At 43.4% G+C, this 71,587-nt stretch overlaps 3 protein-coding genes across 4 annotated transcripts; 1 reads left to right on the top strand and 2 right to left on the bottom strand.

The window, feature by feature from the left end:
- Window positions 1-21,421: 21,421 nt before the first annotated feature.
- Window positions 21,422-30,760, top strand: NXPE1 (neurexophilin and PC-esterase domain family member 1). The gene is given in 10 exon segments (XM_044996717.1): window positions 21,422-21,476; window positions 21,479-21,598; window positions 21,601-21,734; window positions 21,736-21,891; window positions 22,270-22,338; window positions 25,873-25,985; window positions 29,094-29,380; window positions 29,383-29,504; window positions 29,920-29,968; window positions 29,971-30,760. Coding segments are annotated over 10 exon segments (1,155 nt in total). The 3' UTR covers window positions 30,021-30,760.
- A 5,494-nt stretch (window positions 30,761-36,254) lies between these two features.
- Window positions 36,255-44,548, bottom strand: REXO2 (RNA exonuclease 2). The gene is made up of 7 exons (XM_044996934.1): window positions 44,398-44,548; window positions 42,686-42,769; window positions 41,606-41,683; window positions 40,439-40,550; window positions 39,512-39,620; window positions 39,084-39,137; window positions 36,255-36,691 (listed from the first exon to the last, which is right to left on the bottom strand). Exons 1-7 carry the CDS (start codon window positions 44,521-44,523, stop codon window positions 36,562-36,564), a joined length of 693 nt encoding a protein of 230 aa, XP_044852869.1. The 5' UTR covers window positions 44,524-44,548; the 3' UTR covers window positions 36,255-36,561.
- Window positions 44,549-49,096: 4,548 nt separating this feature from the next.
- RBM7 (RNA binding motif protein 7) lies at window positions 49,097-57,282 on the bottom strand. Of its 2 annotated transcripts, none has more exons than XM_044996933.1 (5): window positions 57,129-57,282; window positions 55,175-55,337; window positions 52,624-52,726; window positions 51,626-51,725; window positions 49,097-50,740 (listed from the first exon to the last, which is right to left on the bottom strand). In XM_044996933.1, the coding sequence occupies exons 1-5, from the start codon at window positions 57,222-57,224 to the stop codon at window positions 50,300-50,302; spliced, it is 903 nt and encodes a 300-aa protein (XP_044852868.1). In that variant the 5' UTR covers window positions 57,225-57,282; the 3' UTR covers window positions 49,097-50,299. The 2 variants fall into 2 exon arrangements, with proteins under 2 accessions (XP_044852868.1, XP_044852867.1); XM_044996932.1 differs by having other exon boundaries at window positions 51,626-51,728; window positions 57,129-57,281.
- Window positions 57,283-71,587: the final 14,305 nt, after the last annotated feature.

Raw genomic sequence — 71,587 nt, forward strand, 5'->3', positions numbered from 1 at the left:
CTCAGTTGCCTGTCTGTAAAATGGGGATAATAACGTGTCCTTGCTCTTGACTTGTCTATTTAAGTAACGAGTGCCTTGCGGCAGTGGCTGTCTTGCTAAATGTCTGGCACAATGGGGACCTGATCTTGGCTGGTGTATCTACTTACCAAAAAACAGACAACTAATAATAATCTAGACCCTAACATTAAGTTTGTGGGTTGTTTGTTTGTTTGTTTTTTTACAAAAAACATTGTGAATTGGGTATAATCGACATTTGACAGAAAATGTTCCCCTTGCTAGTTTATAACTGACTTGTCGAGCTGCTGCAGCGTTATTTCCGCAGCCTTGAAGGACAAAGCTGCAACAAATAATATCTCATCTGCCTGAAGCGGGGAGGGCACCGCCCCTGAAGAGGCACAGAAAATCTTTTAAACATCCTCTCCGTACTCCACCTCACAACAAGATACAGCACGTTATCATGGGCAGCTGGAAAACTCACAGCCTTCTCTCTGCATCAATGGCAGAAACAGGCTCAGCACATAGGCAAGGCGACATAAGCTGCTGAAAATCAATACTAGGGGAGAGTTCCTGGCCCTCTTGGAGTCAATGGCAAATCTACCAACAGGGCCAGGATTTCACCCCAGATTTCTTATAACAAATGGTCAAATCCTTTATCTCATTAATTTATTCCTATGTAGTAATAAATAGCTGAGAGATAAAATCCTGGATCACACAGTGTAAGTGAGGACTAGGAGATCTGGTTTCTACACCCAGCTCTGCCACTGACCTGCTGGGCATCCTTGGGCAAGTCACATCCCCTCTCTGTGCCTCAGTTTCCCCATTCATCTAATGCTACTTACCTCCTTTGTAAAGCGCTTTGAGATCTATGGATGAAAATGCTCTATAAGAGTTAGGTATTGGTATGTACCTCTTTGGGATGCTTGGAACCTTGGGCACCCATCTACAGCTAGCTAAAGTCAATGGGAGTAGGCCCTATATTAGAAGAAAACATAGCTGAAAAATATTTTTCCGTGAAAACAGGCACCACTACTGACCAGCTGTTAGAACTTTTTATCTGTTACTTTTAGGGCCCTTGCCAGGGTATAGAGTACTCCAGTTTGGGCTGCCCCCTGTTGTGTGCTATTTCAGCTTAAGTGTCCTGCATTTCCCTGTTTGCATGGTAGGACAGGGCCCTAGTGTGAGAGTGAACAGCTGCTTTTCCCCTGGAATTCTAAATCAATACAATATTTTACCAGATTTGTACTGAAAATCCCTTTTGTTGTTCCCTGTCCCTTAACTCTGTTCTTCAGTCTGTCTGTCTTTCCTTAGACTTTGAACTCTATAGGATATTGATATCCCTTCTCATATGTTTGGAAAGCCCCTAACAAATGGCAGACATTGTGGCAAACAAATAAATGTATTATTAGTATTAATATTATAGCTGATGAACATTTGTTTTCACTCAGCCACCAAGAGAGACCACGGTGCATCATGGGAAATGTAGTCTAGCTGGGGAGTAGGTCCCATAGCCAAGAATGAAGGCCTGAGGAACCTGGAACTACAACTCCCATGAGGCACCGTGACTACTTAGACCGAGGCAGAGATTAATAAAGACTTGACTCAAAACAAAACATTTTATTTAGATTTTCTCAACAACAAAAAAATTCCACCAAAATTATTCTTTTCCCACAGAAATTTTGTCTGAGACAAAACCTTATTTTCCAACGGGAAAATACTTCATTCAGACTTTTCTGACCTTATTACATTTTCAGCAAGCTGACTAGGCACTAACTCACTAATCTAACAACATAGTAACTTTCCTGGAAAAAAATGCAAATTAGGATGGCATGATACAAGCTAAAGAAATCAATTTCTTTCCTTGAGCCCTTTTGAGTGCTGGAAAATTAAAAGCAAACTTGCTACATTGTTCATAAATTTTTTGGGGGGAACTGACTTGTATTCACCCAGGCTTCTATCAAAGTATTTTAAAAGATTTAAATGCTGCTGTATCTGAGGTCAAGCCAGGTAAGTTCAGTATCTATAACTGCTCATTCCATCACGACCAGAGATTTTTGTCTCTAGCAGCCATATCATCATCTGCCGAGGTGTAGTACTTACTGTAATTTCATACAGTTCTTTAGACAGATATTGAAAAGGCATCTGGAAAAATTGATAGCATATCAAGCCAAAGATTTCATAAAAGTCATTTTCAGAATGCCCAGCTATAGGCACTGGTATCTGCTTCAGAAAAACAGGGCCAAGGGTATTTCTTCTGATCTTAGAGCTCCCCCGCTAGAAATGCTTTGGGTACTACATCCAGGCTTAGAAATAGTCACCTACTGGGCTGGCCTGAAGGTTCTGGTACAAAGGAAGGGGCAAGAATACTATGTGTGCGAGTGTGTGTATGTGTACACAGGGCCTTGATATCTTGGCTCCTCCAGCTGCTGTTGTAATACAAATAAAGAAGAAGACCACTAAACAATTCTAATTATTACCATTTATTTTATCAATTTGTATTGTGGGAGCATCTAGGAGCTTCAGTCATGGACCGGACCCCCATTGTACGAGGTGCTGTACAAATAGACAAGAAAAAGACAGGTCTGATCCCAAACTTCTGCCCTTGCAGAGGACAAATTTGGCCCAGCTGAAATACCCAAGAGCGGTATAGCATTTGCTGGTTTAACATGGGATGATTTAGGAAAGAAGAGAAATTCCATAGCGTATAAAATAGAACAAATGAAATCACATATTTTATCCTTCTTCAGAGGCAAAACAAACAAACAAAAAAACCCCCCCATATCCGAGTGATTTTTCCACCTGAATTTTTGAATTGATTTTTAAGTTATTTTGGGTACCATTCTCCCCTGTGCAGGGGGCCCGTGCAATAGCTGTGTGATACTTATTAGTGTCTAGTCTCTGCTGAAACATCCTTCAGTTCTATTACTTCATCCTTTCCTTCACCCTGCCCACTCACTTCTCATACCCACCTGATCTGTCTTCCTGTTTAGACTGTAAGCGGTCTGGGGCAGGGGATGACCCTTTACCCTGTACAATGGGATCCCCAACTTAGTTAAGGCATCTAAGTGCTTAGCTCTGGTCCTCCTGTACCACTGACATATCCAGCAGTCTAGTTCCTCCACTGGTTACGGTTACGTGATAATTGTGGTACTTATTCCCATATGATGCCAGTACATTCAATACCCTCGGTCACTGTCTTTGCCTTTCTCTTTCCTCCATTGGGTACCCAGTTCAGTGCTTGCTTAGGCATCTTCCCTGTGGTGTACTTGTCCCAGTCACCTGAGCCTTCTTCCCTTGATGATATCAAATGATATCAGCTCCCTGACTCTCACATTTGTTATTTTCTTTCCCTGAAATAGGTAGTATCTTCCTCAGCCATCTGCAGTAGGCAGCCTCCAATCTCTTTTGGTTAACCGCTGTCATCGGCCAAGTCAGTTGCTCAGTACAGTAGCACACTCAGTACATTAGCATGGAATAATCTGACCTTTAGTTTGGTGTAGAGACCTCTTTTTGACCAGGTCTTTGTCCCAAAGTGGTGTGTGCTTTTCCTAATGTCATGAAAATGTCCTTATTGCAGGCACCTTCAAATGCCATCACGCTTCCCAGATCGCAAGGTGCTCCTGCAGTAGAAATGCAATAGAAATAACTAAAGCCCTTGGGTCTTCAGTAGTGCTTTGGACTGGTGCTAGCTCCCTCCGCACGGGGGTGAACTTCCTCCTTATTTCTTAAATGCTGCAACATGCTCCGGTGTGCTCAACAGCCAGGAGAATACGAGATACATAATAAAAAAAGAAAGAAAGGTATTGGGCTGGGTGGCAAAATTTCTTTCATTTTATTAAGCTCTTACATACACTTTTCCTAACTTAAAAAAAACCTTTTAAAAGTGCATTTTGGCCAGTTTGGGATTTTGTGACTAGGACGCTAGCTAGCTGGCTCCCCTGCTTACCGAGGCCAGGGTGATCTGTTGTTGCCTGTCTCACAGTTACGTGCTCTCTGGAGCACTGGCTCTGCCATGCCCCGGGCTCCTCACTGGGTTAGTGAGTGTGCGTCCACATGGCTGGCACAGCTGACTCTGCTGAGCTAGTGCCACTCTCTTTTGTGACATACCTAAGAATTTTGTCCCTACCTCCAGCAAAGGAGTGTGCATTTACTCACTGCCTCCACCCTTTCCCTCACGCTGCCTCATGGCCTAATCTGCAGCTGTCCTTCTGGTCATAGCTTCTTTCCACTTGTCGCTGACCCTCCCCACCTCCTCCTTCATGGTGTCACTTGACATTTGCTTGTCATTCAGTACCATGCACGGAACACCCGTGCGGCTCCTTCAGCGCAGCAGATAAAGCACTGCTTCAGCACCCAGCAATTTATACCCATCTTGTTCACATCCATCACTCAACAGCCAGCCTCAAGATGCAGAGTTGCCAAGGGTGAGTGATCCTTTATGTTAGAAGGAAGCACCATCTCCTCCACACTTTATGAAAAGCCCTTCCCCTCACATTTAAGTTGACCCCTGGTTCTTTCCACCATAGCTAAATGCTTGGGGCATTTGCTTCTCCTCTATAGCTCCATTTGTGGAAAAGGAGAGCTCCCCTCACTCTCCTTTGCAGGATTCTGGCACGAGGGAGTGTGTGCGTGTTCGTGTGTCCATCTGTCCATCCAAAAGTAAGTGCACAATGCCTGGCCAAAACAGCAGCAGAACTACGTTTCATGCAGGCATTGTTCTAACAGCTTTGCAGGTAGGGTGACTCTGTCATTGACCTTGTGAAAACCGAGGGGCAGATGCAAGCATCATAATGCACAGCTACAGAGATAATGTGATATCATGACTATCACCCCCAGGATACACTGCACAGCTGAGCAATACGCAAGCTCAGGTCTCTCTGTCTAGGCACTCAGGGTGTTTCCCAGTCCTTGAGGTTTTCTCAGCTGTTTCCATGGTGTTGAATTGTGACATCATGGACGACTGTGGCATCCTTGAATGTCTTGAGCCAAAGGAGCAAACAGAGCATGCAGGAGGCCAAGGAAGCGATTGCGCACACAGAACATTGCTGTGCAGTAATGATGGGATGTGCAGAGAAAGTGACTGAGGGTTTAGTGGTGCTTGTGTCATGTGAAATATGTTTTATTCTGATTAATCATCGAAAGAGTATGTCATGCATTAGAAAACACCTGGAAAGACAAACTCCCAGCCCAGAGTGGCTGAGACTCTAACTCAGACAAATGTAATACACAGGCCACAGGTCAGATAGGATGAGCAGCAGTGGCAAGGTCCAAGCGGAGGCTAGTTTGCAAGAGAAGCCAGGGGTAAGGAGAAGAAAGGAGATGCTCTGTAGTAGGCTTTTTCCAGTAGGTGTTTTGAAGTCCTTCAGAGTACAGCTTTGGCTCTCCAGTGCAATGGACTAAATTCAGAGGACATGCCCATTGCTACTCCCATGTACTTGACAAGTTTATATGGGGGCAGAGGCCTTCTACTGGTGGGTATTTGGGCTCAGGAAGACAAACAGTGGGCAGAGAGGACAGGAAGATCTGATGTTCCAGGAGACACAGCAGTGAATGTATCAGTTCAAGGATCGCTTCCTGACACTGATTCATCCACGAGGCTGACTCACCTATGACCTCTGGTCTTGTGGTCAACTCACCTGTGCTACCCTCTCTTGCTGCCTACTGGCCTACAACCCTATCAGTTATTTATATTGCACTGTATCTATCCACAGCATGGTGCTAATTGGTCATTGAGAGGAGGCCCCTGTCTCAAAAGGCTGACAGTCTAAAGGCACGAGCCATGACAAACAGTACAAGGCATGACAGGAACCTACACAGACCACAAAATGGACAACAGAGCTTGAGTGCTTCCTGGGATGCTGGTGAGTTAATGGACTCCCGGAGGAGATGGAGGGAGTTTCATATATAGCAGTGAGCTATTCCAGGCATATGGAGCAACATGGAAAAAAGGCATGAAGAAGACAAAGAAATAGGAAGCCTCCTATTTGAGTAGATGCTTCAAAGAGCAAGGCTCAGTACATGCTGCAATCCAAGTGGTGGAAGGAAAAGCCACAGATAGGGAGAGCTCTATACTCCCCATGTTGCAGCCATATGAAAAAAGTCACAAACATCCCTCTGAGGAGCAAATGTGTACGTACTGATAACCATTTCATTGGAACTGAGTGTGGTTACACCCTGCATTTCGAACGCTAGAGCTACATTCTTGCCTTGGAAGGACGTCTGTCCGTTGGCCATTAAGCAGAATTTGAGGGCTGAGACTTGGACTAAAATGCTGCAGAATGGGATAAACAGCCTGTGACTCATCCTCTAAGCCGGGAAACCTTTCCTATTGTACTTATCTATGTATCTCTCCCAGGTATTTGTAGGAGTTTAATCCAGTGCTTAATTTGTGCCAGGTCTTGCCAGGGCTGAGCTCTACCACCTCTGGGCTTGGCAGTTCAGAGCCCCGGCACCTCTGGGCTTGCTGCACCAATTATGAATGTAAAAAAATTGGTTGAGCCCCGACACCTCTTTCATTACAAATTAAGCACTGGTTTAATCATTGCAAACCCTGAGCATGAAGAACAAAGTGTACAAAGCAAGTAGTTATTTGCAATGGATTGTGCTCTTGTCATCCTTGGGTTTAGCAACTCCCTTATCTCATGCATTTTCCCCTTCTTGCTTTTCTTCCTCTATTCTCTACCCCTGTCACCTTCCCACTTTGCTTTCTTCTTCAGCATCTGTTCTGCCTTCCCCCCTTTCACAGCTAACCATGGCAAGGACAAAGCATTGAGGGCACTTTTAAATCTCTTCTATTTTAACTGGTGAGGAAAAGGGATACCACTCATCAGCGCTCCACGTCTTTGGAATTTAATTAGATCTAATGACCAGATAAATGGAGAATTTTGAATTGGGACCTGTGGGGAATCAGCAATGTGAAGAGGATTATGTGGTGTTATTTCCTCAGTCTTGCCTCTCAATTCCATCTCTGGCGCTGCAGTTCAAGGGAAAATCACCTGATGAAGGACAAACCATCGTCCCAGGGGTGAGAGCCAGAGAGGGAGCCCAGGTTGAAGTCACCTCGGAACTCTCCTTCCTGAGATTGAGGGAGAAGACGTCCTGGGAGGTGCCAGTCTCTGAAGAGGCTTTTGCAGGTGGTCCCTTGGCAGTGCTGACAATAGTTTTTGAGGAAATAATAGCCCCACGGAGAGGGTGGGTAGCTGGCCCATCATTAGCGGGAGCTGCGATTCTCAAACAGCACATACAGTTTTGACAAGTGTGCTTTATCAAGTGTGTGCAGGATAATTTTGCACGTCCTTGTATTGTCATTTAGGGCACTTAAGGTGTCACTGAGATTTCACTATCCTAAAAGCTTATCTGTCAGTGTCAGAGAGTTATTCCAGTAAAAGGATATCATCAACAGCAACAACAGGAAAAAAAAGATTCTGAAAGATTCATTTTCCAGATTCTCTGTGGCCCATTTTAAGTCCCTAAGGCTGCACCCCTCCACCCACCAGATAGGTAGACCCCTCCAGAGAATGGGGAGCAGCCTAGGGGCTAGTAATGGGTTGCCAGGAAAATACAAGCAACTCTCTTACTATTTTGAAATTCTGCCGAAATTAATTGATCTAGGGATTTTCACCCAGAGGCTCTGTCATTTCTCCACCTGCCTTAACTTGTAGGGTGTCATTCAAATGCCGGCAGGCTGTAGATGTGCAGTGAGGTCTTTTTTAAATCATTATTAAGCTAGCTGTTGAGCTGGAGAGTCTGGACAAATAAAGGATGCAAAGATTTTCCAGAGGGGAAATGAAAACATGGAAACTAACCAGTCTAAAGCTAACCAAGAGTGGGAAATCTGAGGCTCTATTTCTCCCATCCCCTGCTCCCCTTTTACCAAGGATGACACTGCTGGGGTTATGATTTCCCATTGACACTGGTGTGAGTGGGGAGCCCCTATCTCTCTAGCCACATCCTGGACACCCCTTGTGCAGTCCGGAACCTGGAGGAAGGGGTAGAGAAAGGGTAGGGTTGGCGGCACATCCCCCCCCCGCTGGCCCCAAAGACGGGAAAGGATAATACATCTCCAGGCTGCACCATCTTTACCACGTAGCCTCACCTCAGGCTGGGGAACCTACCAGGCCCCAGAGCAGGTATAGAGGCATAGGTTCTCCACACACCGAGTTTTGGGAGTGGGCTCTGCTGCCTTTGTCTTGTGTGGGAAGAAGGCGGAAACCCGGCCCTTCCAAGACATTCAGTGTTGGAAACTCAGCCAGGAGAAGCTCTTCCTTATGGCCTCCTCCTTTAGGTTTTTCCTCAGGAGGACCAGAACCACAACCAGTCAATGTTCCCTGAAACCCCTCTTGGCTAGAGGGAAGTGAACAAAATTAAGTACCTATAACACCTGGATACCACGGTGACTGGAAGATAGATAGATATGCATGTGGACTGTATGGGCTGGGAAGGAGGAATGGATAACCATACCTATCCATCTGCCCATCCTGGGAAAGGCAGCCCTCTTGTACACAATAAGAAAGATGCTTTCAAGCAAAAAGTCACCCAGTCTGAGGTTACATTTAGCCGCAGGACCTGTTTTCTAAACAGCGAGCTGGAAAACAAACCTGCTTTGTGTGGTAAACAGATTTTAATGTGCTGTTAACTATATTTATATGACTTTCTGTCCAAGGAGATGGATTTACATATGTATTAAATGGGTTTCACCCTGGTACATGACTGCCCTGCCATATTTCATTTACATTGGGGATCCAGTGGCAGCCCTGGTCATTAAAAAAACATTGTATAAACATGCATAAAATATTTGTTGCAAGCACAGAAGTGAATAAACAGGAAACAAGATGCATTGGAAGCCCTGGGGCATAATGATCCGGGGAATTCAGAGGCAGATCACTCAAGTGCCATTTGCAACTTGCAATCAATATAAATATATTTTATTTTCCTCCCCGATCACACCACGTGCTGTTTCTCACTTGGACCAAGGACTTTGACCACCTGTTTATCAATTTATGTCATCCTTGCGACCAAAATAGCTTTTGGAAGCAAAATGAGGTTCTAGTTTCTTTTTGTGGCATGAACAAGAAATCTTTTGGAATAGGTTCTAAGGTTCTAATAGGTGAGAACTGATGTTGTTCCAGTGGAGCGATTTCAACTTACGCCAACTGAAGATCCAGCTCATCATTTTTATTGCAAACTTGGGAAAACCTTGAGGTATTTTCCCCACTGAATCAGGCCTGCACTGATCTTTCCTCTTCTCAGCACAGGAATTTCTCTGTCTTTCACCAGATGGGAAACCTGAATAGCAGAGCGATCTGGAGAGTAATCGACAAGTAAAGAAAGAGCTTGTCTGAATATAGGAATGGGACATTAGCTTAGCAGTGACCCTGTACGGGACCCCTGCCTGCTGCAGAGTGACCTGACACTTACAATGATTGATGTACTGTCTGACTGTGTTCTAAGTATTTGGGAGCGATGAAGTGACCTCTTACTGTTCACACTCTGTCTCCAGTTATCTGCCAGGGGGGAGTGCTAGATTTGTGCCAGTTTGAATCTTTACATCATCTAGCAAAAGCTCTATGTGAGCTGACAGTGGGTTTTCCTGGTTAAGAGCATTGGAAGTTTCTTTAGGTTTGCAGCACAGAGATGGTGTGATGTTGTTTCAAACCAAGGTGGTAACAGCAGGAGTGGCACTGAAGGATACAGGGCACAAATGTCTTCTTACTTTTATTCTGTAAAATGTCATCCACATCTATTGGTCAGAAAGTGCTTTTAGTACTAAAGCTGGCAAAAAAATAGTTTGAAGCTTTTTATTTCATGAAAAATTACACTTTTTCTAATTTTATTTAAAAAAATATCTTTTGGGGAGAGAGTCTGATTTTTTTTTATTTAAAAAATACCCACAAAACAAACCCCCTGCCCAAATTTTGCGTTTTCAAACATGCAAGTTATTTTTGTCAGATTTTTTGTGTAGATCCCATTTTTCATTTCTTCCTCCTTTTTTTTTTTCCAGGGGCAAAATGGAAAATGTTTAAAAAATAGAGAAAGAGAAGGGGCAATAAAGGGAGAAAAGGGAAGGGAAAAAACACCCCCCCCCCAAATTCAAATTTTTTGAAAATTTTGGAAAAAATGTTGAAAAAGATTCCCTCCCCCCCAAAAAAAATGTGTCATGAAACACACCATGTTTTTCAACTAGCTCCAATGATGACATTATGGATCCTCCAGAGCATGTTGGGAGTTCATGTCATAAGTATGTAGATGTATTATTACATTCACTTGGCAGGGCTGCCGGGGGGGGGGGGGGGGCAAGTGGTGCAATGTGCCCCAGCCCCCACCAGAATATACTATTCTATAGCATTGCAACTTTTTTTTATGGAAGGGGCCCCTGAAATTGCTTTGCCCCGGGGCCCCTGAATCCTCTGGGCAGCCCTGACACTTGGGGACATTGAGGATGACCTGGGTGTGCTTCCTGAGCACTGATGAGATATATGGGCCTTTAGAGGTACACTGAAGATATGAAAATGCTGTGCCATGAGAATGCAGGAAGAGCATGTCAAGAGACATGTAGGTGTATGGATGGAGTGCGGCTAACATCGGAAACACCGAGAGATTTAATTTATTATAATGTCAGTTCCTCACCCTTAACCCAAATTATATACCTCCCACAAAAGAAAATGGCCCAGAACCCAGATGGAATGGTGTGAAACTTACCATCCCCCATTCCACTTCTTATCATAAGACAAAGGTGTCTCTGTGATGAGAAAAAACTGATTGCAGCGGAGAGAGAGAGAAATTCCATTTGGATGCTAGGATCCATTACTGCAAGTTCCTTCCATGGCTTCTCGAGCTTGTGTGTGTTTTCATTTGGGGAAGCCAGCAGAGGTCACTCCAGTACAGAGATCCCTCATGGAAGTGTTCCTAGAAAACATACAAACAGACCGGAATTGCTGATACATTAAAAACACATTTTAAAAAATTTAATGGCAGATTAGCTTATGAGGGGAGCTTTTACAAGCACTTTGCAATGAGAGTACAGAGAAAACAATTATTCCCTAGTAAAATCCTTGTTTTAATCTCTATTTTATTTGTCCTATATTGCATCTTAAATCCCTCTCCTTCCTTCGCATTCTCTGTTTGTTGCACGTGTGCACACATACGCACTCCTAATTCCTCCAGACACTTAAACAGCCCTTCCCACACACTTAACCAAGGTATTTCGTTGGTGGGGTGTAGAACAATTGAAGAATGAAATTACACCTATTTACACCAGCTAAGCATCTGGTCCAATTAATACACATTCCCCTGTGGAGGCTAGTGGTAAAGATGGTTAAAAATAGAGCTGGTTGAAAACCCCCAAAACTTTTCATGGCCTTTTTTTTTAAATCAATATTTTTATGATGATATTCATGGAAAATTTCTCCCACCTCTATAGCTGGTCAAATACTATGAATTTTTTCAGTGACACTTGTAACTGCAGCCATGCCCTTAGTCTTTTCCAGTCTCCCTAGAGGGCTCGGACTCCCCAGGCATTTTGGCTCAGAACCACAGAGAGTCTGTCTGAATACTACAGCTTGCATAGCCCTCCTACTCCCTTGAGTCTCTCCTGTAATTTGGACCACACTTATGTTCCCCAGCAGGGTCTGAGTCACATGCTCCCATTATGTGATCCCTGGACTCATTCACCCAGACAGGCTAAACCTGGCACAGATGAGGCTGAGCCCCCAACCGTCTTAAAGGGCCATGCCCGTAGAGCGCTTTGAGTTAAACCCGCCTTCGGAGAGTGCAGTAGGGAAAACACTGCCATCTGCCCACACTGACAGCTGCAAGAGCACTGGCGTGGACACATTAGCAGCTCTTGCAATGGCCACAGAGAGCAGTGTATTGTGGTAGCTATCCCAGCATGCAAGTGGCTGCAACGTGCTTTTCAAATGGGGGAGGTGGGGTGAAGTGTGACAGGGAGTGTGTTGTGTGTATGTCGGGGGAGAGAGAGTGGGTTTTTTGAGGGGGTGAGAGCATGTCAGCATGTTGTCCTGTAAGTTCAGACAGCAGCAGACACATGCCCCTCGCGCCTCTCTTTCTCACACAGCATTCCATAGTAATGGTTGCTTTGTCTTGGAGCAGTTAAGCAGCCGGCTGTCAGAAACGGAGCTTTCAAAGGGCATGTCAGCATTCCTGCAGCGATTCCAAAACAATGACAAGAGTGGCCACTTGACTTAAGGGGATTATGGGACGCTTCCGGAGGCTGATCAGAGCGCAGTAACGCAACACCTCGTTCACACCGACGCCCGGGCGTTTCAGCCAATGTGCACCAAGCATTCATCTTCTCGCCGAGGTGGAGTACCAGGAGCGCTCTAACCCTGGAGTCAGAGAGCTCTTTGTGCCTTGCCAGGGTGGACGGGGAGTGAGCTAGGGCACCCGGTGCTGCTTGAATGCGCTGTAACTCGCAAGTCTAGCCAAGCCCTGCACCGAGGGTTGTGAGCCAGCTAGCAATGGTGAGTGAGAGTTCTTGTAGTTTTAACCAAACACTCAAAATGGGGGAGTAAGTGAGAAAATACCTAGAGCGTGGATTTGGATTAGCTGTGGAAGAAGGGAAAACTGCCGCACCAGCGGGGAGCAAGGCAGGCTGGGTCAGCCCTGCTATGGTTACATGCACACATAATGTACTGACAAGACAAAGCATGAGTTGCCATGTGGAATCTGGAAAGTAACAACAATGGGAAAACTTTCACTGCCTAGAAAAGAGGTAGACTAGCTACCCAGTCCCCTTCCTATAAACATATTCACAAAGATAATACAGATATTGCAAAAATGTACCTCACTGCACAATTGAACACAGATGTATCCCTAAGTCTGTTGTTCCTTTGTATCCATGGCACAGAAAGAGGGAACTGCTGGGAAAATAATGGTAGCAGATATTCCCTGCCTAAAGAAAAAATCATATGGAAACCAGTAAAAAGATGCCATACAGTTATCGTTGGTTAAAATGTACGTGTAGTAAAAAGGGGAATGCTGGCGTAAGCAGAATGTGAATTTCACTGATGAATCAATAGCTGCTGGTGTGTTTAAGACTTTGTTTTCCCCCCTCTTTATTGATATAGCTGGCAAAGAGTTACCTGATATGAGAAGATATATGTAAGGCAAATAATATAGTTAAAGCTGGAGGATTCTTTTGTAACTTGATTAGCAGTAAGAGTTCCATAAAGCTTTGTTTGGTTAGCTGAAATATGTAATAAAACATTCTAAATAAAACAAGACAGATTTGTTGGGGTTTGGATGAAGGCTGGATTTGATTATTTTATGTTAAGGGGGAGTAGGGAGTTATGGTTAAAGGGTTAGAGCAGCACTGGCTTGGGACTTCAGAGGTGTGTGTTCAAATCTAGGTTCTGTTATAAACTCCCTCTGTGACCTCAGGCAAGTAAATGACTCTCTCTGTGCTTCAGTTACCCATATGTAAAATGGGCATATACTTAGGGCTATTAAAAAAAAACAATTAGAGATTGTAAGGAAAACAAATTTCCCCATGGAAAAATTTGATGAAAATAAAAATATATAATTTTCAGTAGTAATTTTTGACTTTTCATTGAAAAGCAGAAACATTTTTTCTGACTCTCTGATATGAAAATGTTCATGTAACTGAAAACCTCTTTTGTTGAGAAAAAGTTGGTTTTGGTTCTGATATAGCCCAGCATGGTGAAAATCACATGAGGACCATTCCATGCGAGAGTCGTGAACATTTTCTTGTGAGCCTTCTCGTGATTTGAGATTTCCATGACCTGTATGACAAACCTAAACCTGAGCCCTCATCCTAATTAGATCTTGAACTCCCAACCAGGGATTTCAGCCTAACCCTAATCCAGATCCAAACAATGTCTCATTGGACCATCTGCAGTAATTATGCAACTTTGCAAATTAGAGTGACTTTAATTAGGGTTCGTAGCAGTGTGTGCCAAGCCCCACATGCAGGATAGTGACATCTGTGTGTAAAGAGTCCACCATGATCTGCTACAGGGACAAAAAGGAACTGGCCTGAACCTTCAACCAGACCTCAAACCAATGGCCAAACCTTTTACTGAGTGAATTTCACCAATTCCTCCTTAAAACACCCTTGTCCTGCAAAGTGGAACACTATAAACAGTGTGCTCTAATAAACGAATATCTCCATTGCTGGCAGCCTGGAAATCTGCACTGCTTGTGCCTAATTTAGACCATGAATACTTTGGGGCAGGGATCACATCTGCCTCTTTCTCTGTTTGGGTCCTCAAAGGGCAATTGGTGCAGGGTATCTAAAAGATTGACTAAAGTTCTGGGATGAAGACCTTTGCTCCTCAGCCACAATGGAACTTTCTTCAATAAGGGCAAAGCTCGTCTGTGCAGGAGACAAACCTTTCCTGGGAGTTGGTCTGAGATGGTAGAATGAACTCCCCCAGGATCTAAGGTCCATCCAAAACCTTGCCTCCTCCTGCTCCAAGTGAAATGTGCTTTTCTTTGAACTTGACTTCTCTAACGTGTGTAGATATTTCATGCAAAAAAAAAAATCCAAAACAAAAGACTTCACTGCAAGCGCTTCTTCTCCCTGGGGAGAGGATGAGAAAACAAATGTGTGACAGATGTTAGTCACATTGCTTAATGCATCACTGGAAGGTCTCAGATATGACAGTCATGGGCGCAGTATAGGAACCTAGATAGAACAGAAGTCAGTGACTAGCACCTTGATGGCACTCAGTCAACAACGATAATTAATAAATTGCCCTGGAAAATGAGGAAGTTTCTCACTATCAGATAAAAAGCCAGGGGAAGTTTCTGTCAGCTCTGTTACAATAGCTATCCCCTGACAGGAACAGGGTGTCGTGCATGGGATGTTCATGAGAAGTGACAGGGCTTTGGCTCTTAGCTCGACAAAGCAGAAGTAATGTACCTACGTTGGCCATTTGATGGAATTTTTTGGCAACTGCGTAGGTAATTTTGCTGCCCCAGCTGCGCCCCAAGGCAGGAGATTCACACAAGCCGCTCCCTGTAGAGGGGCGCTGGAACACTGACTGCCTTTCAACAGCTCAGAATTAATTCATCTGGAAACCAACCAGTTCAAGCCCATGGAACACTCCTGAGTGCAGGGACCAACAGCTCAGGTGCTGATAATGTGTGAGAGCCTTTCCGGCCTTGTACCAACCAAATGCTTTTCCAATCTAGTGGCTGCTCAGGGGCCTGTGTGAAGAGACTAATTTTCTACTGGACAGGTGTCATCGGGAAAAACCACACTCGTGATTGGCACTAATTGTCCCCGGGTTTGGCGTCTCAGCTGACGGTTCGTGGATGGATTAGACCATGGAGATGGAGGACTAATTCTGATATCTCTGGTGTAAATCCATTGACTTCAGTGGAATTACTCCTGATCTACACCAGTGTAAATGAGATAAGCCTCACGCCCTGAATTCCCCTTCCCCACCAGAAGTTGAGTCTCTCCAGGTCTGGACATTGATGGGATGGTGAAGAGACACTGACATGGCTGCAGCTCAGGCTGAAACAGATCTAGGGAGAAGCAAAAGACTGAGCTGCCAGTGCCAAGAGATTTCCAAGAGAGAAATGAAGTTGCGAAGAGAGTGAGGCACCAAGCGGGGATGATGCACCTTTGGTCAAAAAATCATTATTTTTTTGCACATGAAGTCAAAGTAGCAGGAGCCAGAGACACAGAGAGAAATGTGAGAAAGAATGTTTAATATGGGAATTTCAATCTTCACCACAAAGGAGTCTCCCCCATAAACACTCGAGCTTCCTCAAGCAATACCATGTGATTAAACCAAACTAAAGCATCAAAGACCTGGCTGAAGAAGAGGGGAAAGAAGAGCTTTTCCTCACATGAGCTTGTTCCACACCTGCTATTTGTACCAAGCTCATTTAATACTAAAACAGGTCCCTGGTGATGAAGCTACCCAAAGCAGTGCAAAAGAGAGACAAATTTTACCATCAGGGTATGTAAATATGTAGATGACAACGATTTATATGGTGATTTGGTTACATCTCATTTGTTAGTAACTTATGTGTGTCTATTTAAATTAAGATGTTAAAATCAGTGTGTGTATAGATAATTTTTCACGAAGTACCTTGAAGATTACAAATCATAAGAAGACTATATAACAGCTAACAGTTATTTTATTACCAGGAAACTATGTGACCCATTATTATTGCACAGGGAACTTTCAAACTCTTATACGTGTGAATAACTTTATTCCTGTGGATAATACCATTGAAATGAATGGGGTCATTTACATGAGTAAAGTTACTCACTTGCATGGGTCTGTGCAGGAATGGAGCCTTAGTCAGTTTCCTTTCCTTGCTGTTTATGTGGCGCTTTCACACAGTCAGGAGAGATGTGGTTTTTTTAAAAATAGGAAAATGTGTCTGTAAACCCCACAGAAATGATCCAAGGGGACTTCAAAGTAGGTATACTTGAACTGCTTTTTACCTCATTGTTTGAAGCTGCCATGTTTGATGTTTAACGTTTTCAAATTCACACAAATAAAAGTACTATCTGAGGAGACAATCCTACAGTGTATGCAGGCACAAAACTCTCACTGATGTTGGTAGGACTTACAGGCTACAAGACTGGGCCCTCAGTGAAAAGATAATGTATAGCTTTGGTGTTTTTATCTGCCTTTTGCCAAGATGCATGACAAATTTGTACTAAATCAGAACCTCAAAAGATTCCAACACATAAAAACAGGAACTCTATTGCATAACTCAGGAAAAACTAGACAAAATTCACCATATAACAAAATTGCTTCAGAAGCAAGAACAAACATTATTTAAAAATGTATAAAAACAGATGGAATATTTTTAAATGTTCTAAGAAAAAAGCCAATTAAGAAAGAATAATATATAAAAAGGAGAGAAACTAGGACAGTTCATAATTATTTTTTGCAGATTAGGGGGATAAAAGTAAAAATAAACTAGAAAAACAAAATGAAAACTCATTGAGACTGTATATTCCAACAGTAACTGCATGTGAGGTTTGTGCTGTTCTATGTTAGCATCTGCTGGTGCTGCAATGAATTGCAGTCCTCAAGTGTAGATAAACATTTCTTTCCATGCTCCTGATCCAAGTCCATTGAAATCAATGGTGCTCTCTGTGTGGTGCACTGGCATGGGTCAGCTTGCCAGATCCAGGCCCAAGACTGGACACTCTTTATGGCCCCAGTCCTGCCACTGAGTCCATGTGGGTTCCGGGAGCTGTTCTCATTTGCAGGGTTGAAGCCTAAGGAGGGATTTGTCTCTTTACTACAAAGGTCAGTTTCACTCCTCTTAAACACACCCACAAGTGGGTTGATTTTTTTTGCTTATAAAAACAATGAGGAGTCCGGTGGTACTTTAAAGACTAACGGATTGATTTGGGCATCGGTTTTTGTGGGTAAAAAACCCACTTCTTCTTTTGTATGTAAAAAAAAAAAAACCCACTTCTTCAGATAAACCCACTTCCTCTTTCATGGGTAAAAAACCTCACTTCTTCAGATGCGTCTGAAGAAGTGGGTTTTTTACCTACGAAAGCTTATGCCCAAATAAATCTGTTAGTCTTTAAGGTGCCACCGGACTCCTCATGGTTTTTGTGAATACAGACTAACACGGCTACCCCCTGATACTTTGTTTGCTTATCTTACTCCATCAACTTTCAATTAGCTTAATCTGGCTGCGCAGAGGTCCCTTTTATGAAAAGACAGGAATTCAGCTTGCTCGGGCTGGTTTTCCCAGAATTCCTCTTTCTGGTATCTGCATCTTAGCCATTGCTACAACCAGGTAATGCACAACTGCAAGTTCACAAATGTTTCTGGGACTGGTAAGCAAGAAGAATTCAGAATCCATTGAAATTCCATTGAGAAATAAACTTTAAAAAGTCGGGGCTGAATCTACAAAAGTGTTTTTAGTTGTTTTGTTTTCTTTTTTTGCAAAGTTATTATTTGAAATTATTACCTATGAAATTAACCTCTCTGAGAGACTCGGTGATAAGGAGATGAATTAAATCTTATACCTCAAAGGGACTGAAGAAACATGTAAATCTTCTACCGACCTTGATTTTGTTTCATCTGGAAATAACAGCATACAGTCAAGGTTTTCAAAAGTGACTAGGGATTTCAGATGCCTCAATTTTCAGGAGCTCAACTTGAGACATTTTCAAAGAGCCTAATTTTCAGGGGATGGATGTTCAGCACTTTTTGAAAATCAGGCCCTTTTAGGGTTCTTAAAGATTCATGAGGCCAGAAGGGACATTATGATCATCTAGTCCGACCTCCTGTATAATCCAGGCCAGAGAACCTCACCCAGTGATTTCTGCATCAAGGCCAGAAATGCTCTCAGATCTTTTAGAAAGGCATCCAGCCTTGATTTAAAGACTTCAAGTGATGAAGAATCCACCATATCCCCAGCTTAATTATTCAAATGGCCTGAATTTGTCCCACTTCAGATTCCAGCCAACGGGTCTCAAGTTGGGAACCCCAAACTGCTAATCACTTTTCAAGATTTTGGCAAGCATTTATCTAGCACCTTTATAATTATGTTTATGCCACACTGTGCAGCCTTAGCCACCAGCCACATATGCTGTTCTGCCCAACGGTGGCAGAAGGTGAAATGTTAAGCCAAAAATATCAGGGCAAGTCACCGCCCTTACAAAAATTCACCCCAAGAACAAGGTGAGCACGTGCTTTGCTCAGTTCATCTTTGGCCAATAGAGTTAGGGTGCTGGGGAAGAGGCAGAAGAGCAGCGTTCTGGAACACTGTATGAACCCCAACACAAGAGAAGGGAAGAAAGGGGAAAGAGAAGTTGGTGACTCCCTAGGAATAATTATGGAAGGAAGGGCATGCGCTCCGGAACCTAGTTCCCTACAGCTTGTTGAGTTCTAGGATGTCAGGGCAGAGGACCTCATCATATGGCAAAAAACTTAGCAACAGAGTTCACCAAGGAGTTTGGGCAAGAGAAAGCCGTTACCGAGGCTCACTTTGCGCCTGCCCTGTAAAACCCTCTCCTGCAGTTTATTAGGTTGGGTCAAGAGATTCCCATTTGGAGGTGCTAACCTGGTTCAGCATGAACTGTATAGCAGAGCTCGCCCTTCCTCCTTGCAGTTACCAACACCCTAAATCACGTCCCTTCCCCGCTCGTCGTGACTCCAATCCAAACCCCCTCCCTGCTGCAGAATCCTTCTGCTCCCCCAGGTACTCCCTTCCAGCTCTGGAACATTACATGCTCATCTTCCCTACTCCTACAGCAATAACCTCCTCACTCTACCCTAGGCACTCAGGTACCAAGGCACAGTTGTGAAAAACTAGCTGAGATTAGATAAAGCCAATCATACCCTATATATATGTGTAGTTTTGTCATCCTGAGTGAGAGAAGGAGCCATGTGTCATTAGAATGGTAAATATCCTAACAAGTTGCAATACAAACTATACATAATGATCAGTTTACCGTCCACTGAAATGCTGCCACATCTGGGATGAAAGACAGCAGCTTGTTAAAAGCAAGTAGGAACAACATACAGCACGTTAAGGTAGGAATGGAAGAACACCCTAGTCTACTGAAACACCAGGGAGTTACATTACAGAATATAATGACCAGTTTGCAAACTGGAATTTGAAACGGACACTGGGATTAACGTGTCTGGTTTTGATGAAAAATTTTAAAAGTGCTCTGAAATTACTTAGGTGCTTATGAAAATTTTACCCATTGTGCTAATAGAAAAGCCTGTCTTCACAACCTTAATTTTACATGCTGGGTGAATTCCCCATAGCACAGTGCCCCTGTACTACCCTGAGTTATTGAGTCAGGAATAGCACAGAAGGAAGAACACCCTCAACACTGCCCACTGTAGCACCCCGGTGTTCCCTGGTGCTACACCCACACCTCAGGTGAGATATGCCACCATTAGAGTACTGTGTGTCAGAAGCTCACAAGAACCAGTCAGGGTTTAGCTTGAATTGCCCCTCGTGTTACTCGGCAGGATATTTGCACACCGTGAAAACATTTTTAGCACTTCAAAATATTTACACTGGCTTAATCATGTTAATGATGTGCTGTGATCACAACAATCCCTATACAGGTCATTTCTCCGAGAGATAAGTGAGCTTGAAGGCTTTATGTGCCTTCATCTTCAGTACATGATAAATAACTTGCTTTGTGGTCAACTATCTCACAGTGGAACCTCAGTGGTGAGAACCTATGGCTTAATTCATTTCAGTGATTCCTTTTGGTGATGTTGATTTAAAACCATTACTATTTTTCAGGAAAGAATAAATGGGTGCATATCTCATAAAGGCAATGAGGACTCCATCACATTTATTCTTTTTTTTAGCAAGGTGAACTGATCACACAGTTTAGAAGCACCTAAACAGGGAGAACATATCTGATGTGAAGGGGGTCTTTAATTACTCTCACTTTTATCTTTTCCAATTTGATTTTTTCTAATTTAATCTTCCAGTTCTTGCTACACCATTGTCTTCTAGCTTAAACACAGAAACAATTTATCCAGGGAAGTAGTAAAGTCACCATCATTTGGAGTCTTTAAATAGATACCGCCCATCTTCCTAAGAGAGATGTTCTAGTTCAGCTACAAGTTATTGGGCTCAGCAGTATTTACTGCTGGAGCAGAAGGAGAAATTCCCTCCACTGCAGGAATCACTGAATGAAGGACTCTGGCCTGGGCTATCCAGGAGGTCAGACTAGATAATCAGCATGGCACCTTCTGACCTTGAGAGCTCCAAATATAATTTCTCATTTTAATTATTTTTCTGGTTGCACATCTGAGTTTACCAACTTTAGAGGTCAACATGCAACATAAGAAGAACATAAGAATGGCCCTATTGGGTCAGACCAAAGGCCCATCTAGCCCAGTATCCTGTCTACCGACAGTGGCCAATGCCAGGTGCCCCAAAGGGAATGAACAGAACAGATAATCAAGTGATCCATCCCCTGTCTCCCATTCCCAGCTTCTGGCAAACAGAAGCTAGGGACACCATTCCTGCCCATCCTGGCAAATAGCAATTGATGGACCTATCCTCCATGAATTTATCTAGTTCTTTTTTGCACCCTGTTATGGTCTTGGCCTTCACAACATCCTCTGGCAAGGAGTTTCACAGGCTGACTGTGCTTTGTGTAAAGAAATTCTTTTGTTTTAAACCTGCTGCCTATTAATTTCATTTGGTGACCCCCTAGTTCTTGTGTTATGTGAAGTAGTAATGTCACAGAGAAGCTTGGCAGTAAATCTTGCTGCCATTGAAGTTAATAGAGGTTTTTGCCATCCAGTCCAATGGGAACCTGAGCTGGCCATGGAAGTATGATGCATTGTGCATTGCAGTCTGCAATCTGACTGATGGAAACAGAACAGGAACTAAAGGATGTCCTCAAGAAAATGGATGGGCTAATATCTCATATCTCTTTCCCTGACATGCTAAGCAGAGCATGGCTGTTGTATTAAACCACATCACCACCTACTGCAGTGGAAACCTCTTAACTATTGACTTAATCTGTATGATTGCTTAGGCAAAAGGAAGAAATATGGAGCAGATTTGTTGTGAGCAAGAATATATTTCTTTAAACTCCAGGCCAGAGTGTCTGAACACATTGACGATTATAACAATTGGTTAATTTCACTTGATTTTGGGAGGGCAGAGTTGCAGTTTCCCTCTTGCTCATCCACTCCCAGTAAAGGACAATTTCTGTCCTGCAGAGAGCATGGATGAAAGGGTATGAAAAAAATACCTTTCGTGGTCCTGATTGCCAGTGGAACATTGGCTGTTCACACTGAATGTGGTCTTAATCTAACTACAAAGGCTGAATTATGTCAATGGCTAGACCAAAGAGATCCAGAGACATTCTCCTGTATTAAACCTCACAATGGGCCTTGTGAGGCTTTTACCTACCTGAAGACAGCAAAAAGCCAGATTCATATCTCAGCATCTTGAAAAAGGGCCTCTAACAGGTATTTATATTAGAAAATAATTCACTGCATTTTCAAAGGCTTGAAGAGGGTTTAGGAGTTGGTGAGATCAGTGCAGCTAATCCTTTGAAACCCTTTGCAAATGGAGGCCGTAGGTAATGCCTGAGTGGGGCTAGGAGATCTTGTTTTAGATTCTGTGGGAATGAGGCTTTTGACAGTGCAGGAGATACTGATGGGGGAAACCTCAAAGGGTTGTGAGAGCCAGTTCAGATATTGAAAACTTATTCAAAGTTTGAAACCATTTTGTTCTGGAAATCCTGCTGAAGAGCTCATGCGGTCAAGCTATTTGCATTCTCTTCTGGTTCCCGAGATCACAGAATGTCCCTTCATCAAGGCTGAGAAACTATTTGTGAACCTTAAAGCCAGTAACTGGGCCACAGTGAGTACAGTTTTCAAAAGAGCCCTCAGCTGATTCAGGAGCCTAAGTCCCAGTTCCAACAGTGCCTTGGGGCCAGATTTAAAGATACATTTAGATTTAGATGCTTAAGTATCAAATTAGGATTCATACCTTTGGGGTATATTGTAGTCAAAATGTGTATGGGGGGTTGGGGCATTTTATGTACCTTTTCCAGCAGGGACAGGAGATGCTAATGAACCTCCTCCATTATCAGCCTCTGAGGCCACTTCCTGGAGAGAGATGCATATACTAGTTCAACCTGGATTCTCCAGCAGAGACTCTTGGATAAATAACCTGTGTTTAGACTGGCTCAGGGCCCTCTTCCTCACCCAGCCAATGGACAAGACTGCTGATCCATGGAGGGCCCCAATCCTTAGGGCAGAAATGGAAGGCCTGGGCCCAATGAGGCCCCAGACTGGCTGCTTGTTCTGAGCTGAAGCTGTGATGAACTCGTTACCACAAGGAGAGCCCTAAGATGGAGGGGGCTGTTGAAGGAGTTATCCTGCCAGAGCCCCTGTCTGAACTCTGGTAAGAGTATTAGCCTGCATGTAGGTTCTCTTAGTGTTTTCTCTATTCTTAAGGTGAAAAGCATTATAAAGTAGGCTTGCTTAGAAAGAGCTGTGTGGTAACTTATGTCTGCGCAAACCCCCTGTGCTCAGTCTCTGAAGAGAAAGCAAGCAGGCCTGTTTAGGCAGACTGTCTTCATAGGGAAATACATAGTGAAGGCAGGGACCTGTACAGCCTGGGAATTGTCTGCTCAGAAGGGAGAGAGACACAGGTCAGCCCCAGAAAGGCAACAGCTGTGGGTGCCCTGAACTACAGAGGGGAATGTCAAGTGCAGTTGCCCCACCCAGCAATTGAATGGCTCGTTCAGAGCTCCTCTGCCTTTAATGGGCTCCAGAAGACTGGCTCATCCAGACAATCCTGCTGCTGCAGTTTGATGGCTACAGAACCATCACACATCTCCTGTCCCCTCAGATTCTGCCTGCTCCACTGCCAGGGATGTGCCTAGTCATAAGAACCCTCCCCAGTTTTCATCCGGCCACCCCATAGTGTTAGGCAGAGTTACTTCTGCACTCAGTTCTTCCTCACCTGAGCTGAGGTAGCTTCTCCAGTACATGTGTGTCTATGCCACTCCTCAGCCTACCCTGCTCCCCTGCAGGTGCTGGGTGGTTTCCTCCTAGCACCCACATGGAGGAGCTGTCTTTAATCCCTATTCCCACTGCTACTTCTCTATCTCACTGCACAGCAACCTCTCAAATACCTGCTCTCTGCTAGCTATTCTCTCCCAATCACAGCCACTCTGAGGGGCACCTGTTCCCATGCCCAGCCCCACAGTAGCCTTGACCCTAAGGAAGGAAGCAGGCACACTGGATTGCTGGCTGTGCTCCCAAGGAGGTAGGTTTTCCCCCTTTGGAGCAGCTTCTCCAGGGTCTGCCCAGCTCCCTGAGTTGTGGGGGAGTCATACCTTCCCCTGTACCCTCCTGAATGTTTAAGAGGTGGGGAAAGGGGTCCTGTAGCTCACCAGATTCACAATACCTCCAAAGGTCTAGTATTTCAATCAGCCCTCAGACAACCTGGAATAAGGAACCCAAGCTGCCTTTCCCTGATCTAATCTGGACTGGCTACTACCATGGCCAGAACTATATAGCCTAGCCCTGCCCTCTTCTGATAGACCCACTGGTTTAGGAGGGAAATTAGTTTATAAATAGACTGCCTTCCACACACCCACTTTTTGTTTGGTGTGGTGGGTAAAATGAACATAGCTCTTGCAATAGAAAAATTGCACCAGTTAAAGAAAGGGAGCCAGGCAAGAAAGAACAGCTGGGGATAAGGGCTGTTAAATACTAGGATAAAGAAGTCTGCACCCTCTCTTTAACCAGCCTAACCAGTTAGGGTGTGTGGTGGGGAAATGCAGGGGGGGGGGAAATGAAAGCATTCTAGCTTGCTCCTTCAGATAAGAGGCATTTCAGGTCCTGCTTCATCCTGCAAGGTGCCTCATGGTCATAGACCAACTTTCAGGATTAGAACTTGTGCGTCTTTTGCTCTTTATGTAGCATAATAGGTAGAAACTGCAGGGAAACACAGGGGTTCCAAATCACCACATTGACTTAATACATGCAAGCTACTGAGGCCTAGCCACATAAACACACTGGTGCTTTGTGGGGAGTGGTACTAGAGGGCTCACAAACCATTTAAAGGAATATTCCAACTCTGATATGCCCTAGGACTATTGTGAGGCTCTTGAGAGGTTTAACACAAGGTTCTCCCTCCCTCCCATCAGCCATGATTGTTCCCCAAATATACAGAGAACAGACACGAATACAGAACTAGGAGGGGAGTTTCTCAGGAGTCCTGCTGCTTTCAATGGCCAAAAAAGGAAAATTGCCTGAGAAACACAAGCAGGAACATGGAGTAAAAAGCCACATATTAGCTTGTTTCTAAAGGAACTAGCACAGCAGCTCTAGCTCTATCATATTGCCTGTAGTTAAACTGCCTCATGATGCCAGTCAGGTGTGGCTTGTTGGAGAGCCATTTAAAATCTCCTGCTTGGTTCATACAGAACTCAAACAAGCAAGAATAAAAAGTAAAGCCAGCTAATCTGTGCAGCCTTGTTTTTAAGCAGCCCTCTTGGCACGGCACTCCCTGAGCCATGGCTTGACCTCATTTAGACCATAAGCTCCTAGAGGCAGATGCTGTCTTATATGTTTGTATGGTACCCAGAAAAATGGGGGCCTGCTCCAAATTGGGGCCTCTGGATGCTACCATATTGCCCATAATAGGCTTGCCTGGCCCTTTACAGAGAAGTGCAAAAGATGAGCCCCTGCGCTGAGGAATTTACTGTGCTAAGGGGTGAGTGAAATGCATTGGACCCAGATTTGCCTTCCTGCAGGGTTAAAGGAAGCAAACACTCATTGGGGCTGATTCTGGTCTCGTTTACACTAGTGTAGACCCAGGGGAACTCCACTGGAACCAATAAGATAATACTAGAGTAAATGTAGGTTGGATGAGAGCAGCTTTTGGGCCATTAAGATGGATTCAGTTATATCCCCTCCAGGATGGTGGGCAATGGAACCGTTTACTCAGATTCTCTGGCTGGAGAAGCAGGGCTCTTTGTCAAAGCTCATTATGTGACTAGGAGGCTCATTAAAATGGGGGACTGAGTGATGGCACTGCCTAGGGCTATGTATCAAGTAAGCAGCTGATGTGAAAGCCACCTTACTTAGCCAGACCCCAATCCTGACCACAGCTTTCTAATTCCAGGCCTGGGTCCTTCCTAAGGTAGCTCTGAAAGAGTATCTTAGTCTGATCCCTCTTTCTTCCAGGCCTTAGTTACCACAAAGCAGCTCCAATACGGGTTACTCCTGAACCATAGCCCTGTTATTCCAGTAGACCTGTGTATCAGTGGATCTTCTTACACAGAGACCAGACTTCAGTGATGCTTAGAGCCCCGCTAATCCTGCAAAGCTGACCAATTAGGAGAATTTGTGCTTGACTTTTTGCCACTCTTTGCAGCAGAACATCAGTCATATGGGAGATTTCCTTTCCAGATTTGCCTCGTCAGCTCAGGAAGCAGCTACGGACGACTGCCTTGAACACTGCACACACCCGCCTCCTTTTCATGTGTGGTAGATTTAGAGGAAGAACTGAAGGGCTAGAGACTTACGACTGTTTCCCAGCTCTTCAGAGAGTTTTTGAAGCTGTATTGCCTGCAAAGGGTGGCTGATCTGGACCTTAAGGTTTGTCTGATGGATTGAAAAGACATGACTTGTGGAGGACAGATTTTGTTGGGTTAGGGGACTCAGAAGAGTCGTTCCAGCTGCCTTCAGAAATGAAATGCTTCATAACAGCCTCTTAGCATGGTCTATATTGAACAAAGCTACTTACATCCCAAATTCTGGTCTCATGTAGATTTCCTAGTAGCAGCACCAGCTGTCCAGTCAGTGTCTGTATAAATGTTAATGGGAATTGTGCAGGCAGGGGAATAATCCCAGACATCTTATTATTTCTGTCTGGGTGATATTCTTCATTTTAATCTGACTTTTGCTTCCTGTATTTAGCAGATTACATTTATATGCATGAGGACAGTGATATGTGAAAAGCCATTTTTAGATTAATTCATGTAAGTCAATATATGATCTCATAAAAGTCCAGTATGTAAAACGTATGCTGCTTACGCAGCATTAGCATATAAGTGACAGGTTTTTGTTCTGCATGGGAAGTTCAGGTTGACAATCTTTCCCTGTTCTTGTAATTCCAGGAGTCTCAAATCAGCACCTCGTGTTACAATAGTGCATGTTGCAACACTCTAAAGTGCTGATTTCCTCTGAAAAATAACAGGATGGGGCTCCACATACATTTTCTTTCAGTGATTGTCACATAATATTTACTCTGTTCACACGTCAAAAAATAATTTTTTTTTCTGACCAGTTCTGTGACCTGAGTCTGGGCTTTGCAAAGCTACCTTGCTCATCACCAGTGATAGATTCTTCAATTAGAACTTAGCTGACAGCTCTGATGATGTGAAAGGTAGTGCCGGGTTTGATAGTGCTAGTAAAAGCTTGCTTTTGTCAGTAACATAAGAGACGTGTGGCACAGTTGTGCTGAAAAAGGTACAACCATTTTTATAACGTCCCTTTTCTGACCCAATCCAACAGTGTTCTAGCACAAAGATCAGGTCTGCCGCTGGTGTAAATATGTGTAGCTTCACTGAGGCCAATCTGGAAGTGGAGGATTGTTATAATTATTATTCGTGTTGAGGTAGCACCTAGGAGCTCTGGTCACAGAGTGTTCTAGGAGTGACAGGCTGGCCATATGCTGCAATGTCCAGGACAAACGTTACAGAATTAAGATAAACTTTGTTGAATTAAGTTAAACCTAGTGAACTAGGTATAATAACTTTGGGTCCATTGTATTAAAAATACAATTGTTTGAGCTGTTGTAGGATTGTATGTAACTTGACTAATGTAAACGTTAGGAACCGCAAAGGACTTTTTGGGGTAATGCATATAAGGTAGATTCCCTAGGAAATGTCTGGAGGTGAGGGGAACGCAAATGACCCACTTCAAATCCATCCTTTTTGAAGCTATGCCCTGGGGAGGAAAACCAATTGCATGCTAATTATCTGTTCTTGGAAGCCCTAGCTGAAAGTCCCCAGAACCTTGTGAAGGAGAGGCTAAACCTGTGAGGCTGCTTGTTCAGCGCTGAAGCTGTGTGGACCTTGAACCCACAAGGAAGCCCCTTGAGTGGGGCTTAGAAGGACTGCTCCTGCCAGAACCCAGGTTAGAGTTGGGTGAGCTCTAGAAAACTTCTAAGCAAGTGTGTACTGTGTTCTTTCATGTTTTTATGTGTTTTCTCTGTAGTGCTTTTACCTAAGAATAAAATAGGCTTGCATGGAAAGTGCTGTGTGGTACCTTATAATATGGGTGATTACTCTGTTAGTCTCTGACAGGAAGGGAAGTAGGCCTCCTTAAGCGGAGTCTGTTGCTGAGAATAATTCAGTGAAGGCAGGGAACTCTTCAGCCTGGATGCACCCTGATCAGAAGGGAGAGAAGTGGGTCTCCACGCAAGAGAAGCAACAGCTGGAAGCCTGAGAGTGGATGCTCTTGCTGTACCAAGTTGCCCTGAACTGTGACTCTAGGTGCTGTGCAAACACGCACCCAAAGGCAGTTCCTACCCCAAAAGAGCTTACAAGCTAAGAAACAATGGGTGGCTAGAGACTGAATGGTGGGGAAGCCCACCATTCAGGTCATACATGGGGGGCAGTGATCTCAGCACACCAGTAGCCTAGAGGTTGTTAAGTTGTTTTTCGGCATCGCAGCAAACAAGAGTTTTAAGGAGGGTTTGAAGGCATGATGAGTACATTCTTCCTAGATGTTAATTTCAGAACTCATGCTAGAATTTTAGTAGCATTCAGGTCTCTTTGGCCTCTCCTTTCACCCACTGAAATTTGCGGGGGTCTTTCTAACTGGTATTGATGAGTTTCTTAAACTATTTGCCCTTACATGAAGTACTTGGAGGCTACATTATTCCATTCTGTTGCTTTGTAGCTTACCTTAAATTAAGGATGATCAATTGGTAGTAAATTCTAGCTACAGACTAGGAGAATCAGTGTTCAAAGTGGAAAGGGAAAGCCAGAAGCAGGATCTCTTGTAGTGTTGCTAGATGGAAAAATAAGGAAGTACTGCAGTGCAGGTCTGAAACTGTGTCAGCTGGAGACTCCAGCTGGTAGGAGCAGCTTCACAACCAGCCAAAGCTGAGACTGCTGCACTGGAGGGCGGGGGAAGGAAGGGGTAAAATGGGGCACAGGTGCGGCCACACTTCCCCAGACCCATGTGCATGATAGATCACAGAGACACACACACCCCCTACAGGGACTGTCTGAAATTCTGTGTTTGCTGGCTCTTAGGCACTGCCATAAAACATGATTATTAATAATAATAATTAATAACAGAATTCTACTCTTTACCCATCCAAGGTTCAAGGAAATTCTGTTTCAGGTCTTCACAGAGAGGCCAACTCCTCCATGGCAAGGGTGAATTCCTCCTTTTGGGTGAGATTCTGGCCCCTTGGAATCAATGGGAGTTTTGTGTTTAGTGGTGCATACAAGCCTTAAGCTGGCCCTCTGCACGAGGGGTGAATTTCACCCACTGTGAATAGTTGAATCCATTCTTTAAAATGAGGGAAATGGTGACAAAATCAGTGGTTTAAAATCCCACTTGTTTCTCCTTTGTTAGCTCTCTGAAGGTCTTTGAGCACGACTGGAATGGATGGTTCAAGACCCATGTGGCAATGGATAAGGAGAGGAAGATTGAAATTCAGTGAGAGATTCGTGGGCACCCCTTTGTGTGTCTTTCTCATTCTTTTTCATAAAAAGATGACATCACCACACATGAAATCAACAGGTTAGTGGGACAGAAAGACATGGCCATAAAGCTGGGCCTGCACTTTAGCTCCTGCCCTATTGATGCTTTCATCAGGAGGGTGATCGATGTTCACAAAGCCATCCCACGCCTTCTACTTAGATCCCTGACCCAAAAGTAATCATCAAAGCAGAAAACACCAAGGAGATGCATATAGACGTGGAGCAATTCAGTGACATTCATGAATATGTCCAATATATGGCAATGGCAGACATTTTTCAGCAGGGCCGGTGAAGGAAGTTTCGCGGCAGCTAACCCCACCCGGGGAGACTCACCCCATCTACGGCAGCTAACCCTGCCTGGGGAGCCCGCCCCAGCTCTCCTCCGCTGAGCACGCCAGCGTGGCTCTAATTCTCCTCCCCTCCCAGGCATGTGGAGCTGATTGGAGGAGACTTAAAGTGGAGGTTGTGTGCTCAGCTGAGGAGGTGGAGTGGAGGTGATCTGGGGCGGGAAGCGGTTCCCCTGTGCCTCTTCCCCCCCTCCCCGTTACTGCGGGCAGCCCTCCCTGCGCCCCCCGCCCCAGCTGACCTCCACTTCACCTCCTCGCCTGAGCGGGCTTTTAGGCGCCCCCCAACCACTAGGCGCCCTAGGTGGCTGCCTAGTTTGCCTAAATGGTTGCCCCGGCCCTGTTTTTCAGGGTCTGAAGGTGGGTATCATTGATGCCTGGTCTATGACTATAGCATATGCCACAAAATTCACCCACCAGATCATGTGGTTGGGAACCAAATCAATGTGTTTTAATGTACATGTGGTATCTGATATTTATCTAAAATGAAAAACAGGCTATAATTTGAGAACAGAGCACTTGAGTCGAGCTGGTTGGGAGAACAAAGGGAAATTTCACCAATCCCCTTCAGCCCCCAAAAAATAATCTTCCTCCTCCAAAAGTTGATACTTTGAAAGTTAATCAAAAAATATGGAAAAGTTTGAAATTTGTGTAAAAAAACAAAAACAAAAAAATTAAAAATCATCACAATTTCAAAGATTTGACAGTGATTAGCAATGACACAATAATTTACTCATTACAAAAAGAATCAGATTAAAGATATCACCATAGTACACTGTTTCGCCCCTCCCCCCCCCAGCTTCTGTTAAGCCAATGTCTTCACCAGTTTTAAGATTCAGACTGGCTGGAAGAATTAGTGGTTATTATCTTCTCTTTCTAGCTTTAGTGGTAGCCTTTGAAAGAGAGGAGATTGGTGAAAATGTATAAGCAAGCATCCTCACAGCCTTTCTATGGTAGTGAATAAAGAGCCACAATGGATCCGATCCAGGACAAAGTAGGTTAATTCCCCCGTTGTGCTGAAAACCTGAAATATTGCCATTCTAAACATATGTACCGTATTTATCCTCACCACACCCAACAGGAAAGGGAAGTGCTAGTGTCCTTGTTTACAGATGGGGATCAGAGACTAAATGATTTGGCCAAGGTTGCACGGAAAGTCTGTGGTGAACTCGAAAGTGGGTCTCCTGTATTCCAGACTAACACCCGGGGGGGGGGGGGGGGCAAGTGGGGCAATTTGCCCCAGGCCTTGGGCCCTGCAGGGGCCCCCATGAGAGTTTTTCGGAGGCCCTGGAGCAGGGTCCTTCACTCGCTCCGGGGGCTCCGGAAAACTCTCGTGGGGGCCGGACCTCTGGAGTTTCTTCTGCTCCGGGTCTTTGGCGGCAATTCGGCAGCGGGGGCCCCCCGCCGCCGCAGACCACAGACCCCCTGAATCCTCTGGCCAGCCCTGTACTAACGGCTGGACACCCACCCCCCCCTTCCTCTGAGTTGTCTCAAATATTAGCAGCTAGTGGTATGCCACTAACAGGTCTTTAGTTTAGTGCAGTTTATGCTGCCAAATTGACTCACAAAGCTCTGGCCAAGAAGTTCAAGTAGCAGCATGCTTTCCAGCCCTTAACACTTGTCCTTATTTCACTTCTATTGTTTAATGGATTTGGAAAGGAAGAGAAACAGTTCCCTAATGGCCCAGGAATGCTGCACTCCAAACAAACTGATGTCATGTGGTAACGTGCAGCTTTGCTTCTGTGGAATGTGTTACAAGAACAACTCTAAACACCGTACAGCAAACGCAATAAACGGATGAGTGAGCTGTCGGCTTACGGTGTCGGTGCATATTTGGGGGTGTATATTGCAGTGCCAGAGTACTGTCAGGGGAATCAAGGTGGAACATGACCCTCCTTCAAATTAACCATGTGGTAGAACAGGGGTCATGCAAGACTCTGCCAATCAACTGCCGCACTGTTGTTGTGCTAAGAGCCTAAAGACTTGTTCTGTATGAAATGGATCAGCTTGCAGCCATCTCCATCTTCTATACTGAGTAGGGTGACCAGATAGCAAGCATGAAAAATTGGGCCAGGGGGTGGGTGGTAATAGGCACCTATATAAGATGAAGCCCCAAATATCAGCACTGTCCTGATAAAATCAGGATATCTGGTGACCCTAATATTGAGGCATGGCTGGTAGAGGCTCCAAGTCCCTGCATACAATGTCCCATCTTGATTCAAGCAGCCAGTCTACTTGCCATAAGGCAGTCTGCTGAACCTTGAGCCAAACCTGAGAAAAGGGTGCGTGGGTCAGTTGGATGTCTCCGTGGGGCTGATTGATATGAGTACTAAGAGTTAATACAAATAATTTGATGGTGCAATTCCTTCAGACTTTAGGTGTGACCATCCCTTTAACTCACTAGGCGGCTTGTCTTGTTAACAACAGACCTCCCAGCGACAGATCATAACACATGCTAGGGCTTACAATGCCACTAGCCCAGTCTGAATAAGGCAACTTTTAGTTGTAGTCATCGATTAACATTACAGCAGTTTTCCTGGAACAGTTTTTCTTCTCCTTTTCACAGTTTAGTCTTTCCTTACTAAGTGCATAGCAACTTCCTAAAGCCAATGACCATACTAACCCCCCCAAAGGATCAAATTAAAGGGGGACGATGTATTATTTTGAAAACAAGTTATTTGATTCCTGAGGGTTTGAGTAAATTAAACAAATACTCAAATTAACCAGTGCTTAAATGATCAAATAAATATGACCATATGGTGCACATATAGGGTTTTTTTAAATTATTTTTTGTAGAGCACTGAATCTACTGCTTTCTAAGGGCTTGATCCTTAAAACAAAAAATCCTTTAGGCAATAAATAATATCTTTGAAGTCTGTTAAGCATGTGCATAAATTTTTAGAGGTTCAGGGCCTAAGCCATCCATTTGCACATGCCAGGAGTAATGGCAAAGTCACATGCAATAAATGGAGTTGAAAAAGGGGGTGGGAAACCTATGTGTGCAAGTGGAAACATGCATGTAGATAAGGGAATACAGTAAGCCACTCTCAGCTTCCTATTCTGAACGTGACCAGCAATCTGGCTAGCCTGCATGTCCTGCCAGGTCAGCTAGTGCCAGGATAATCTGGAAATGAGCACGTTATAAATTTCTACAAAGAGCGAGATCTTGTCTATCTTTAACTGCTATTTTTACAGGAATCCTGCACACCAGTGAAATGCCCCCACCCTCTGTATTTGACACAAGCAGTAGAATAACCACTCATCAGTAACTTTATACGTCTCCAGAGCTCTTTACAAACATTAAGGCTTGTGTGATGGGTTAATACTCATTTTGCAAATGTGGCAATAGATTGACTGAGAGACGTTAAGGCTAAAATTTGCAAACTTTTAAGTGCCTCAAGTTAGTCACCTAAATCAGTGGTTTGATTTTTCAGGGGCTCTGATTCCAGTCCCTTGAAACCAAGCCACATTTTCTGCAGGAAGGTTGCCTCATTTTAGCCATTCAAGTTCAAAAGTGTTGTCCGAAAGCGACTTATCAACAAATCAATAACTGCAAATAGGATCTGGGAGTCCTGACTTCCACTCCCCTGCTCTGGCGGTTCCATCTCATGAACCTTGGCACAAATGCTGAGTTATAGTGTGATCTAAGTGAATGTACATGCTGTAACCTTTACATAAATGCTTGAATCAACTCTTTTTACTAATGTACTTTTGTTACAGTCACACATTGTATGAGTCTCCCTCCAGTGGCTAATATCTACAACTTCATAGGGTTTTCTCATTTGTAAGACTTCCGTGTAGACATGAGAAGGTGCTAGGGATTGTACTGCCACTAAAATTTTCTTATTAATGCCTATTTTCAACCATAGACATGACCTGCTGACATTTGTCACTCATTTTGTCAGTCAGCAAGATATTATCAAATGAAAAATGCCAGATTAGCAGGAGATCCCCTTTCCCCAGTGGCTTTATCAGGCAAAACAGGTGGAAGCCTGCTTTCTGCAACATATCTAAACTTCACAACTAGGGCTCAAATTAATACTTGTTTGAAGAGAAAAATTGACTTACCTTATGGGAGATTCAACAGTGTCAGTGGATTGAGTATTTCACAAAGAGAGCAAACAGTAGGTTTTCCCTATTAGGTTAAATGATATTAAGCTCTGTTTTCTTAGGCCTTGGCTACACTTACAAATTTGCAGCGCTGCAGCAGGGTATGAAAACACACCCTCTGCAGCGCTGCAAATTGCGGTGCTACAAAGCGCCAGTGTAGTCAAAGCCCCAGCGCTGGGAGCCGCGCTCCCAGCACTGTCCGTTATTCCCCACAGGGAGGTGGAGTACGGACAGCGCTGGGAGAGCTTTCTCCCAGCGCTGGCGCTTTGACTACACTTAGCGCTTCAAAGCGCTACCGCGGCAGCGCTTTGAAGTGTAAGTGTAGCCAAGCCCTTAGAATCAAAATTATAGCAGTGGCTCTTTTCCTTGTCTAATAGCATTGCATTTGTTAGGCTTCTGCTTTCTGGTAAGTGGTAGCTTTTGTTTTACCTTGGGTATGGCTACACTTACGGTTTGCAGCGCTGGTAGTTTGCAGCGCTGGTCATCCAGCTGTGTAGGAGCAGCGCTGGTGTGTGGCCACACTCACAGCTACCAGCGCTGGTGTGTGGCCACATTTGCAGTATTAGCAGCGCTGTTGGGAGTGCTGCATTATGGGCAGCTATCCCAGCATTCAAATGCAACAACGTGCTTTTCAAAAGAGGGGGGTGGAGGGTGGTGTACTGTGACAGGGAGCGGGGAAGATAGAGTGGATTTTTGGAGCCAACACTGTGTGTTAGCTTCCTGGATTGGAAAAATCACAAAATGTTCATGAGCCCTTAGTCTTAACTCTTAATTGCAAACAGCCTGCCTCCAACACGGGCTCCCCGCTGTTTCACTCACTCCCTGTGGTGTACTGTGACAGGGAGCGGGGAAGAGAGAGATTGGAAAAATCACAAAATGTTTGCGAACCCTGCATCCAACGCTGTTTCCCCTGCCTCTCATTTGATCGTTCACAGCCAGGTACAGATAGCTCCTGTTTGCTGTGATCAGTGTTTGTTTTTTTAGATAAGCAGTTCAACGGAGCTCCGATCGGCTCCGTTCTGTTTCATTCACTCTCCCTGCCTGCCTCTCATTTGATTGTTTACAGCCAGGTACAGATGATCACAGCAAACAGGAGCTCTGTTTGTTCGGAGCTCCGATCGGAGCTCGTTCACAACAAAACAAAGAGAGGCTGCATAACAAAACAAAGAGAGTAATTTATAAAAGCATTCTGGGATACACCTTATACCCTGGAGGCCAATCACAGCGCTGGTGTGTGGCCACACTTGATGACCAGCGCTGCAGCACCAGCGCTGGAATCTTTATTCCCCATGCCGAGTGAGGTGTACGGCCAGCGCTGCAGCCAGGGAGTTGCAGCGCTGGAAGTGCCCTGCAGGTGTGGCCACTTACTAATTGCAGCGCTGGTGGAGGCTTTCCAGCGCTGCAAATCGCCAGTGTAGCCATACCCCTTGTTTACATTTCCTTTCAATAGCAAAACACTTGGCTAGGGAATATTTATTTTACTTTCCATTACTAATTTTAAGTGACCAATTTTATCATACTTAATGTACATTTATGTATCAGTAAAGGTATGTGACTTGTTCAGTAGACAATTCAAAGGCAGGACAAATGCATCTGCTTAGGAATTTCAAGAGAAACTTGAAATCAGACCAGGCCCACTCAAAATGTTGTTAAAAGTGGCTCACCTTGAGTAAACTGAGAATGAACAAGGCATATGTCAACTGGAATCTGTGACCTTGTGGTTTCAAGTAAGTTTCATTTATTGAGTAAGAGTCTAGTATAGCAGGGCTTGATCTTGATTGGGAGCTACCATAATACAAATAAATACAGATATGGAATTCAAAGCAAAATCTGGAGGCAAAGTATCATGTTGTTAGGAATCAAATGAATAGGTTTAACATACATCTGTTAAATAACACCCTAGCTTATTTATGGGTTAGCATGGACTTGTGGTCACATCGACAAGTTAAATGGCAGCAGCATCCTCTTCTAATGTCTGATCCAAAGAGCAGAGAAGTCCATGGACTCATTTAGCTGTTTCCTAGCCACAGGAACAGCCTGTGAAAACTGGACATGTTCTAACCATAAATTCTTTTAAAATGAGTATTACAGGCTGACCTGCTTATCATGCCAACGCACTTCATTCCTGGCCTGCAGCCTTTATATTTTTTATATTGAAATTTCATCTGCTTGATCACAAATCAGCTTTTTGTGCAGCTCCTCCCTAGCATCCTTTGAGCACAGACTGCTGCCTGCGTGAGAGTTTTGTTAAGTGGATAAATGTCCACCATGGAACTAAAAAGAGCTTGTTACTTGAATTAGCTGTCAAGAGATAAGCTGATCATACCTTTGACACCACAAGCATAGAAGGCCACTGCTCATCAGGCTACATTAAGTGATGCACATGTTCAGTCTGTCTTCAAATGGCACTGTGTATTTTACAGAGGAATTCTTGTTAAGCACACACATGTATGACTGCCGTAGGATGCAATATATTTCCCATAACATTTTATTTTGAAAATCTGAGAGAGGCTGTTCACCTTTTAGATGAATATACAAAGTCTTATAACCAAGGCTGCTGCAAAAGAAAAGAGAAGGTGTAAAAAAAATCTTTCAGCAGAACTGGTTTTATTTTGTAACAAAAGAGTGCATCTAGAAGTAAATGAAGAGATGTATCAAAGAGCACAAGTGACCTGGTACATACAAACAAAGGAGCTGCTGAGACTTAAATGGCAAATTCACAGCTCAGACATGTTAAAGCAGACAGAAGTCTGAATTACTGCTGCTTTCCTAATGATTAAAAAACAAGGAAACTGAAAGAAGCCTCTTCCTTAAACACTGGTGAACAGAAAAACAACGGGAGATACATCCAGTGGATACTATGGGATGGCATTGTGAGATGGAAGATCAGCTCACAGTTTTATCACTTTCTCCATTTTCTATTAATTTTCTTTTCTTTTCATCTGTTTTCCTCTTGAAGATGCTATTTCTGTAGAACTGAAGTTCTTTGATGCTTTCCCTGATGTCATCGAGTGCTCTGCAAGAGAATTAAGGAAGGTTTCAAAATGCACAAACACTCAGGCTAAATTTGGATTCTGATGCATTTTGCAAATTCCAAACTGTGTAAAAACAAAAACAAAAAAAAAAAGTAGAACACTGAGAAATATATCATGCACAAATCTGTCAGTAATAAAACCACCTTCACTAGACTGAGTAATACAGGAAACAATAAAAGTTCAGCAGGACAGGCATGCAAGGAAGTAACACATTACTTATTGGTTTGTGCTATTATGCAAGGCATAGGCTCTAGCAAGTCAATAGATTCCATGACTCCAGAGGACTGGACTAGATGACCTCCAGAGGTCCCTTCCAGTCCTATGAGTCTAGTGTAGTTGAGGTAAAGGCAGGTAAACTGAGTCGAACATGTTCACGTTGATGAATATGGAATTTAACACTACCTGGCCTGAAAACCAAAAAGGTTAGTTTACCCACTTTTGTTTGTTAAATCACTGCACGACTTCAGCTATTAAAACAAGTATTGGTATTAGTCTGAGATGCCTAACAATGGACAAGGACTCAAGAGACCCGGATTCTATTCCTGATTTGGCCAATTAGCTGCTGAGAGACCCTGAGCAAATTGCTTTACCTCTCTGTTTCTCCTCCCACCCTTTGTCTGGTCTATGCAAACTCTTTGGGGCTCTCCTTATGTATTTGTACAGTGCCTAGCACAAATGGACTCTGACTTCAGGTAGGGCCTCTAACGTACCATAATAATTATTAGAAAAGGACAGTTGTCAAGAACAGTATTGAGTAAAAAACAACAAACAAAAAAATCAAATCAGGACCTAGATTCCAGTCACTCTGAAATCTAAGTAAAGCTATAGCTAAATACCAGATTCCAGAAGATCCTGAAATCAGGGCACCATCAGCCAATCTGTACTTGATGATGATGTTTCATTCCAACAAATGCTTCCTGAAACTGTGCCAGAAACATGCCAGCATCCAGCAAGCATCAGCAGTAACCAAAATGTATCTATAACCTCCCTAGCCATCTTTGTATTTTAATGCACGACAGTTTTAAACACCAATCTTTAGTGGTAGGATGGAATGGCTGGGAATCACCTTCTGCAATACGCCAGGCTTTAGAAGGCAAAGGCCTGGCTATGATGCAGGCTGCTCCCTTTGAACCCTGGGCCTTCATGTGCCCATCTTACAGAGTCCATGCATCAGAGAGCTAGGGAAAGAGGTACTTGAAGGTTCAGTTACTCCTTTTTCTGAAGATTCCCATGCAATTAGCAACAACTTTTCTCCATCCCTGCATGAAAGAACTGTGCCTTATCCTAAAACAGGAGAGCTTTCAAGAGGCAGTAAAATTAAGCAGTAAAAATAACTTATGCTCATTTTAACTTTTTGATGTAAAAGGGACCATCTGCCAATGTAGTTATGCGCCCAGAGGGAAGGCATCTCAGTACTGTTCCTGTTGGCTTCCTATTTATGCTAAGTCATAGTTGCTTCGTTTCCCAATGGGAATGAGTTAAAACTGCCATCACGCCTGTTGAGCCAATAGAGCTTTATTGCTCCACTTTGTATAGCAGCAGCAATCTGCCAGACAAGTTGTGTTTTCAGATCTTTATTTATGAAATAAACAAACAAAGGAAATGTTTATATTACAATAGTACCCAGAGGCTTAAGTCAGAACTGAGGCCTCGCTGTCCTAGGCACAGTATTCAGAAAAACATGGGGACCAATCCTGCCCCTATTGACGTCAATAGCAAAACTCACATAGACTCCACAGGATTTTGGATCAGATTCATGGTGCTGGGCCTGAAAAGCTTACAATCTAAGAGAAAGTGTTAATACTTTCTACTACACGGCACCTTTCATCTGAGGATCTGAAAGCAAGTTATCAATGTTAACTATGTCTCGGAACACAGTTAGGTGGTAAATCAAGGTTAACTCCACTTCACAGATAGGGAAACAGGCATCAATACATCACAAACCCAATCTCCCAATTCCCAGTCCTCTGCTTTCACTACTGGTCCTCTGGTAACAGCTTTGCTTCAATACAAAACTTATTAATGTTCTATCTTAGTTTTTTCTCAGATACTTAGCACTGTGGTATGTAAGTGCTGTGAACATGTATTTGTCAGGACAAATATCTTGGCTCAGTAAACTGAGCGAGTCATTAATGGATAATAAATTACTTCTGTTTTCTGTATTTTTACGGAGTAACTTTTTTTTGAAATAATCAGATGTTAAAAAGAGGGATATGGCAAGGAACAGAATTAGACTTCCAGGGCCATTGGCAATAGAACTAACAGGTCACGTTTTCAGAGAAATTGGTATGCTCCATATTCTAGTAGAAGAGAGTACTGTAGCTTAAAGATATGACAAATGTACTACATTAAAGGCAATAGTGGAAGTCTCACCTATGAGAAGCCACCTTCTTTGGTGCAAATTCAAATTCTTCTGGATACCAGCGCCTGTATATGGAAGAAATTGAGTTTTAAATCCATACATCTTAAATAAATAGGCAGAGGTCTCTTTGGGTGTGCTACAATGGGAAATGTCTCTTCAGTGCAAAAATTTGAATTTCACTGTCATACAGAAAAGTTACTGTTATAAGCATCAAAATAATATAATCCATGTGAGAGCTAAACACCTCCCCACTCTGCATGCAGTTCAGTAAGTAGGTCCTTGTCCTTTTTCTGTTTGATCCAAGTGGAATATCTGAAAGAACTAAATGGCTGCACACCGCTCTTTCCCTGCTGTCCTCCTCTATTGTTTTAGAAGAAAATTAGTAAAATATAACTAGAGCTCCTTAGATCTTTTTACACTAACTTTGTATGGTATTTACCTGCAAAGTTCTTTGACAGTGCTCACATCAATTATCCTGTAATGAAGGTGCCTCATGAACTGAGGCATATATTTGTCAAGAAACTTCTTATCTGCATGAACAGAGTTTCCTAGAAAAAGACAAAACAGATATTCCTGTCAAAGACTTTACGAAGCTACAGTGAATTACATTTGAACTAGAGGTAGGCTATGCAGACTGAGGAAATCACATACGACTTCTAAATGTTTTCAGTCAGGTCATAGGTCTCATGTTCCAATAAATATGATTTTAAAGGTTTCTGTCTGATTTCCATTCTGGGATCACTTCTGTGTGGTTTAAATATATAATCTCTCTGCATTAAATTCCTCAATTACTTCCTCTACAATTTCTGTGTCACAAACATTATTATTTCAATAAAAGTAAAAATATTACACAAACAACCAGGTTTTCCACTAAGGGTAAATAAGCTTTACTGTTTGTTTAATATATTTTCCTCAGGTCATCATTTTGACCTCTCTGAGTCAGCGTTCTGAGTCACCATCAAGTAACAGGACATTCAGAATAGCAGCACTTAGAGGTTGATTGGATTCGTATCTGCAGTTAGTTCCCTATTTTTCTTTTGCATTCACAAAAGGCTAAGAACACTAAGTCACACCAGTAATGACATAAATGTATAATGAAATATTACTAGTAACAGGAATTTAAGTTTCCTGCAGATCTATGGGGATTTTCAGAAATCCATACGTAATATTTGCTTCAGGCAATTTATAAAATGGATGATATCTAATGCTAAACTTTCCCTGCTTAATGAAATTTGATTCCATGCAGATCTCCAGGTAGGAGACTAAATCACTCCTGCATTGTGTATTAACAGGCTTTTCAAAGCCCCACTGGGAACGAAAGGAGGATTGATTTTATTAGTATTAAAAATATAAGTACACATTTTACCTGCAAGAGGACAGAGGCCGGGGGGTGTTTGCTGTCGTACAAAGGACAGAAATTCATACTCTGCTTGCTGCAATGAAATTGTACTTTCTTTCACTGCCTTAGTAAGGCCAGACTGCAAGAAAGAGGCATCCATCACCAATCAAATATTTACCATTATTTAAAAATACTTCTAGCATATTTAAGTAGCAGTCAAATGTTACCTAGAAATCAATAACTGAAACAGTAACCAACTAATGGCACATTTAATGCCCAGAAGCATTAAAAAAAGATGACAGCTTAACTCTTAAATTTAACCTTGTAGAAGGTCTTAACATTTTACCAAATGCACCAGTGTTTACCCACTTCAATCCTAGCTAAGGGACAGATGATAGCATTGTGAACCAGACAAGATGCTGGTCAGTATAGCTGCTTAAATCCAGAACCTGTGAGCATCAGTAGAACTAACAAGAATCATGTGAGTTTCACACTGCTGCTCAGAGCTTTCCCAAGCAGCAGCCCCTGGTGGCCTCACTATCTTTCACATCAGCCATTGTTGGTAGGTTTATTTCTCTAGCTAGAAGGTGTCTAGTAAAATCTTCAAGGCCTGTTCAAAGTTGCTGCAAGTCAAAGTTGTTATGGCCCTTTGGATAGTCTCAAAAAGAACAGGAGTACTTGCGGCACCTTACAGACTAACAAATTTATTTGAGCATAAGCTTTTGTGGGCTTCAGTGCATCCGAAGAAGTGGGGCTGTAGCCCACGAAAGCTTATGCTCAAATAAATTTGTTAGTCTCTAAGGTGCCACAAGTGCTCCTGTTCTTTTTGTGGATACAGACTAACACGGCTGCTACTCTGAAACCTTTGGATAGTCTGTTTCAGGTTAGTCTTGTGGTTAAGGCACTGGACTGGATCTCAGAAGATCTGGACTCAATTTTCAGTTCTGACATGGACTTTTTGTGAGATCCTGGGCAAATCACAACCTCTCTCTGCCTCAGTTCCTCATCTGTAAAATGGGGATATTTCCTTTCTCCCACCTTTTGTCATCTATATTTAGAATGTAAGCTCTTCAGAACAGGAACTGTCTCTAAAGTGCTCATATAGCACCTAACAATTTTGAGATTAAGAATTATAAAGCTGCTACTAGTTACAAGGAAACAGTGATTCTAGTACTATTACTCTAGAACCTTTACCTTCCCATGATGCTCTTTACACCATTCTGACATGCCATCCAGCAACTCATCTGGCTGGTTTATAATCAGGTTGGGACCCTGTTAATGAGAAAAAAATAGTAATCAAATCCTAAAAAAAAAAAAATTCTAAAGCTTATCAGAGGAATCTGTCTACCTCCTGTTGACACCTCTAGCTTTAAGGAAATTACAAGAAAGCTGCCAATCTTGCTCTGCACAGCAATCGTAAAACCCATGTGGTGGGAAATGCCTCCCCGACCTCCTGGTATAAACTATCAAGTGATTCTGTATGGATAGTAGCCTGTGGTTCCAATTCATCTCTCAATGGCTTCTAACATCAAGTTTTCTTAGTCTACAAATGAAAAGGCATAGCGGTGTTCTTTCTTACACAGTCGATAACTCAATCTGGAATGTGAATATCAAGTCAGGTTCTTTCAGGCTCATGCAACATTTGATTGGATTCTGTAACTGGAACTTATTTGACAAGCAATGATCCATGAGTCAGAACTGAATCCGGTTGCCTCTCCCAGCACTGTGTGTATTTTGCAGCTTTAAGTAGTAGTGAAACCTTATTCTTGTCACTAAAGCAAGAACATATGACTCATAATGTGTAAAGAGGAAGCACAGGTCTGTTCAGTAAGATACTGCCAATTTTACAGGGACATCTTCCAGGTTATAATCACATCTTAAAAACAGGCATTTTGGAGTCAGCAGCTGGCAAACCTTACAGTACTCAAAAGTGACATGCTACACTGTCAACAAGGTTGTTCAAAAATACAGGATATCTGCCAGTAACATTTTACACACAGCCACAATCCAAACAGATCTCAAAAGTGTGTACTATAAATTGCTGTTTGACTCGTATTCCATTCCACAGGCTGCACTCATCTGGAAACTGTACTTATGAAAGGGCACATACCATGCTGGCTGCTTGTTAGCCAGATGGTTCACAAAACATCAAAGATAAAAATATTCCACTCTAACTTAATGGGCAGATGAACCTTCAATTATAACAAAGTAAGAGTACCCGGAGCTAGTAATCAGATGTATGCCAGTACACACTGACACCAAACTCTAACCTACCTCAGCCAAAATGTTTAAATCAGAATCAGTTATGAGACAAGCCATCTCAATGATCTGGTCCTTCTCTATGTCCAGTCCGGTCATCTGCAAAGACAGAAGCAACAATTGTAAGAAGAGAGAAGAGCTATGTTTTATACTTTGCAGGGAATGTATGTCTTAACAACATTTTAATCCCAGAGTTGGGCTAACACTGCTGTAATGTTTGGGTTTTTTCACAAATGCTTTGCACTGATTTTAATCATCAGTAGAAGGGAAATAATCAGTGTTTGCCAAACTAAGAAAGGAAAGGAAATTTTCCAAAGCTTCTCAGTGGGCTGTGCAAATACTTGGAGAGTGAATGTAGAGCAGAACTGCTCAGCCATAACTAGAAAAGAGACCTCGACAGCTGGAACCCCCTGGGCCTGAATCTGAATGGGATGCTTCCCTGCCATCTGAAGCAGCAAGGTGCAGGCCAACCTACAGCCTGGCAGGATCAAAGAGAGGGAAAGGCTCTGTTAGTGCAGGGAGCCAACCCAGACCCAGGCTTGGTCTCTGAGGTGTGTTTCCCTGTGCTCTGTCCAGCCAAGTCTTAAACACCCCAGGCAATGCCACCTCTACGCAGTCCCCAGGGGTAGGGATCTCCTCCTGACACCCAGCCTAGCTTTCCCCTTGCACACTTCCCTCCAAGTGCGACGACCCCCCCCCTCGCCCCGGTACCTGCCTGACATGGTGGATCCCGGCACCTGACATGGGGGATCCCTCCCCGCCAGGCCCCTGCCTGACATGGGGGATCCCTCCCCGCCAGGTACATGTCTGACATGGGGGACCTCTCCCCCCCCGGGCCCCTGCCTGACATGGGGGACCTTGGCACCTGCCTGACATGGGGGATCCCTCCCCGCCACGTACATGTCTGACATGGGGGGACCCCTCCCCCCGGGCCCCTGCCTGACATGGGGGACCCCGGCACCTGCCTGACATGGGGGATCCCTCCCCGCCAGGTACATGTCTGATATGGGGGACCCCTCCCCCCCGGGCACCTGCCTGACATGGGGGACCCCGGCACCTGCCTGACATGGGGGATCCCTCCCCGCCAGGTACATGCCTGACATGGGGGACCCCTCCCCCCCTGGGCACCTGCCTGACATGGGGGACCGTGGCACCTGCCTGACATGGGGGATCCCTCCCCGCCAGGTACGTGTCTGACATGGGGGACCCCTCCCCCCCGGGGACCTGCCTGACATGGGGGATCCCTCCCCGCCAGGTACGTGTCTGACATGGGGGACCCCTCCCCCCCGGGGACCTGCCTGACATGAGGGATCCCTCCCCGCCAGGTACGTGTCTGACATGGGGGACCCCTTCCCCCCCGGGCACCTGCCTGACATGGGGGATCCCTCCCCGCCAGGTACATGTCTGATATGGGGGACCCCTCCCCCCCGGGCACCTGCCTGACATGGGGGACCCCGGCACCTGCCTGACATGGGGGATCCCTCCCCGCCAGGTACGTGTCTGACATGGGGGACCCCTCCCCCCCGGGGACCTGCCTGACATGAGGGATCCCTCCCCGCCAGGTACGTGTCTGACATGGGGGACCCCTTCCCCCCCGGGCACCTGCCTGACATGGGGGACCCCTCCCCCAATCCTGCCCCCCTCAGCCAGGCACATCCCCATGGAAACATCCCTCACAGCCCATCTGCGTCCCCCCCAGCGGGGGGTGCCCCGCGGCGCCCCCTCACCTCCAGATCCACCCAGACCATCCTCTGCCCCATGCTGCCCCCCGCCATGGCCGCTCCGTCCGGGACCCCGGCTCCCAGTGCCGCCAGCAGCCGGCGCCCGGCTGAGCCCAGCAACCAGGCACGCATCGCGACAGGCCGCAAAGTGTCAACCTGGGGACTACAATTCCCAGACACCCATGCGCCATCTCTCCACTCAGTCCTGTGACTGGATCTGGCGCGGGGCCTGCTGGGAAATGTAGTCACTCCAGGGCATCACAGGAAGCAATAGTCACCTCCCCTCCCGAACAGCAGTGCATCCTGGGGCTTGTAGTCTCCACACGTCCCATATGTCCACGTCTGTACTGCTGCTAACTCTCAGGGGCAGATGCTTAGTTTTTATTCTGCTCCAAGCGCCTCTCTACAGGGAGTATTTTACACTGAGGTCTGTTTAGTTTGCAGGTTCTAGTCCATGACTGGGGCTCCTAGGCACTAAGATAATACAAATAATTTAAAAGAAGTAAATTGCATTTACTTCCTCAAGGCAGCAAAGAATCCTGTGGCACCTTACAGACTAACAGACGTTTGGGAGGATGAGCTTTCGTGGGTGAATGCCCACTTTGTCGGATGCAAGTCAAGGCAGGGACCTCTAATATTGCACATCGACACAGCCACATCATCAATAGCCTGGGCTCCCATACAACACAAATTAAATAACAACATAATTCATAAACTGAGCCAGTGGGAGGGACAGCTCAGTGGTTTGAGCATTGGCCTGTTAAACCCACAGTTGTGAGTTCAATCCTTGAGAGGGCCACGTAAGGATCTGGGGTAAAAATTGGTCCTGCTAGTGAAGGCAGGGGGCTGGACTTGATGATCTTTCAAGGTCCCTTCCAGTTCTAGGAGATTGGTATATCTCCTATTATTATTATTTATTATAATCAGAAACCTGATTAGTTGTCCCTTACTTGAATTATAGTTAAGACTAAGATTTTTGTCACAGATATTTGTAGTAAAAGTGACAGACAGGTCATGGGCAATAATGAAAAATTCACAGAAGCCCAAGCCCTGTCTCTGACTTTTACTACAAATATCCATGACAAAATGAGGCACCTGGGCAGCTGTAGACATGAGGGGTTCCCCCATGTCAGGAGCCGGGGTCCACCATGTCAGACAGGGGCCTGGGGGGGGGAAGGGTCCCCCATGTCAGGCAGGTAGCGTGGGGGGGGGGTGTCGCACTTGGAGGGAAGTGTGCAAGGGGAAAGCCAGGCTGGGTGTCAGGAGGAGATCCCCACTGCTTAGAGCCACCAACAGAAGGGGACCCTGGAGCTCCCAACCTGTCTACAGCTGGCCTTGAGTGTTTATTATGAAATTGTCACATTACCACATCTAATTTATGAGGACTATTTTAACACTAGATCTTATTGCCTGGTACTACTGCTGGCATTTTTAAGTAAAAAGAACATTAAGCCAAAATACAAGTTAATTTAATAAATCATGTATTTTTTACACTGAAACTTATCCAAGCAAGAAAAGTCAATTTAGCTATATCTACACCAGTTTAAAAAAAATACTTTTCCAGACGGTATACTGCAGAAGGATCACAAATGCTAGTTTTCAGTGCTACAAGAAATAAGGGCATCTGCACTTTTTCAGCAATCAGTTTCCCAGATGCTATCCCAACACTTCCATTACGATGTGTGCTTCAAAGAAATCGGTGAACTAGCAGAGGAAAAAAATCACCTGCATCTTGCCAAACTTCCCCTTATTTTTCCTACCAAATGTTTTTAAGGAAGTGTTCTGAAACTGTGACAGGATGAACACACTTATATTTACGCAGCTCAAACCAATCACTTCTTTCTTATTTACAAAAGAATTGATATTGTCTGGCAAATTGTATGGTTAAGCTCATATCCAAAGTTTGTAAGCAAGATGTGGTTTTCTGGCTTCCCTGCAGCTCATTCAGCTGCTAATTAAATTCACTGCACTTGTTCTGAAAATCATGCCCAAAAACTTATTCCAGGGGTAGGCAACCTAAGGCACGTGTGCCGAAGGCAGCATGCGAGCTGATTTTCAGCGGCACTCACACTGCCCGGGTCATGGCCACCAGTCTGGGGGGGCTCTGCATTTTAATTTATTTTAAATGAAGCTTGTTAAACATTTTAAAAACCTTATTTACTTTACATACTACAATAGTTTAGTTATATATTATAGACATTAAAAAGAGACCTTCTAAAAACTTTATTACTGGCATGCAAAACCTTAAATTAGAGTGAATAAATGAAGATCCAGCACATCACTTCTGAAAGGTTGCCGAACCCTGACTTATTCAGAGAGCAGAATAGGTCATGCTAACTCAGTATGTGAACAGCTTAACTTTCTAGAACTAGCACTACACAGAAGGAAAAGGTGAGTTAAATTATGACTGATATTTCATTCTTTGCATGTTTTTATTAAATTCAATGGATCAGTAAGTCAAGTCCTGCATCTTTCCTTCATAGGAGCTATAGGAGGCGACCAGCCCAACTGACCACGGAGAATCCGACGTCTCATGGGAGACCCTGACGCAGATACTGGTAGGTCCGCCCCTCCCGCCCCCCCGCTGAGTTAGTGGCAAATTGCTACTGTTACAGAAGCAGCCACACCCCTTGGTGGGTGCCCCACCCCCACTGAACTCTAGCCACTAGGCTATGCTGCTCTGCACCCCAAGGGTGGCTCCATTGACTCTGGCCACTAGGCTGCGCTGCCCTGACCTTAGGGGTGTAGACTGTCATACATGGTAGAGAATGTGGGTAACGACCAGGACCTGCTCAAAGGTCCAGGGGAAGGAATCTAGACGATGGGAGCCCCACTGCCGCCCAAGATGGAGACAAAGAAACAGGTATGCCAGTTTTTTGGGACTGATTGGGTACTATCGCCATTTCATTTCAAACTTTGCAACCATCACCCACCCTCTTTCAGACTTGATGAAGACCTCTCAGCCGTGGCAGGTGCAGTGGTCTGACCAGTGCAACGAGGCCTTCAAGACTCTTAAAGAGCAACTCACACAGGAACCAGTCCTGCGACATCCTGACTTTACAAAGGAGTTCATACTCCAGACATCTCAGAGGTGGGCTTAGAGGCCATACTCTCCCATGAGCTGGAGGGGGATGAACACTCAGTACTGCACCTGAGTCGCAAATTATTTCCTTGGGAACATTACACAATAAAGAGGCTATGGCCGTGAAATGGGCTATTGATGCCCTGTGCTATTATCTGCTGGGGGGGAACACCTTCAAATTGATCACGGACCATGCCCCCCTCAGGTGGATACACAACGTGAAAGACACAAACCCCCGGATTATGTGCTGGTACCTCTCACTCCAACCTTACGACTTCTGTGTATTTCATCAGATAAGACCCACGCTAACACCGATTTTTTTTTCTAGAGAGGGAGGGGAGGAAGAGGAGATGGACTGCCCTTGGGGGTCCTTCTTAATGGGGATGGTGGGGGATGGGGTCTGCTTACCCTGCACTAGCCCAGACAGGGTGAAGTCCCGCCTCCCCAGCAGGACTGGGCATGCTCCAAATGCTCTAGTAGTATAAAGGGAGGATGCCCAGCTCATTCTGGGCTGGAGGCCACAGAAGAAGGACCTTTCTGGAATGCTCCTGTGGAGGGCCTGTCCCAGCCCCTAACTATGCCAGGAATCAGAGCCTCCCCATACCCTCTTGAACCCCGCTGGCTGAAGGAGCCACAGGAGGCGACCAGCCCAACTGACCATGGTGCATCTGAAGTCTTATGGGAGACCCTGACACAGGTACTGGTAGGAAGTGACCCAGAGAGGGTAATGGAGTGGTACCTTCCACCTGGGAAACCTCAGAGTGTTTTGGTAGAATGCCCCTTCTGAATCAGTGGCAAGTTGCTATGCTACTCTTAGGGCCCAGTGGAGTTGGGTGGGCTTGGGTCCCCCTACAGAGACAGCCACACCCCCTTGGTGGGTGCCCCACCCTCATTGAATTCTGGCAGCTAGCCCATGTTGCTCTGCACCCCAAGGGTGGCTCCATTGAACTCTGGCTGCTAGGCTACACTGCCCTGACCCTAGGGGCACAGACCATCACACATACATAACAGAAAATGTTCTAAGAGCTTCACAGTATTAAAGTTAGTTCTCTTCATATCATTTGCACCTTCCATAACTGATGGTAATATTTTATTATTGTAGTTGGGTGGATTTTTGTGCTAGTAAAAACTGAGCCTGATATTAAATTGAAATCCTCTTTAGTCACACAATACTACAAGTTCTCAAACATGCAGATCAGTTTGAACTGAAACGAAACTTTATGAAGATGTTACATTTAAGTTTTTTAAAATAATTATGGAGCCTGACCATTACAATACATGAGAACATGCAAAGACTAGGAGACAAGCAACTAACAGATTTTATATAGGCCAAGTAGATTAGATTTTAATAGTTCAAGAGTTTAGTCTCCATGTCTCAGTACTGCAACTTGTCATCCATTGCCAGGGTTTAAATAAGGATGGGGTCCTTAGTGATGTCTCAGTTCTTTAAATCTTTCAGGAAAACATTGAGCATATTCATTCCTCTTGACAATACTGAGAATACTGGCTATTCTATTTTCCTTATTCGGACTAGTTTGGTTTTGAGCAAGTCAATGTGACTTCATGTTTCTTATGTAAAAGACATTAAATCAAAAGTCTGAAAGAATTAGACACCTCAGTAAGTCCTGTAGTTGGTTCTGTATTTCTAATTACCACTCAATTCTCACTCAACCATAAGTTTGATAATCACTAGCTATGTAGGAGAGACACTAAGATGCAAACTGGAGAGAGACAGCTTACTGTAGAGTTTACTTCTCAACAATCCTTTGAAACTTTTCACTGAATATGCTTTCATAAAAAAGTTTATTACTATACTGAAACATAGGAATGCATATATTAAAAGGTGATCTGGACACGTGAATAGAGTTCAGTTATTTAAACAAGATTTCAATACATGTGAAATTCTGTCACACTAACAGCCTCTTGGTTACTAATCTGAAAGAAAAAAATCAACCCTTATTACTTCTGTATACTGTAACTCAGTCAGACCAAGTTTTCAGCAACTGATTTAAAAGTTAATATTGCATAAAAATTAGGGGCATACATCTAAAAATAATTATAAAATAGGTACCCCTGTTTCTCCTATGCATTAAACAAAAATTCTTTACATCAAGAAGTACAGGCTAAATTCAGATTCTTTTCTAAAATACAGACAACATACTTCAAGGGATGCAATCAGTTCCTGAGTGGTTTTAGTTACATAAACATAATTTCTTCAAACATTTTAGGCTACTGCACATAATTTTAAAACAAATATTAAAATCAAAAGGCCCAAGATTGAAACAGGGGAGAGCAAATTGAGAAGTCCTTAAATGCAAGAACTCAGAACACTGGAATTGTTTTATCCACAGATTTTACAGGGCAATTACAGTAAATACTATTCTTCAATACATTTTCAAAAGCAACATTTATTTCAGTATGAAAACACTGTTTTCAATATTTAAACTTTCACATGTATCATACCACAAGGCATTTGTTTAATGGGATTACCACCAGACCTGTTGCAGAGACTAATTTTTTTAATTACACTAAAAAAATACAAATTTTCTTTATAATACAACCAAGCTGTACAACTTCACCTCCCTCAAAGTACAATGATTTTTTTTTAAAAAGTTGTGGCACATTTCTCTACATAAAACCCTGAGGTTAAAGGTTAATACAATAAAAATGAAGCTGCTTTTTCTTTTAAAAAAGGTAATGGACGTGACTTTACAAACTTTTTTAAAAGGTAACTTACCATGTTACTCTATACACTGTTTTAAAATCAATGTGAGACCTGAAGGAGAGAGCCCATAAAAGTTCTCAAGAGCCCACTTTTAATACTGGCTAATGCCGGGATGGACGCCATTTGCCATCTCTGTAGTTCTCTCTTCTGTTATAGTCATGACTCCAGCCATCATGGCTCCTGTCTTCATAGCAGTACTCATCCCTGTTCCCTCTGGAGTAATGATCAGATCCAGGGTCATGAGGACTCCTGTCTTCATAGCTGTACTCCTCTCTGTTCCCACTGTAATGATGATCAGATCCGTAGTCTCCAAAACGCTGCTCACGGTTAAAATGTCTGCTGTCCATATGATAAGGATGGGAGTTCAGCCTGTTCTTGCGCTGTGCTGATGATCCATCTGGACGACGCTGCATTTGTGAGCCTGAAGACTGATTAAATGAATGACTCTGCTGCTGCCCCGGTGAGGTATAAGTGGACTGATCTGAATGCGGAGAACCATACTTTCCACTGTATTGTGACTGCTTCCATGTACCACTATTCATCTGGGGGGGAAAAAAGGCTAATCAAGAGAGAAGTCTAGCGGATGACTGATGGAACAGCTTAGCACTCCATGGTGCAAGACTTAGGACAGTTTTTTAAATGCTTAAAGGGCTAGGAGTTCTGCATTACATAAATAGTAAATACAGGGGGAATACCATGCACTATGTGCATCAGCATTCATGGCAGCCACACTCTCTCTACTGTAGACTTTAACATAATTCATACAGAATTTTCAGCCTTCTAATGAATCGGGCCTGCTTAACTCCTCTCTTTTAAATGATATACTAAATAAAATTCAGCATAATAAAAAGCAAGAGCATTTAATTTCTTTGAGCTGTACTTTTGGTTTAAGTGATTACACTGAGCTAAGAAACAGATGATCCAAAGGAGACAAAAAGAGAATATGTAACATACTGACCTATTTTTGGCTAGTGAGCATTTGTTTTCATAAGTTTACACTCAAGCAGCATGAAAGAAATCAGAGCTGATGGTTTTATTCATATGGATGCTAAAAGTTGTCCTTTGTGGAACAATATATGCTCCTCAACTGAAAAGCTTTGATGTGAATACTTACTAACAACAGAAGGACTGGACGCAGGTTCACAGAATAAGTTTAGAAATGTACACTGATTGCTTTATCTATAGTTACTCTTTGGTTCAAAGAGTTTCCAGGCACTAAACACTTTAGTGGCAGGAACTGTAAGCCTACTGCAATTGTACTTTCAACACTCCATAAACACATTCCTGTGAATCAGTATCTATTAAGTAAGTATCCCTCAGTAAAAAGTACTTGAAATTAAAAGGAGAGAGTTCTTTCATGTGTTATCCACCTACTGCTTGTGGCCATTAGCTTTAGATTTTCTGTTTCTATTAATTTAACAGCATACCACTTGTCTCTGAAGGTTATCAGGAGATGAGAAAGACCTCTGGAGCATCTGCACAGATGTGAATCCTGTTGCTAAAGTGTTATCTGTGCTCCTATCATATCTGCTGAAGAAAGATTAGGAATTTTAGTCTTTAGTGTTTCATACCATCATTGTGCAAGTTAAAGGGGCATCAGCAGCCTAATAACATTAGTTTTTTCTTGGTTTTTTTTTTTTTAAACCAAGTAGTGCTGTAACTTTGTTTAAGGGCTTGCTTATTGTGTGCATCTGACAGCCCTTTGCCCACTTATTTTCCCTTTTCTGTGTGGGTCTTTCACACAGCAATGGAAAAACATTCTTAAACAGGGAAGACCACAAGAATTGGCAGGTGGACTCAGAGGCAGGAAACTGCTTTTAGCTTTTCTCAAAAGGGACTAGCCATCAAGGTAACAGCATATCTTTAACATTCTCCCATTGGCATAATTACTCCACCATGGCGAGAAGCGGAAGCTATCCGTGGGAGAGCATCTTCCGTCAACATAGCACTGGTGTGGGCAGCACAAAACTTGCATTGCTGAGGGAGCATGGGGGCCTTTTACCACACCCCTGAGTGACATCAGTTAGATCAACTTACGCAGTAGTGTAGTCCTGCCCTAAGTAGCTACAAATTTTCCCTAGATTTTTCCCAAAAGAACACAGCTCACTAGAGCATCTAAAATGGAAAGCTTTAGAAAAGTAGTGTTTCATATTAGGCATGCCTTTTTCAAACTTTTTTTTTAAAAAAACAGAACAACCAAATACTTTTCCTCACAGTAGGTTCCTAATTTTTATTTTGTTGCCCCAAGAGATATAACTGTGCTCTACCTACAAACAAACAGGAAGAGGGCCTCACACTGGAAAGAAGGTACAACTGCTACTCTGCCCAAGAGCAGGACAGCAGCTACAGGAAAGTCACCATATATTAAATGACTGAAGTATATATTTGATAAGCCCTTGCTGGGAGGTAGGACAGAAGTATTTACCTGTTGGAATTTGGTGTTGAATGTGGTGTGCTGGAAGGACTTGTATTAGCGGTTCCATGCTGGGAATAAGATGAATTGCCATCTTGAGATGCATGACTACTCCCTGAATTAAAACAAACATTTTTATAAGACAACCTAAAGAATGAATGGAAGTTTGGATAAGAAGTGAACACCTGTTAGAAGATGATGGAAACACTTTTGCATTGCTTAATTAGCTTTGGAGTTTCATCAGTGAACAGCCAAGTCACACAATCAGGTTTACAAAACAGGGTGTTGCAATTGTTTTAATACCCAATGGTAAAGATGCAATCAACTTGCAACATTCTTGCTAGTAAACCTAGTTTAACTGCAATCAGATGCAACTGTTACTAACATGCCAGTAACAGTAATTTGTTTTAAAAAAAATACCCAAAACTAAAGCTATGAGGAGTTTAGCGCAGCAGTCCTCAACCAGGGGTTCATGTACCCTGGGGGTACTTAGAGGTCTTCCAGGGGGTACATCAACTCATCTCAATATTTATCTTGTTTTACAGCAGGCTACATAAAAAGCACTAGTGAAGCCAGTACAAACTAAAATGTAATAGACAATGATTTGTTTATACTTCTCTATGTATTTTATACTAAAATTTAAGTACAATATTTATATTTCAATTGATTTATTTTATAATTGTATAGTAAAAATGAGAAAGCAAGCAATTTCAGTAATAGCATGCTGTGACAGTTTTGTATTGTCGATTTTGTAAGTTTTTTCAGGTGAAACTTGGGGATTACACAAGACAAATCAGACTCTTGAAAGGGGTACAGTAGTCTGGAAAGGTTCAGAGCCACTAGTATCTCTTGGAGCTATAAAATAGATAATCTAAACATATAGCAGTAAACCTGAAGAGTGAGCTCTCCTTACCTTGTAGGAAAGCTTATGTTTCTAAAGGCAACTTATTTCACTAATGGTTTGAGCCTCACTTCTTGAAAGCAAATGGACTCATCAAGGCAGGGACCATTTCTTATGCTATACAGCACTAAGCACAATAGGGCAGTAATCTTAGTTGCACTCACTAGATACTACCATAATGTATTAATAGTCTGAGCTTTGCTTCTGACTCCAGTTATACTGTATTACACTCCAAATGACTAAACTGTGCATTCACTGAACTCCATTCTTTCACCTATGTAATAGGCATGAATATATTTAATTCTTTACCAACCCCACTTATCTGGTACTACATATATAAACCTTTTGCACGAAACCCAAGAAAATAAAGTTAATGAATTCTATTGCCCACAGGCTGTACATGGACCACCAGAGCATTCCATAAGGCTCGCATCCTGCTTCAACACAGTACGCTAACAGCCAATTTATTAGCATTTTGTCATGCTTGCATCATTTTGGTTTGCACAAGTGTGTTAAAAGGTTTTCTATGTACAGTATTGTCTATCTAAATATGTACACAACATGCTGAACTTAAAATAAATCAATATAGGTGACTTTAAATCTTATTAAAATATGTAGATTCTGTTAAACGCAACTTTGTGTGGGTCAATGTGGCCCTCCTGTGTAATAAGGGTAGGCACCACTGATCTAAAGGACTACCACCACTTTTTGAGCACTCTTAACCAAGAATTCCAATATTTATTTCCTTCCTCTTTTCAGGCATGACAGTCAGTCCCACTGGTAAACCCAGGCATTCACTCAGACTCTATATTGTTGCTTCCAGAACATTATACAATTTCATGACTGCACCTCTTCAAAACCTCATTAGCATCACAGGTGGAAAAAAAAAAAAACTAGAAACAAAAAGATTTCCCCCCTTTCTGAACATGCAAATTCCAACTCTTGAATTTGTTAAACAGCAGCAATTTATCCCTACTTGAGAGATCTTCATTTGCCATCCTATCCATTTCCAAAATATCTTCAATAAGTTGCACCCTCTCTATCTTCCTCTCTGGCAACTCCCTGTACACTAATACAAGACCTCACTGCTTGGTCAATAATCAAAACTGAGGTGAGAGACTAGGACTTTCGTGAAAAACAAATCCCATCATTTGAGTCTGAGCCATTTCTGCTGTTTCAATGCTATTAAGACAACTTTGGGTATATACTCAGCTACATCAGAAGCTCTCCCCCCATACTCTGAATCTGAACAGCCTTGAGAAAATGTAGTTCTCTAAATACATAGATGTAATTGATTATTAGGATACTAGTGTCACCATTCACACAATATTTGCAGTGTAAAAAACAAAACCTGAAATCAAAAGTTAACACACCAAAAAAAGCAACTTATGTTCAGGCAGAACTGACAGACAAGTCTCTTGCTGCAGGAAAAGTTAATAATAATACTAAGGAAAGGCTAGTGTACCATCTGTTCTGACACCTTCATTTCACAAATATACCAACCATTAGAAAAGTGAATGACAATTTGATATCCTGCAATGAATATCCTTTTTATCTAAAAATATTAAATATAAATTGTCACGTTTTTTGTGAAGGGGGGGAAAAGATAACTTCACTTTGCCTAAAACAACTAGATTCTTTAAATGTTTATTTCATGGATACCTGATCGGAACTGAATTTTGATGGGCCTTCCAAAAAGTTTGATCCCATTAAGCAGACTCATTCCATAAGGGACAGATTCTTCGTGTTTGAAATTCACAAATGCAAATTGCTTTGGTTTACCATCTCTATCCTTAGGTATTTTAACTTTAATTACTGGACCTGCCTGCAAATCAAGAAACAAAAAATGTTAAATAAAAATGGAGCAAGTTCAGAAGAGTTTTACTCTTACAAAGAAATGGAAAAAAGGAAATCAAGAAACTCATAAGCAAGCACACAAAGAACACCACACGCATTCCAGTTCTGCAGAGACAGGTTACATGCATCTGTATTTAAGTGAAGCTGTTTGGGGCAAGGAGTATCTTTTTATTATGCATGTATACAATGTCGAGATAATGTCCTCTAGACACTACAATACAAAGAGATGAAGCAGTTGTAGTTATGCAAGCCACCTATGCCAGTCTAAGAACAAAATGTGTACTGCAATAGAAGGGTAAGACTACCTCAAATTAGAAAGGGAAGAAAGAGACCAAGGAATAGGCTCGATCAATACTGCCAGCCACAAGCAATCAGAAATAGTGACCTTGGTTTAAAAATCATGACATCTAACAATAATAAGTTTTGGTTTCTGTGTTTCCTGGTTTGAGCCTTTAGGTCACCACTAGGTCACATTTCAAGCTTTCCTTCACAATTATGATTTTTTTTTAAAGTGTTAGTTGATGGTTCAGGGGTGAGGCACTGGCCTATCCTAATACTTGGAGTTCAAGACTGGTGACTTCCTGTATGATCTTGGTTAATTCATGTAGCCTCTCTGTGCCTCAGTACTTCACCTATAAAATGAGAATATTCCTCCACCTCAGAGTATTGAGGACAATACATTACAGTGTGGTGAAGTGCTTTGAGGTCTGCTAATATAAAGTGCTTAAGAACTAGGTGGTATTATTATTCAATCTACTTCAGCAGTTGTGCCTTCACAAAACCACGCACTATCATGAGCTTGGCAATAAAACTGTAAGAGTTTTAACAGTGCTGATGCAGGATTTGATGTGCAAAATTCTCTGATCTGCCTTTTGCAGGAGGTCAAACTAGACAGGGTTCTCAAAGTGTCGGTCACAACCCCAAAGTGCGTCATAACCCTGTTTTAATGGGGTTGCCAGGGCTGGTGTTGGACTTGCTGGGGCCCAGGACCAAAGCCAAGGGCTTCAGGCCTGGGCAGTGGGGCTCAGGTTACAAGTCCTCTGTGTGGGGCTGAAGCCCTGGGCTTCAGCTTTGCTCCCCACCTGCTGCATGGGGTGGTGAGGCGTGAGCTTTGGCCCCTCCACCCGGGGTGGTGGTGGTGCTCAGGCGGGCGGAGGCTTCGATCCCACCTCCTGGGGGCGTGTAGTCATTTTTGTGCAATGACGTTTGAGACTCACGGAACTAGATAATCAAAATAGTTGCTTCTGCTTTAAAATCTGAGTTATGTCTACACTGCACCACTAAGCCCAAACCCTGAGTCAGGCTTGAGCCTAAGACCTCCCTCTTGGTCCGAGTCACTCTGACCGAAGCCAGCAGGCCTTCAAGGGCGCTGGGTGGGAATCCCAGTCCTGCTGTGACATGTTGCAGGGGGGCTGCAGCTCAGAGCCTCCGGCCCGGCGGGCGGTGCAGTGTGGAGGTGTTCGCAGGGCTGCGGGGCGGGGCTCCCGTGAGCACACGCCCAGTTTTACCCTGCAGGGGGTGGGGGAGGGGCGGGTGACCAGAGTCCCGATTTTGGCTCCTATCACCCCTCCCCCCGTGGCCACGTTCCCCACTTGCTGTCTGGTCACCCTTGGCTCGGCCGGGCCCGCGGGCGGAGCCTGGGAGGGGGGCGGGGCTGACACCCACTGGCGGGGGGGGGGGGGGTGGCTGCTGCCGGGAACCGCCCGGTCTCTTCCCGCCCCCTCAGATCCCGCCCCCAGGAGCGCGCGGCAGCCGATACCTGGTGGAAGAGCTCGAAGATCAGCTCCTCCGTCACCCGGGGGTCCAGGTTCCCCACGAACAGGGTCCGGTTGGCCTCGGCCGCCGCTGCGCCCATCTCCACGCACGGGCCCCGACTTACTGCGCAGGCGCCGGTCGTGCATTGCGCAGGCGCAGCCGTTTGAGGGCGAGGCGTCGCTTGTCGCGCGCGCTGGCCAGGGCGAGAGTTTTCCGCCTTCACGCGAGAGCTTCACGGTGGCAAGAGCATGAGGGGGGAGACTCCCCGGTGTGCGCATGCGCAGTCCTAAGAGGAAGGGTATAAAAGCTAGGTGTTCCGTTGCTTCACTTTCCTTGCCTGGGTTACCTTGGGAGGAGGCGGCGGAGGGGCACGGTTCGGGGAGTGGCTGCGGCTAAGGAGGGAGCGGGCAGGAGGGGACTAGGAAGTGGGCTGCAGCTGGACTGTCTGCTAGGCACAGTTTTGCAAAAATCACGAGGCTGATTTGAAAACAATGAAATTCCAAAAATACCCTGGTGAATGGAGGGGGGGGCTGTCTGTCTTTGCCTTGCAGGTGTTGAGTCTGTAGGTCATAGTTCAAACGTTTTCCCTCAATTGGCAGGGCTTGGAAACCTGTTTTTTGTTAAGTCTCATATAAGCATGTGACTCCAGAAGCTGGGGTTTCCAGAGAAACACCGAGTATGGTGAGAGTGGGCAACACTGTAAAATGATACGGGAATCGTGGGTGACTTGCTTAGCAGGAGCTCAGCCTGGATGATCATTTTGGACCTTTACACTCTATATGTCTGGGATGTGCTGTTTAAACATATGGGGGAAAGGAAAGGCTGTAGAAAGCACGAGTTCCAGTGTGTACCATGTTGTTGAGAGAGAGAGTGAATGTTTCCCAGCAGCTGCAAGGGACATTAGTTTTGCAAGAAACTAACCACACGGATAACTGAGTTGCGTAACACAATGTATTATGCCCAATAACACCAAATATGAGGAAGTGTAAGAAAGATACTATCACAGACTACCAGGAATCCCAAGATTTATCAATCAATCAATAAATAAACCTGTGCCTTACCTTGAAAGATGGCATTCTGCTGTGTAACCACCTGCTAGCTGATCCAGAATGGACAGTAAAGACAAATGGGCAGAGAAACTCAATATGTAATCCTATTCTGGGTGGGCGGTACCTACCTCTGACAGATACCTGAGGGGGTGTGACTTTCTCTTGCACAGTGGTAAGAGGTACAGCTGAAGTCTCACTGAATTTAATTCAGTTGCTCAGTTCTGGGGAGTGGAGGGGGAAATGCCTAACTCTGGGAAGAAGGAAAGGACAGAATAAAAGTGAGGACCACCCATAACCATATGACACAAAAGAAGGCAACAGGCTGATTCCCTGCAGACTCAGGGACACAGCCAGGTATTGAGGCCTGCAGAAGGATGTTAATCAGTCGAAGTACAGTACACAGGGTAGAAATGAAAACATGACTGCTGCCCCCAGGGGCATACAATCTAGAAGCAAAGATCAGACAAGGTGCTCCAGGAGATTCTGGCAATGGGTAATTTTGCATATTTCCTTATTTATAGGAAAGTTAAGATTCTGCAGGAACTGATAGGAGCATCATTTAATCAACAAGAATGATTAAAGGTCTAGAGAACATGACCTATGAAGGAAGGCTGGAAGAACTGGGTTTGTTTAGTTTGGAAAAGAAGACTGAGAGGGGACGTGATAGCAATGTTCAGGTATCTAAAAGGGTGTCATGAGGAGGGAGAAAACTTGTTCACCTTAGGCTCTAAGGATAGAACAAGAAGAAATGGGCTTAAAGTGCAGCAAGGGAGGTTTAGGTTGGACATTAGGAAAAAGTTCCTAACTGTCAGGGTGGTTAAACACTGGAATAAATTGCCTAGGGAGGTTGTGGAATCTCCATCTCTGGAGATATTTAAGAGTAGGTTAGATAAATGTCTATCTGGGATGGTCTAGACAGTATTTGGTCCTGCCATGAGGGCAGGGGACTGGACTCGATGACCTCTCGAGGTCCCTTCCAGTCCTAGAATCTATGAATCATGGGAAAACCAGTTCTGGTAGAAACTGATCACGCACGCACATACACAAAAAAAATGTCCAGTGTCTAGATACTATGTTGCTGGGTTGTACAAAATCTTAATGCCCTGGCTGTGATGTTTGAGGGTTTTTGCCTTTTTTCCCCCCCCCATTCATGCACCTTCAGGGATGCAACCCTCAGTGTAGATATACTACAATGGTGTAACACAGGATGTGTGTAGTTACAGCAGTTTAAATTTCTCCACTTTAGTCAAGCCCTAAGGTAGTTTTGTAAATGCTTGTTTCTTTCTAGTGTTAAAAGTTTTCACAACACTAGGGGGCTTTATAATCATGGTTTCTCCAAAATAGTTAAGAAGGACAGATTCACCACCAAACTTCTGCTGAGAGTATTAATAGATTGCTGTACACAGAAACTGCTGTGAAATTCAACCTGTGATCCGTGTTTGAAGTTTACTGGAAACTAGTCTATGATTATTTAAATATTTTTTTAAAAATAGCCTTGCCTGTGGTGTTTTTCAGCCCATCATTATGAAAAGACATGCAAAGTTGCCCCATACAGAAAAATAAGCAAGTGCTGCCATTTCAAATATAACTTTCTGAGGTTTCCTGCTCCCCTCCTCTTTTTTAAGTCTTTATCTTGTATTCAGTGTGTTTTTGTATTTTTTTTTTATAACCCGAAAAATATGTGTGAGTGTTGTGACCTGGCGCATGAGCTCACAGCACCAGTCACTCAAATTTGCCCCAGCCGTCATGACAGAGGAGCAGCTGGGCCAAACCTGAGCAGTGCTGCAATCCCATGAAACAAGTTGCACTTCTTAGAACGTGGAGCCAACCCCAGCCAGTCCTGGGGGACTAGAGCCGCACTCTTTTAGAGTAGGGCGTGGGAAACATCAGTTGAACAGCTAAGGATTTTTTTAAATGTATTTCTGATATAGATTTACAGAATTGGGTTTCGGGTTGTGATTTTATTTTATTTAAGGTAGAGGATGAGAGCATTTATATTGTGAATATACAAAAAAGCTAAAAAGTAAATGACAAAAGCAATCATGGAAGTAACAAGTTCTTGCCCTGATCCAAAGCCCTTTGAAATCAATGAGGCTTCTTTTGCCCCTCTGTTAACTCAGCCTTGCAGAAAACTAAATGACAGCTGGGCAAAGGTTGAGGACTTACTCCATCCACTTCATCTTTCTGAGGTGAGAATTCAATCATCCCAGGAGCTCATTGATCTCACTGAAGGGTTATCTTCAAAGCCTAGTTAAACTATTGTACTTCAATTGACTGAAGGGAAAAAGGCCAAAGTGTTGCACTTCAAGAACACAAATACCCGATAAATATAAAAATAACTCGCCTAGTAAAATATTCAAAAGCCATTAAACATTTCTACAAGAGGAAAACAATGTTACTACACGATTATAAACCTAAACTGATCTTTTTTTAAATGAGACATATTTCCTAGTCCAACTTCCCTCTCAGAAGCCTTGCAGGCCTTTGGCAATACCATAATTGCTTTATTACTAGGATTGGTACTAATTTCCTGTAGGTGAACTTTTAATTACTGTTTTTAAATGGTCTTAAATTTTAAATTGAGTGAATAGCTGCAGCATGTTTACAGCAATCCTAATGTACCGAGTCAATATAAATATGCAATTACCGACCATTACAGGCATAGTCTCATTTATAAATATGCCATGCTAACCACCCTAACACACCTGTAACATGTCATGGGGGAGAGCCTTGGTGTAAATTGTCATAATAATAATTGTCATAATTGACCTTAATGGAGCTAGGACAGTTTACTCCATCTAAGGATTTTCCTCCATGTGCCCACATACAAAAATACTGCCAAGTGATCACTGTTCACCTTGTCAGTCACCACAGGCACTATAGCAATGCAGATGGGAATCATTGGTGTGAATGTTTCCATCACTGGCTCTGTCATCCCACAGTCTACTCCACAGGGGTCAAGTTTGCCAGATGCCACTTTGTTGTACAAATAGTGCAGCATGCACTGTGGAGCCTATTTGCATGCTATTTTGCCAGTGATTGACCTTTCTTGCCAAGCCAGGGCAAGAGCTTTGTGTGTATCCTGTTATCTTGGAAATGCCCCTGTTCCTGGGAGTTGTGAGTTTACCAGAGGATTCTGGAAGCTTGACTTCTTCTTCTCTGGGCTTTCAGAAAGCCTTTTAAAAATCTCCCGAAAGTTATTTCAAAGAACTCTTCTGGGAATAGATACTTCAAGAGTAGTGTAATGGCAATGATGTAGTGTAATACAAAGCCCCAATCCTGCAAACATGTATGTGCTTAATTTAGATTGGGGTCCAAGTGTGGACATAGGGCAAAACTACACCCAAAATGGCTAGGTACACACACTTCTAACAGCAGTGCTGTCCCACCAGTTCAATTATCATCAATTCATTTCTCTGGGCATGGTATACTTCTAAACTTATGTCGACCTAGCGACATCTCTCAGGGCTGTGAAAAATTTCATGCCCTGTGTGATATAGTTAGATTGACCTAACACCCACTGTAGATGGAGCTAGGCTGATGGAGGAACTCTTCAATTGATCTACAGTGACAGAAAACCCCCTTCCATTACTGTAGTCAGGGTCTACACTGCACTACTACAGCTGTGCAGCTATAGAGCTTGTAGTGTAGACATACTCCTAATCTAAATGTAGATTGTATAATAAATAAGGAGATGCATATATGCAAATAGCAAGAGAATGGAGCATTTCATTTCTTCATTCGACTTTGTTGGTGTAGATTCCTTTTGATGGCCTCCACCGTTCACCATATTGCCTCGTGCAATGACACTAATGAGGAACATGCGACTTTGTGTTTCTACTTTAAACAGCTGGTTTGCTCTTTAATGTGAATATGCTATTTGTGTTTTTATATTCGTGCAGAGTTCTGAACAGTCAGATCTCTGACTTAATTGAGGCTTCTTCTGTGCTTTGCAAAAACAGTTTCCCTTCCTACATTTGTTTCATTAAATGGTAAGTACAGTTCTTGTCAGGAAATTTAGCCCTCTGGATATTTCAGAACATGTAAGAAGTAGAACAAACACATTTTTCCATGTGGAAGAAAATTTGCAAGGGGCAGTTTAACCTGCATTTTTCATTGGATTTCAGTGCACCATGGAATATCCTATTTTCTTGTTAATTGTTCTCTTTTCATTTCCTTCAGGTCATTACTTATTATTACCAGACCTAGAATTTATATTGATTTCTTTTAATCATGTTTGCCTGGTTAAATTCTAAACAATTACTCCTTCAAAGCGGAAATTATTAACCAGCTCTGCCAGGACTTTCAGTTTGGCTTAATTTCCCTGAAGACTCATTTAGTTTTCTCGTTGGATCCCCTCAGGTTTGCTTAGCAGAGTATGCGTGTGATATTTATATCAATAATGATTTTCTCCATGTGTGATAGAGAGAGTCTTAGAAGCAAGATGACAGAGGACTCTATTGTCACTTAGTCTGATGTTTCATTACCAAAAGTAACTTTCTTGGTCTCCTGGAGTCTGACCCAGTCCCAAAGCTTGGCATCTACAAACTAACGTCCTGATGCTGTAAGTTACTCCATATGGTGTTGCTCCCATTCAGAGCCCCACTAAAGTCAATGTCAATCTGCCCATCCAGAGGTAGTTGCATAATCAGGGCCCAAGAGTTGGTTAAATAACAAAAATTCATGAACATTTTTGAAATTTTCAAAAAGGATTAATTTTTTTATTGTTGTTTTTGCAAACATTTACCAATTTTTTTTTGTTTTCATTATTTTTATTTTTTCTCCTTTTCTCCCATTTTTTTCATTTTGCTACTGAAAAAACAGACAAAGGAAAGAAAGTAAAATAAAAAAACGTGTTTCCCATCAGAGGAGGAGAAAATTTTGATAAACATTTTTTTTTATAGCAAACTTAATTTTCAAAAAAGGACATTTTTAAATTTAAAAAAAAAGATAAACATTTCCACCAGTTCTACTTGTGGGAGGCTTTCCACTGACTTCAGTGGGCTTTGGGACAAACCATTAACGATTTTTTACAGTATTGCTAATCACGCTTTTCCCCCCATTAATTATCATTTATGATGTTGTGTGAAAAGATTTGAGAATACAACCTCAGTAAGGCAGTTCCTTCCTGATTCGTGCTGGCTGTGGTCTTTAATGTTCTGAATACCACTCGCATACTTCTGAGCACTTGTGGTCATTAATTACGTAGAATTTGAGCACAGATCTGAGGAACTACAAATATTTCTGAAGAGCTATTGGAGCTGAAATCAGCAAGTACTTCATTTGAGAGAAATGCTCTTAGAATTTGAATTTAAACTATTTTTGTTTTAAGTAGTTCAGAAGTTTGTTTTGTTTTGCTTCTAAAACCTTTCCAAGTTCAGCCATGAAGAGCTAACAGTAGAACAGAGAGGCTGGCCCAGTGTACAGGTCATGCTACTGCAGCTTCACTGCTCTGGTACTCGAGCAAGCTAGATTAAAGCTAGCTCAGGTATATCTACACAAGCTGCAGTCACAACCCATGACTGCAATGTAGCCATATTTTTAGTCTGTCTGGATGTTAATCCCCATATGGAAAAATGAGGACAGTAGTACTTTCTTACCTCGTAGGGGTGTTATGAGGATAAATGCATTAAAGATTGTGAGCGCTCAGATGCTATTGTAATCATAGAATCATAGAAAAGCAGGGCTGGAAGGGACCTCGAGAGGTCATCTAGTCCAACCATCTGTGCTGAGGCAGGACCAAATAAACCTAGACTATACCTGACAAGTGTTTGTCTAACAGGTTCTCAAAAACCTCCAGTGACTGGGATTCTACAACCTCCCTTGGAAGCCTACTCCAGTGCTTAAATATCCTTACGGTTAGAAAGTTTTTCCTAACATCTAACCTAAATCTGTTTTGGTGCAGATTAAGCCCATTACTTCTTGTCCCAGCTTCAGTGGACAAGTGGAATTGACCTCCCCCACACACCGCTATTAAGACCCAACCGTACTCCCAGAGCTATTGTAGATAGCAACAATGCCATCAATTATGCTACTAACTAAACAAAGAGGTTAAAGAAACTGTGGTGGGGACAAAAATTCTGCCCAAATTAAAGTGGAAACAATTCTAAGTGAGTAGAAAAATGTAGCTATAATGAAAACGAGTAAAAATATTTAAAATATTTGGCACTGCCCTTGATGGTTTATGTTTATAGTGGCCTTTGCATCTGATGGACTGTAATTGTGATTCATTCTGGTGAACAAGAACATATGGTCATGAGATCCTGTTGCACAACTTTCCCCTTGTCATCTGTTTATCATGCTGTGGCCATATGGATTTCTTGGACATAAACAGGGTTAGAACTTGGAATACTCCTCCAAAAGTTGTCCAATTATTGACCTCTCTATTCATTAGGGAGCTTGTTTTAAGGATGTGCAGATGGATAAGAGCTGGAACAAGCTAGGCTTTTGTTCTCTTTTGGCTGCTTCTGTGTTCAAAAAGCTGCGTTGGCTGAACATGCATACATATGGGATTTTGTGTTTAGTAACTTTAATTTTGGGGGAGAGCATGGATCATATGTAAACACTCATATGTAAACAAATGATCATTTGCTTCAGGAATCTGCATAACTGATTAAATTTATGCTCAAAAGCCAGAGTCTTGACCCAGCTATCATGGAATTTAGTGGAAAGACTCTCATTGACTTCAATATGGGACTTGTCTAGATCTCCCATCCTTGTTTAAAAAAAAAGAACGACAGGTGATTTTAAAGGCCTACTGCCAGTAACAGTATAGTACAAAGAGTTACTTTCACTAATCACAGACTTGAAAACAAGAATGAAAATCTCTGTGTCTTTTTCTTGGAAATCAGAGACATAGTTTATAGTGATACTTTGGCAAAGCTCTATCAGATCCTCCGATGACTTGGCTCTAACAAGTGCAGCCTTCCTACTTCTGGTAAAATAGATAAATATTAGACTGGTTATAAAGGTGGTGAAACAGAGACACCAACAAATTATGCACCTTCCCCAAGGAACAGAATCTATGGATATGTCTATGCTACACACTAAGCCCGGGCTCTGACTTAGTTTTGAGCCTAAGCCACCCTTATGTCCACACACAAATTAGTCTGACTTGGGTCACCAAGCCCCCAGGACCTGAGTCCTAGGACCATACTATGGGGGTGAGTCAGAGTATGACTTGGGTCCAAGACCTGTCATTTTGCAGTGTGGACACTCACAGGTCAATGACAGAGCAGTATGAACACATGAGCATGGCTGGCTCCTTCAGTTGTAAACCCAGGTTTACAATGCAATGTGAGCATTGAAGCACTGGCTTGGAAATGCTGAGTCCACAAGCCCAGGTCCCACAACCCCTTCTTAGTCCCTTGTACTGACCAATAAATTTCAGTCACAACCCATATTTGTATATTGTGTATAGAGAACACAAAGTCAGGTTGCTTAAGTGCACTATTTTTAATTGTCTGTTGATCTTACACAGGAATTGTTATGCAGGCTCAGACCAGTAGTTGACTTAGTCTGATGATCTGTCTCTGAAGTTCAAAGGATAATGCATGAAACTTTATAGTGGACAATTACGTAACACTCTGCCCAATGGGAGACTTTTCCCTAGGCCCTGTGATTCAGAACATGGGTGTGTTCTGAATCACTGTCCCTTCAGACAGTTTTATTGTCTCTAATGTATCTGTGGATATTGTTTATATTGAACATCATTAAATCATACTAAACTTTTGGTCTCAATAATACCTTGTCGCAACGAGTCCAACAGGCTAATTATGTGTTAGGTGAAATGCGTATTTCCTTTTATCAAAGGTTGAAAATTTTCAGGCAAAAACACTGATTAAGTAAATGCATCAGAGAGCTTCCAGGCTTCTACATTTTATTGGGCTGTTTTACAGGTCAATATTCTAAAGTTATTGATTCCCTAGGTACTATTTTCTACATGTAGGTGCTAGACCTCAGACTGTATAGTATTCTAAACTTGGCAGGCATTCAACAGCGAGGCCTGTCATTTATATTACTGTCTTCAGAGCTGATTGCAGATGTCAGCTGTATCTTCCTCCTTGCCTGATTGCATTCACATTCCACAGGTTATTCAGCTGCTTCAATGACTTTCTCGTCCAGATGACAATCTTTTCAGCACTATGGTAATGGGGGCTACACAATGAAAAGTGGATACTTGAAAATTCTCTGCGCCCCGCTATCCTACCAGAAAACGGTTACCCATAATTACACTAAATGATAGAGAGCTCAGTCAGGCAAAGCCACTGCAAATGACAGTTATTTCACCAGAGAGCCTAGAAGAACGGGTGACACTTGCTAATACAATAACGGTCCACCTTACCCCTGTTCGCAATTTTCATTACTGCTATTGAACATCTGTGGGCTGATTGACATCTGTACAGAGAGAGAGAGAGGGAGGCAGAGAAAGATGACGGCTGCCATCTCTGCTGAATAAACTGAACGCAAATGCTCTTTCTGCCTCAATTCTTCAGCTGCATATTTATATGTGCAGGAGGGGAGCGACCAGGAATAAGTCACTGAAATGAAAATGGAAGAGACAGAACATAACACAGAGGGCAAGGAAGAGAAAAGGAGGCAAGAATGATGAATATGAAAGCAATAGAAGAGAGAGAGAGATGGGGGAGTTCTTGCCCTTTATGTTCCTTTCCCACAGTTAATGCTCTTATTATACTGAATATTGTTTGAAAGTCAAATAACTTAGCCTTGCTTGTTCCTTTCGGGAGACTTTTACTGCTCTGTGCCGTTCCAGCACTCCGGTGCCCTCACTCTTTTAGAAATAACTAACAAATAAACCAGCTCATCAGTTACTCCACTATCAAATCAAATAACATCTCCCCCACCTGCAATATAAATACAACAAGCTAATTAAGATCCCTCATAAAGTCCCCATGCCACTGCTACTCGGCTCTGCCTAATGCCCATCCCCTCATGGCCAACAGAGAAGTGACTTTTTGCAGCTCGCCCTAAAGGGTAACAAACGTGAGCTCTTACCAATCAAGGTGGGGAAAAGCAGCAAAGAATCCTGTGGCACCTTATAGACTAACAGACGTTTTGCAGCATGAGCTTTCGTGGGTGAATACCCACTTCTTCGGAGGCATCCGAAGAAGTGGGTATTCACCCACGAAAGCTCATGCTGCAAAACGTCTGTTAGTCTATAAGGTGCCACAGGATTCTTTGCTGCTTTTACAGAACCAGACTAACACGGCTACCCCTCTGATACTTAAGGTGGGGAAACACATTCCAAAGGCCTGTGGTCCTAGCAGCGAGTATCCCGAAAGCCATCCTTTATATCCAGTATAGTGGCATGAAAGGAAACATTAGTATATCTGTATTAGGTATTTGTATAGCCTCCATCACATAGTATCTGAGCCAGTGTAGCCCATAGGGCTAGCTTGCCTTTATTATATTCACTGCTTTGCATTATATTCAGCAGTAATGCAAGGAACCTACAGCCCTGTATCCTGTAGGACATTGGCTTCAGCAAGTTATCATAAGGCTTGAGGCCTATACCTTTTGAACAGACAAACAGAAAACTCAAGTACTGGGGAGCTGATGAGAGTGTTTAAGGGGAATTTCTGACCACAGGAACATGACCCAGCCACATGAGTGTCATGGTATTGAATTGACCTATATAACAGATCCACAAACTACATCTGCAGATACCTAACCACAAGAGGGCCGTGGTAACAAATTGATGTATATGATAAGAAGTTGAAATAATTGATATACTAACCTATAGGAGAAAGACCCTCCAACATTAGTAAGGCGAGAATATACAAATCAGGAAAAGAAGAAAAACCTCTACTGAATATGCATCAAACATGGGGGCACCAGCGTATTATAATAGAAAAGTTGCATCCCAGCCTAGGAGCAGTAAGAGAAAGAGGTATCAGAATGATCGGCACTGGTGATGTGGGTGAAGGTGATGGTGATGAAGAAGATGATGGCTAACAAGGGATGGTGTGAGTAAATGGATGGGCAGATGTACATTCTGTAGTATCTCTATCTACCTTACTGAGTTGGGATATTTGTGGCTGTGCGAAATGTATTAATAAACTATTTGTAAATATAGAGGATTTCCTATAGTGGAAGTGTTGCAACTGTGCACATTGGGGTTCCCAACTATATAATAAGCTGAATTATACTGGGCCTGATCTTGGGACAAGAACCTGTCAACCCTCAAAGTGATAACTGGAGATTCTTAAGTTATCTATCTATCTATCTATCTAGCCTCATACACCCCCTCTCAATCTAGGCATAGATTGGGCTACACCCCTCATGATGTTTAATGTATATATCCTGAGGTATGAAAGTTCTGTTATCCCCACTTCACAGCTGAGGAACTGAGGCCCAGACCCTCCAAGGTATTTAGACTCCTAAGCTTCATTGATTTCAATGGGAGTTAAGAGCCTAAATATTTTTGAGGAGCTGGGCCAGGGGGACCAAGGGTATGTCTGCACTGCTCAGGTTAGCCAACCTGAATTAGCTAACATAGGTTAAAATAGCAGTGAAGACACAGAAACTCACCGTCTTTGGGTTAGCAGCTCAAGTTCAAGCCTCCAGGGGTTTCTCCACACTGTAGCTGAGAGGTATAATTTCCAACCTCGGTAGACAGACTTGCACTAGCTGAGCTGGAGCTAGCGCACTAGAAATAACAGTGTGGATGTTGTGCCTGTAGTAGTGGCTCATGGTAGCTGCTCAATCCCCTGGATCCAAGCATGGGTGGCTGGCCCAAGATGCCTCTAGTGGCACAATATCCACACTGCTCTTTTTCATGCACAAACTCAAGTTGAGCTGGTACGAGTCTGTCTTTCACCTGTGCTGGGAATCAGACACCTCCCAGCTGCAGTGTAGAGCTACCCGAAATCGACCTGGGGTTGAACTCCAGCAGCTAGCCTGAGTTAAAAGCCGAGCTTTTGTGTCAGTAAGGCTATTTTTACTTGTTAAGAACACGTTTTTTGTGTGCAGAGTAGGCATATCTTAAGTGACTTGCCCAACGTCATACAGGAAATCTGTGGTGGATTTGGGCACTGAACCTGGTTTGAACAGGGTTGTTGTGAGAGTAAATGCACCAATGAGTGTGAGGTGCTCTGACATGGTAATAGGTTTCATATAAGTGACTCGACTAAGTGACATCTTTTTAATGGGTGGGGGCTGGTTGTCCTCTCAGGTATGCTGGTTATGCATTGCTAGAACTCCACTGACTACTTTACACTGGTGTGAAGAGGGGGAGAAACAAACCCAAAGTCTTTTGAGTCAGTCTTCCTCCTTTGCAGTATCCCTGATTTGTATCCTTTTTCTCTGACTCCAGCAGAAGTCACCCCTGATTTCTGTCAGAGAGCTCAAAAGGCAGAGTGCCTCCCAGCCTACTAGCTGGAAAAGAACTCTCAATTAGCCTGGCAGCCTGCAACAGAAGGGTAATTGTAGCTACACACTTCTCAATGTAGGGAATCATTGTGCTGTTTAAACAGACCATAAAAATCTCCAGCAATTCTGGTGTTCAAACAGTTAAACAGCCACTAAAGACACCAGCAATACAAGACCTCGGCATGTTTTTTTCCAAAGGAAATGCCTGCACCAACTATGTTCCTGAACTTATTTTCCCACAGTGAAATCCACAATGGCCTTTTTGGAAACAATAACATTATATGCAGGCTACGTAGTGAGTGACAGAGCTGCCAAAGTCACCACAGTTGATATAAGAGACAGAGAGAATCCCTTCTGATCCCTTTTGGTTTTCATCTATTGCCAAATCATTTCAGTGGGTATTAGAGCTGCAAAACCCTGCTGGAGTCATCCAACACAAGGAAGAGGGAAGGCAATAAATAAGTTATTTACATTAGAGTAATGCCAAGAAGCCCATTATACTAGGTGCCATGCAGATCCATAGCAAGAGACACCAAAAAGTTTCTAAAATATAAACTGAGAAGCCAGACAATGGGAGCATTATCATTCCCGTTTTACTGGTATAGAACTGAGACACACAGAGGCTAAGTGACTTGCTCAGGGTCACACCAGGAGATGGGAAATGAATCTGTACCTCTTATCTGGTTCCTGGATCAGAAAACCAGCCTTTCTCTATGTGACTTCACCATGTTACTTACATGAGTAAAATCTTGCAAAGATGTCACATAGAGGCTTGCTTCTCAAAGTCTTTTGTCATGGAACCAACAGTGAGAGTTGAGCAAAGTCCATAAGCCCCTTGTACCTTGATGGGGGCACGGGCTCCCCTGACAGTCACTAAGTGGAGTAGCTATCAGTGAAAAGCAGGATCCCCCTCCCCCAACCTGTTTTTCCTGAACAACAGAAGAAATGTTGTTTCCAGACCACTAGTGCTGGCAGTGCTGAAAACTAAATGTTTACTTTCCATAATTCGTCCAAGGTTCTGCTTCCACTCTTACAAATAACCTTTGATTCCAAGCAAGAGGGAGTGCTGTTTGGATCCAGCAGCTCAGGGTATTAAGGACTTCGCTGTGAAAGTCAGTCGAACGCTGGGAGGTAGAGAGGCGCAATGAAATGGTTTTTCTGGATGTCTTGCACAGGACTTTTCAGATAGCATTGAGAAAAGGTTTCACCAAGTCATTTTAAAGAAAAGAAAAACAGCCTTGTGCTCCCCACAGCCATTTGCAAACTCACAGACGACAGGCCTGATCTCGACAGCATGTCACAGCCAGCCCGTTTTTCTAGTGCAAGTCTCCACTTCACTGGGATCTGAAGCACTTGATGGCACAGCCCGGGGGCTAGGAGCCAGGAGCTCCTGAGGACTAATTCCAGCTCTGCCTTGTATGACTGAGTCACTTTGTGACCATAGAAAAGTCATTTAACTTTCTGGCTTTAATTTCATCATCTATTAAAACTGGGATAGTATACATAAAATTATTAAAATAGGGAACTTTTTTTTTTACCATTAGTCAGTAGTATTTACTTGACTGCTGGCTGTTTATGAGAGGAAGGATGGCTTTGTGAACAAGGCAGTAGCTTGGGACTGCAGAGAGATGAGGTCAGTTCCTCCCATACTTGGGCTAATGGCTTGATTTTCCTCTGCCTCAGCCCCCATGTCAATTACATGCAGTTAATAATGCTTCCTGTGACAGGTTCAGTCACAGAGACCCCCTTGGGACTGCCACCTGATGTGCTGAGACTACCTCTGAGCCCATTTTCTCTGCCAGTTTGAGCCTAATACTTTTCAGACCAATGTTGTAGTTTATGGCCTGGGTCCAGCAATCACTCACACCCCCGTAGTTACTGTCCTTTGTTCCAGTTTCTTTCAGGCATCTCTTCGGGGTGGAGAGACCATCTCTTGAGCCAGCTGAAGACAAAATGGAATGGTTTCTAGGGCCTTTTATATTCTCGCTCTTGTGAGCGGAAACCCCTTTTTTCTCCTGTGCAA

The sequence above is a fragment of the Mauremys mutica genome, chromosome 22 (genome assembly GCF_020497125.1).
Source record: "Mauremys mutica isolate MM-2020 ecotype Southern chromosome 22, ASM2049712v1, whole genome shotgun sequence".
In the NCBI taxonomy this organism is placed as follows: domain Eukaryota; kingdom Metazoa; phylum Chordata; order Testudines; family Geoemydidae; genus Mauremys; species Mauremys mutica.

What these genes read in the sequence shown, in the direction of transcription:
- RBM7 (XM_044996932.1), bottom strand. Translation starts at nt 57,224, where the DNA reads ATGGGCGCAGCGGCGGCCGAGGCCAACCGGACCCTGTTCGTGGGGAAC. An exon ending in TCTTCGAGCTCTTCCACCAG is followed by an intron (nt 55,338 to 57,128) that starts GTATCGGCTGCC and finishes CTTGATTTGCAG; the next exon opens with GCAGGTCCAGTAATTAAAGT. An exon ending in TCAACACCAAATTCCAACAG is followed by an intron (nt 51,729 to 52,623) that starts GTAAATACTTCT and finishes ATCTTTCTTCAG; the next exon opens with CAGATATGATAGGAGCACAG.
- REXO2 (XM_044996934.1), bottom strand. Translation starts at nt 44,523, where the DNA reads ATGCGTGCCTGGTTGCTGGGCTCAGCCGGGCGCCGGCTGCTGGCGGCA. An exon ending in TGGTCTGGGTGGATCTGGAG is followed by an intron (nt 42,770 to 44,397) that starts GTGAGGGGGCGC and finishes CTGTCTTTGCAG; the next exon opens with ATGACCGGACTGGACATAGA. An exon ending in ATTTAAACATTTTGGCTGAG is followed by an intron (nt 41,684 to 42,685) that starts GTAGGTTAGAGT and finishes TCTCATTAACAG; the next exon opens with GGTCCCAACCTGATTATAAA.